Source organism: Beta vulgaris, chromosome 1 (assembly GCF_026745355.1).
Source record: "Beta vulgaris subsp. vulgaris cultivar EL10 chromosome 1, EL10.2, whole genome shotgun sequence".
Lineage (NCBI taxonomy): Eukaryota > Viridiplantae > Streptophyta > Magnoliopsida > Caryophyllales > Amaranthaceae > Beta > Beta vulgaris.
Genome location: NC_079202.1, coordinates 48764739 through 48836827, shown reverse-complemented (window position 1 = coordinate 48836827; position 72089 = coordinate 48764739). Strand labels below are relative to the sequence as shown.

Genomic DNA, 72089 nt, shown 5'->3' with positions numbered 1-72089 from the left:
TTAAGGTATACCAGACCATCATTACATCGAACTTGCACCATTCCCGTCAAAAAAAAAAAAAAAAAACTTGCACCATGGCCGGTAGTAAATTTTTAGAGTTTCAATTAAGTCTAATGTATTATTTTGAAAAATCTAAACAAGTAGCTGCTTGAGTATTTTTTCTGTTGAGGAGTTTCTCACCGTCTTCGGCGAGCGGACTAATCTCCTGCGAGAGTTTGTATGGATATCTTAAAGGGCAACATTTCTTTCAGCTGAGATTTTTTTCTATACTCAAGGCTTGAACTTGAGATCTTGGTTAAGAAGCGAGAGGCCCTTAACCACTCACGCCAACCCCAATTGATAGCTACTTAAGTATCTATACTATTATCTAAAGCAGAAGACAAAAGCTGACGTGGCAAGCTCACATTAACCGAGCAATTCTAGAGCTCCTCACAATTAAACTCTCAATGAGAGTGTCCACGTGGCAAAGAAGAATATTTTGGCCGAAAATTATATGAAAAATGCAAAGGAATTCGGAAAATGATTGATTATTTTTTAAATTAGGCAATTAATATCATGATCTCATAAGAGATTTCCGGAAATCAAGGATATTCCAAACATATAGTATTGTGATTGAGAGTTATATATGGTACAATTTCGTAATTCAAAATTCCGAATTCCCATTAGTGTTGGCCGAATTTTTTTTTTGCCATATTGGGTTATTTCGAATATTTTCTAATCAACTAAATACGGAAGTAATTTAAATTATCAATCAATCTTAATTATTGCCTCGATTAATGGTAATTGTCAATCAATTAGTTAATTTAAATTGATACTTTTCGAAATTATATTACTAATCAATCAATCAATAGTTATTCCGATTGTCAATCAACCATAATTAGCTTGATAACGTATTTTCAAAAAAATAAAAAACGGTAGATTTTTAGTATAAATAGTGTCGTTTTCTCTTCAAACATCCCAACTCAATTTCGGACTTTCAATTTGCATATTGATGTCAACTTCTTCCCCTACTTCTACATCAATATTATGTTCTCCTCCAAATATAATAGAAACCGAAAATCCATCAAAAAAATGGCCCGCCTAAAGTTGAATATTCGAATTTCTTAGATGTTGAATCTATGGTTTTAACACTCTTCCGTGGAGGCCATCTTTATTTCCACAATGTGTCCAGTATGTTTACATATGATTTTAATAAAAAGCAATGAAGTTTGGGGCTTATTGTTGAAGACGTTTGGAAAACAATACATGGTTATCGTCCATATTTTGATTATTCGAATATGATGTTATATGATCTACAATGCATTCCATCAAGAGCTTACAAGATTGATGATGACTATTTTGAAGATTGTGATTTAAACAACATGGAATGTTTGGCGTTAACAACAATGTATTAGTTGATTATCTATCAATTGATTAAAACGTAGTAATTAAAGTTTGATTGTAATTGTCATTACCATTTTAATAATCGATAACATTATTTAATTTCTTTTGGTTCATTTACTTTTTTTAGTACGTTGTTGTACTAAGATGATTTACATATCTTTATGCGCTTTCTTTATGTACTTATTTATTTTGTTGTCATGTCATTATCAAATTATTAAGTACTTTGTCTAATGTATTGATTTTGATGATTCAATATTCAAATACTTTGACCTATATAAAGTCCCCACCATCTTTTCAATCAAAACAATGACCTACAATTTAATGCAAAAGTCACATTGAATGGCAATATATTTTTGTACTCAACTACATATCTATCTCTTATATATTATTTTCCACCATCATACAACTTATATTTATCCAAAGTTTTATATGTCCTATTTAATTATGCCACTAAACAAATTGTGTTATATTTAACCATAACTAATTCGAATTTCATAAAAATAAGGAATTATGTCGATTTTTTGAATCATCAATATTATTAACTAAGGAATGTTTAAAAAAAGGAGTTATGATACATATATTCGAATAAAATCATAACTAATTCGAATTTCATAAAAAATATGTTAAAAAGATATATGTCGATTTTTTGAATCATCAATATTATTAACTAAGGAATGTTTAAAAAATACGGTCACTAGTACAGAAAAGGCAATTTGCGTCGGATGTGAGGCGCCTATTTGCGTCGGACTTTGGTGCGACGCCAAAGCCCTCGACGCAAATGACTCGAAACGACCTACGTCGTATGCAGAAACGACGCAAATGGTTCACCTATTTGCGTCGCACCTGTATACGGTGCGACGCAAGTGAATCTTGCCAGCCTAATTAACCAAGTTCAAAGGGTAATGTGCGTCGCACATCGCCTAGGGTGCGACGCAGATGAATGATTTGCGTCGCACCTTGGGCCACGTGCGACGCAAATTGTAATTTTTAAAAAAAAAAATTTTTTTTTTTTTATTAAAAAAACTAGAAAGGATAGAAAGTGGAGTTGGAAGTGGTACAGAAACAGCAAAAACTAGAAGTTACATGATGTGCCAGAAGATGAGTAGAAAACGCAAATTGCAATTGAAAAGGAAATGAAGAACATCACCATTACCAAAAATTACATGAGTAGAAAAACTAAAAAAAATACTAAAACTACAAAACTCAAACGCTAACCAGATGAGTAGAAGTTACATGAGTAGAAGATACATGATTTTATAATTTTAATTGAAAAATACAAAAAAAAATATCACCATTACCACTAACATCAGATCTAAAACTAAAACGAACAATCAAGAAACTAAATCAAAAATAGAAAAATTAAAAATAAAAATACAAAACTCAAACGCAATCTTCATAGCAATCCAGTCGAAATTTCAGATCTTCGAGAATTTCATGTAATTTCATAGCAATCCAGATCTTCACCTCAAACGCAACTACAAGACTTCGAGAAGAACCAGATCTGAAAACGAGAAAAGGTCAAAATAAACAAAAAAATCAGACATAAAGAAAAATAAAGAAAAAGAAATAATACCTTCACAAAACGAATTCGTCGACGTGTATGCTGAAAAAGAAAAAATACCTTCACAAAACGAAAACACGAAGAAGAAGAATTCGTCGACCATCTGGATCTGAAATGAAATACCTACGCAAAACGAATTCGTCGACTTGTATGCCGAAAACACGAATGGTCTTTCAATCATCTGGATCTGAAATGAAAGGCCTCCCCGTCAAAAAAAAAAAAAATTTCCTAATTTATTATGTATAATTAACCACCGAAACCGTAAAGAGTGCGACCTTGCCTCTTAAGAGCAAAGACAACATCCATGGCGGTGACAGTTTTGCGACGAGCATAAGTAACAGCATCACGAATAACATTTTAAAGAGAGATGCGAAGCCGCCGAATTCGCCAACGAGAGAGATGACAGATGAAGGTGAGAAAATGAGAGATAGCAGAAGGAGAGATGCGAAGGAGAGATGCGAAGGAGAGATAGCATAAGGAGAGATGCGAAGGAGGTTTGAATGAGAGTGAGAGAGATGAAGGAGAGAGGGTTTGGAAAACGGCTGAAATGTATGGGTTGTAAACTAAACCCTAAAAAGCGCCTCTTTTAAATATGGGTAACCCATGATCTGCGTCGTGTGATATGGCCCATACGACGCAAATCATAGCCCAAATTTATTTAATTCTAATATGCGTCGCGCACACACGATAATCCGACGCACATTGTACCCATGTTGTGCGTCGCACAATCCTCTCATGCGACGCAAATTAGCAATGTGCGTCGCATGAGAGTAGGGTGCGACGCACATAACGCGCACCTGCTGGAGATATTGTTGTGATTTGCGTCGCACAGCTTCCCAAATTCGACGCAAATCCGAACTGTGCGTCGTTTCCGTGTCTGTGCGACGCAAATGGGGGGACGCAAATCGTCCTTTTTCTTGTAGTGGGTTTCTTTTTGGTATTTATTCGAATATATGTCGGTTTTTAAAATAAGGAATGTTTTCCTATTAACTTGATACGTTTAGTATGGCAATTTTTGTGTGGTGTTACAAATTAATATATATATAAATAATATATATATATATATATATATATATATATATATATATATATATATATATATATATGTATAATATATATAGGTGTATTATTCGAATAATACATTCAAATATCTCATATATTCTTTAGCAATGAAGAGAAAATCCGAAAACAAGAAGAACTCATCTGCAATGAGAAAAAAGTCTCAATGTAGGCGCAATATTTTTGAAAGTTTACCTATTGAGATAACAATTAATATTCTTGGACGTGTTGCTTCACAAGTCCATTCAGTTTGATGTGTTGCAAATTAAGTATTTCTAAATAATAACATATTTTTTTAATGTGTTAGTTAATGTGAAAACGTACTTAATGGTTATCTATTGTTTATCAGTTGTAAGATTCTGAATACACTATCAAAGGATGAACATGTGATGAAGAAAGTTTACTTGAATTTTTAATTAATGGTGGAGAGTTGGTGAATAGTAATGCCAAGTTATTTTTCTCGAAATGCCTTGAAGTGAAAAATCCTGCTGCACTGGTTCGTTTGGATTAGTAAGTCATTTATTGTATATATATCTTTATTTAGTTAATTTCATATTAATGTTACATTATGATATAACGTTTATAATATTAATAGATAAAAGATCAATATTTAATTTCATATTAATAACATTGTTTGTTAAAATTTTTATTATTATTTTACGAATTAAATTAAAATAAATTAAATTTAAAAATCAAAACGTTTGTGGAACGTTTTTATATTTTGTTTACGAATTAAAATTAAAATAAATTAATTTTAAAAATCAATTCGTTTGTTAAATTTTTATTATCTATTTTACGAATGACAATTAAAATAAATTACATATTTATTATCTATTCGTTTGTTAAAAGCATATAAACTGATGCACATTTAAATAAAATTCGTTTGCTTATTAATTATATGTTTTAATATTGTTAAAATAAACTTTTTATTTCCTTATATGTTTTTATGCAGATCCAAATTTTTGAAGAAAAGAATACGCCACTGGATTTTGACTTTGATCGAGGCCACCAAAGTTGGAGACACTATGGCATGTTACTTGCTAGGCCTAATTTGGCTATCATCAAATTACCCGAATTATATAAAGCTTGGTCATGATAAGCTAAAAAAAACACTTTCGAGACTAAATATGGCGAATATTATTGAATGTAGAGATATCTTAAAAAAAATGTTGTGGACGATAAGGATTAACACAACGAGAATTTTGCAAAGAAAGCCACCATTTGTTTGTCAAAACAACAATAAGGATCATATGAAGGGCAACATGTGGCTATACATGATTACTATAATGTTGCTAATGCTTATAGTAGATTGAAGTGTTATGATTGCAAGTGTGATAGAGAAGTTAGATTTTTCTTCACTATCTTGAAGGGTTGAAAAACATTTATTGCTTTATATAATTTTTATTAATCAATGTTGTCATTTTTAATAATTATGAATAAAATCTTATATCCAATACTGTCTACTTTTATATTATCTATATTTTTTTTTGTCTGATTAATGTTATTAGTATTTTATTGTTATATAATATTTTTTTGATATAGTTGGAAGACACTCAATATTATTTCTGAGTTATCAATATAATAAAATAATTGGCTATGTGGTGATTTTAGAATTCTTAAATTTTTCGGTTTTTTGGCCGAAAATTATGGGTGATTGAGGTACTTAATGTTGATTTGCTTAAATTTGGAATAAAAAAAGGCAATTTGGATTCTAAAATCTCCAATTATGATATTTATTGTCCGAAATTTTTTTTTCGATTTTTTTTCTCTAATGCTAAAAATTCTATAAGGGAAGGGGGATCAATGGTGTATTTTTAGAAATTTTTTCGAATTCTAAAATCTCCAACTATCTTGAAGTTCGAATTTTTTTCTCTAATGCTTATAGTAGATTGAATGTCATGTACATACTTTTTTCCTATATACTTATAATGGTAATAAATCAAATTATCAATCAAGGATGATTTATAGTTAATTGTCAATCAACCTTAATTTCGGCCTATCAACTATTGAATTTTTTAAAAAATGCCGAGATTAGTTACATTATACATAGCTCCCTTTAAGTATAAATAGGACCGAATTTTCATTCATGAATACAATAATTAGTGCTTTCAACAATTAGTATCATGCCAACTTCCTCCTCTGCCTCAAAACCAATACAATGTCCTCCACAAAATATTTTAAAATCTCATATTCGAAAGGAAAAAGACCCACTAAAATTGACTATTCTAATTTTCTTGATGTGAAATCTATGGTTTTAACACTATTTCGTGGAGGCGTTTATATTTCCACGATGTGTCGAGTATGTTCACTTATCATATCAATAGAAGCAACGAAGTTTGGGCTTATGTTGAAGATGTCAATACAACAATAGATGGTTATCGTCCATATTTTGATTTTTGGAATATGATGATTTATGATCTACAATCCATCCTCCTAGGGCTTACAAAGTTGATGATGACTATTTTGAAGACATTGATTTAAACAGTACGGATTGTAGTCGTATCAGTAATAAAGTTTTACTCGATTATATTTGTAATGAAACGACTCATGTAGAGTTGAACAATAGTAATTTTTAGTGTTGTTTTATATTGTTTTGATTTTTATTATGTTTATGTCTTAATTGTGTCGAATTATGAAATTATAATAAAGTAATGGTTATTATTTAATACTTTTTGCACCTTTGACTATGTTATTTGTTGGTCTAAAGGCAATACCTATCAAGGTACCTATCATAGTTAATTGCAATGCCTTACTTGCAATAAATTAAACCTAGAAAGCCGGTTCTACTTGGCCTATATAAAGATATTTGGTATTTCTATGTTCATCCCATCACCTCCCAAAAAACGATTTCTTTCATTCTTCAAAAAACTCCTTATTTCATTTTACATTTCATTAGTTATAAGTATAAGATATAGAAATTATCATCTTATAATGGATCCAAAATGTCTCAAAGATGTAAAAGTTACAATGTTATGTTGAAATTCTTGGACCAGTGTCCATGGTTGATGATAAACAACTACATGTCTTCAAAATTTAAATAAAATTCAAGAAAGAAGAAGAAGATCAAGTGAGAATGCTATGGGTTATATTGCTATGATAATCGGATTTCGTAATGAGATTGAACTTGCTACCAAAGAAGCAAAATGCACCGTTGAGTATTTGGATTCTCTATTAATAAGTGAAAATTAATGAAGAAGTATTGGTAGGTAATACTAAATTATCTAGCAAATAATATTAACCTAGTTTGTATTATTCGTAGTTGTTTAGAATATTAGTTTCGTATTTTCAATGTCTAGTTATTAAGTGCAATTGTTTTTATGATATATTTTATGTTCGGTTATGTTAAAATGTTTTGTATTATTCGTATTGATAGAATGTATGTTTTTTATTTTCAATGTTCTAATCTATTTAGGTGCAATGAGTATTTATGATAATATATTATTATATATTATTTCGAGTATAATATGCATATCATAAATTGTTATAATATAAGTAGTTACTTACTAATCACTCTTTTCTAAATAAAATATATATATATATATATAATATATATATAAATATATATATATATATATATATATATATATATATATAATATAATATATATATATATATATATATATTATATAATATATATAATATATATATATATATATTATATATGTTTTCTTTTGTTGTTCGGATTTTCATTGATTATTAACTATGGTGAAAACCATGAGATTATGTATTGAATAACATAGCTACTATCCTTTCTAATCTCATATTTTTATTTGAAGTTACTAATTTTATTATTGTAGCATATGTATTATTTGTCATTTTCAACTTTGACTCCAATTGGTCAATGATAATAAATGACATACCAACTTATATCAAACATTATTATATGTTCCTCAATATTTCGTTTTTTATAATTACAAATGAGGTTTATTTTTTAAAGAATATAATATTTTATATATATGAAGATCCGAAAATAATTGAGAGACATAACATATTTCCTTAATAAATAATGTTGCTTCAACATATTCAATGCAAAAAAAAAAAAAAGTTGTAGTCAAATCTAGCTAATGTGTACTTCATGCAACAATATCATTTTCAATTTTGACCACACTTTGTCAATCCTTATCAATTCATATCTACTTCCACCAATATGTAATAAATTGCCTTAATCATAATAATTCGGCCAACCTATTATAAATAAGGTAAATTTGCTAATTTTGTTAGCTAAACATCTCCTAAAAATTACCACTTAACCTTTTCGTTTAATATGTAAAATATCATTCTATATTATTTAAATTTTGAATTAATTAAATTATATAATCATGTTCAATTTCATAACATCTATGAAACTTATTCCTAATATGAATAAACGAATATTTTTTGGATTGACTAAATCATACTTTCGATTTCAATGGAAAAAATCAATTATTCTAATTCAAACTTTAATTAATTTAAGTATTTAATCATGTTCAATTTCATAACATATATAAAAATCATTCCTAAATAGATAACGTGATTTTGGGGATTGACTAATTTAAAATTTAATATGGAAAGTATTTTGAAGTATAATGTTTGTTTAATACGGAAAATATCAATTAATATTCTTTAAACTTTGAATTACTTAAATTATATAATCAAGTTCAATTTCATAACATATATCAAAATCATTCCTAATTAGATAACGTGATTTTGGGATTGACTCCATTTATGTTATGAACGAAATTATTGTGTATTCTCATATACGTTCGGTTATGTTAGAATGTTTTGTATTATTCGTAGTTATTTATAATGTTTGTTTTTATTTTTATGTTCTAATCTATTTAGGTGCAATGAGTATTTATGATAATAATATATTATTCGATTATACATTATTTCGTGTATAATATGCATATTATAAATTGTTATAATATAATAGTTACTTACTAATCACTTTTTTCATAATAATATATATATATATATAGTTGCTTTCTTTTTGTTTTCGGATTTTGCATTGATTATTAAATTATGGTGAAAATCATAAAATACGTTTAATATTAAAAATATAAATTAATGTTAATTGATATAAGATTTATTAATTAATCGAGTTCAATCTCACAAACTATAAGAAAAACGTTTTTTAGGATATTTCTCATGGTTAGATTATATTATTAGTCCATGCAATACATTAAATTATGAATTACCAACCAATGCATGCAAAACATTAAATATGAACTACCACCTAATGCATGCAATTCATCAAATGATGTTTTCATGCCTATAAAATGCATAATACTAAACCGGTTTTTTGCACAACCACACTAAACAAAAACAACAAGTTCAAAAAATTGTCTAATATTGGTAGCCATCTACTTTTGAAAAAACGGAATTACTCTATTAGATGGATCCTAAAATTGCTGAACATGTCAATAATTAATGATGCTATGATGGAATATATTTGAAGCATGGTCTGCCATTGATGAGCAGATTGCAAATTCTCTAAAAGCACTAGAGAAATTAGAAGAAGAAGATCTGGAAACCATGGGTTATGTTGGTATGATTATCTCCTTTCGTAATAAGATTGAACTTGCAACAACAGAAGCAAGGAGAACAGTTCAGTATTTGGATGATCTAATAAATCAGTAATGTAATCAAAGGTGTTGGGATAAAAAATTAGATTATGTATTGAATAACATAGCTACTATCCTTTCTAATCTCATATTTTTATTTAAGTTATTAATTTTATTATTCTAGCACTGATGTATTAGTTGTTATTTTCAACTTTGACTCCAATTGGTCAATGATTTTAAATGTCATACCAACTTATATCAAACATTCATTATATGTTCCTCAATATTTCGTTTTTTAGAATTACTAATGAGGTTTTTTTAAAGAATATATATAAGTATCTATATATATGAAGATCCGAAAATTATTGAGGACATAACATATTTCCTTAATAACTAATGTTGCTTCCAACATATTCAATTCAAAAAAAAAAAAACGGTTTTAGTCAAATCTAACTAATGTGTACTTCATGCAACAATGTCATTTTCAATTTTGACCACACTTTGTCAATCCTTATCAATTCATATCTATTCCACCAATATGTAATAATTGCCTTAATCATAATAATTCGGCCAACCTATTATAAATAAGGTAAATTTGCTAATTTTTTTACCTAAACATCTCCTAAAAATTACCACTTAACCTATTCGTTTAATATGGAAAATATCATTCTATATTATTTAAATTTTGAATTACTTAAATTATATAATCATGTTCAATTTCATAACATCTATCAAAATCATTCCTAATATGAATAAACGAATATTTTTTAGATTGACTAAATCATACTTTCGTTTTCAATGGAAAAAATCAATTATTCTAATTCAAACTTTAATTAATTTAAGTATTTAATCATGTTCAATTTCATAACATATATAAAAATCATTCCTAAATAGATAGCTGATTTTGGGGATTGACTAACTTTAAATTTAATATGGAAAGTATTTTGAAGTATAATCTTTGTTTCATACGAAAAATATCAATTAATATTATTTAAACTTTGAATTACTTAAATTATATAATCAAGTTCAATTTCATAACATATATCAAAATCATTCCTAATTAGATAACGTAATTTTGGGATTTACTCCATTTATGTTATGAACGAAATTATTTGTACTCTCATATACGTTTAATATGGAAAACATTAATTAATCGTATTAATTATGTAAGGTTTTCTATAACTAAGCTTATTATTTTTATTCCACCTTACACACTATAAAAATTATATTATTTTAAAAACGTGTACATTCATTTTGTAATAGTATGATGAATGACTATTTTTCTTTAGACTCACCTTTTTCACCAAAAGTTAAGACTTGGCATCCAAAAGTTGAACATTCTAATTTTTTTGATCATCAAGGTATGTTACTAACAATGTTTCGTTCCGGTGATATTAAATCTTATAAAGTTGGCAAGAATGTTACGAATCCTGAAGGGTTGTATTCAGATGATTGGAATATGACGGAGTATGTGTTCTCTACAATAGAGATTCTAGGATTTATATTGATCTAGAATATATGATACTACATTTCCTTCATTGCAATCCTCCACGAGCTCATTACGTATGTCGATATCCAATTGAAGAAATCAACATGAACGATGGTGGTGTAATACCAACTTCAAAAGCATATTGTTGGATTATTATCAAATTAAAGTGTAGTTGAATTTTGTTTTTTACGTTGTATTATCTTAATTACGTAATATTTCTCATCTAAATTTCAATGGAATAAGAAGTTAGGTTTATGTTTCTATTTATGTTTTACTACATTTATATTAGTTGTCATTATAAAATTTGACTCCAATTGGTCAATGCTTATACATGTCATACCAACTTATACAAACATTTTATATGTCACTCAACAAATTCGTTTTTTATGAGGCTTTTTTTTAAAAATATATATATAATTATATATATATATATGAATATCCGAAAAAAATTATGTAATTGTTCTTAGTAATAACTTTTCCTTCCAACTTATTCAATGCAAATATACATAATGTGTAGTTCATGCAATAATGTCATTTTCAATTTTGACCACACTTGGTCAATCCTTATCAATTCATATCTACTTCCACCAACATGTATTAAATTGCCATAAGCCATGAATTTCGGCCAACCCTACTATAAATAAGGTAAGTTTGAAATTTTTGTTACTTATACATTTCCTAAAAATTACCATTTCACCTATTATTATCAAACTTTTCCAATTTAACCACATCATACTAATGGTCCTAAAATAGCTAAGCATATAGTAGAAGTTATGGAGGCTACTTTCCAATTCTTAGAGTATTGGTCGACAATTGATCAAAAACTTTCTAATGCAGTTTATAAATTACGTAAATTAGAAGAGTATGAAGGATGGAAACAATGAGTTATATGAGGCAAATTACCTATTTTCGCAACCAAATTGAACTTGCTTCTCAAGAAGCAAGGAGTATTGTTGAATATTATCATGATGAATGGAGAGGTGATGATTGAAGTTGGTGTTTTACAATCTATTGATTAATTAAGAGTTTATATCTCTAATGTAGTCATTTTCATCATTTGTAGTTGGTTTTTATGTTAGTTGTGTGTTATGTTTTATTTGATTATGTATTTTGTTATGAGTTAAAGGATGCACTAGATTTGTTCTTAGACTACCTTATTGTATCTTTCTTACCATCAATGTAAAATATGTTTCCAAGTTTAAATTTATTGTTCTTATACTACTTGACAATTACGAATTTTTACTATATATGATTAAATATTTATTAACAAATATTGTTATTTATTTAATGACAATTTAAGTCATTTATGATATGAAAATATAAATTTTTACACATTAAACGGATTTATTTATGAAATATGTATATCACGATTTTATGAATAATTAAATAAACACTTCATATTATAAGTTTGTGTTCGTTTATTATTGTTTATATTTATCCATGAAAAAAATTGCACTATTTTGTATGACAATTTGTTATTATCAATCTAAACACTTCATATACGATTTGATTGTCGTTATCCTAATATATCAATCAAATAAGATTGGTTTTAGAGATTCATTCCACGAAATACTTCATTTATATATATATATAATACAATATAAACAAACATCAATCATTAATTTATACTTTGTTCAACTTTAATAATACGTTTTGTTCGAACATCATATAAACAATTATGAGTCTTTTCATTACAAGTAAGAATGATTATTCTTCAAAGATCAATATTACGCTTGGATACAATATACGATAAAACAGTCGAAAAGGTTAATCATATAGTAGGTAATATATAAACTTTTTTATTCTTTTTATAAACTATTATAAAATTTTTGTTATTAAATTGTCTTTTCATTTCGTTTTAGATATATTTGGAATTATCGTTTCATTTCGCGTACGAGAGTTAATAGTTATTGATGAAAGGTATTGTATTTATAGTTGCATTAAGTCTTATATATGTTATATATTAGTTTGAAATGTATTCTATATAATTCCTCTTTGTACATATTGTTCATTATATAGCTATGAAGATCAAACTTACTACTCAAATTGAAGAACATGAAAGTATAGATGAACCTATTTGTATTATAGGATGTGCCTTAGCCGTACGAAATGATGGAGGTATTATATCTATATTAATTTTTATTATTTATCATGTAGATCCTAATGTTGCCTTCTGTGTTAAGGTGTTTACTTGCACAGTACAATATTCGAATATTTATGTTTGACCCTACAAAAAAAGCATCTAAGTTGATAAAATGGTAACATCTTACTTATTAATTCATAATAATTGCAAAAAACGTATTTCAAATAAAGCTAATTGTGTTTCGGAAATTTGAAATTTAATTAATTCCAACGTACATTTATGAAACGTAAATTTGAAATTTTTTCGAATATTCATTATTCCGAAAATCTATACACCAAAATCGTGGCCAATATATTTCGTGTTATATATACATAAGTTCATTTCACAATTTAATAGATTCAAAATTACCAAATCACTTTAGTTAAAACAAAAAACTCATATTATGAAACGTAAGTTAGTAAAAAAATGTATACTAAAATGTCTTCCCCAAGAATTATTATAGATATAATTTCACGTCTTGGAGCTATTTCTATTGCTGATTTATTTAGGTGCAAGATAAGGTACGTTATATGTTTAGCAATTGATTGAGATTTTTGTAAATTACGTATATATAACATCTATATAATTATTATTATTTTTCTAAATGTAGTTGCAAGACACTTAATGATATTGTGACGATGAAAAAGTTCTACAAAAACTATCTATTGAAAGCTTGCTAGACTTATCGTGGGATTACATTATAAGATTGATGATTTGTTTGCACAATGTTTGGAGTGTAACAATTTTGAGGCTATTCTACGAGTTGGAATGGTAACTGTTTTTTGATAAATTAATTATAAACATCATTTAAGTTATTGTATATATTATGTTGATAATTAATATTTTATTAATTCTTCCAGGTACAATATTTTACTCAAATGAAGATTAAAGAGGGTATTGCAAGTTTTAAAAAAGCATCAAATGAAGGCTATTTAGTTGCAACCTATTTATTGGCCTAATAAATCTATGCAGTGAAGATGTGAATTCTAAGGAAGTTGGTTTTTAATGATACCAGATACACTAATTAAGATGGATTGGAAGGGATTGTCGAATGTAGGAAGAAAATTCGCTATCATTTTTCTACAATATGGATAGAAAATAAAATCACTATTCAATCAGATTTTTGTATGCTATAACAATATAAATGTGAGTGAAAGGAACCTTTGGGAAGGTGCTAATTCCTTTTATATAGTTTCATATGAACCTATAATACTATGTAACGCTTGCAAATGTAATCGTGAAATTTTATTCTTCCTATCATTTATGTCATAATAATATGTAGATATAGATTTTTTAATAAAGTTTTTTATTATATTGTTTACGCATTGTATCCATATCCTCTCATCAATAATAACGTAAATTTCAATTAAATTTGTTAGTAAAAAAATTCTAAATATTTAATATTTGATTTGATTAGTATCCGATTTTTTTTTCTTTTTCAAAACAAGTAAGTAAATGTAAAAAAATATCTGTCAATTACAAATTGCCGTTTTCAAATTGATTTCGAATAAGTCATATATTTAGTTAACATAAGTATAATTGCACATTTTTAAAATTTCACATATGTTATGATATATTTTATATACGAAAATATCAAGATTCACAATATCAAATCTTATGACAATTTATTTATTGCATAAAATATTGTGTAGTATACGTTTGATAAGATTTCGTGCATGATGCATATATATAATGTCTTCTCGATTGCTAAATGTGTTGTACTTAAAAATAAATTATTTATACAACTTATATGATTTATAATTTTATTAAGCCAAACAGTATAAACTAATTCTTAGTATGAAGTTTGATAATATATGTATAATGGAACGCTTCCCACAGAAATCGTTGTTGATATTATTTCACGTGTTGGAGCTAATTCTATCAGAGATTTATTTAGGTGCAAATTAAGGTATGAACGATGAACACTAATTATTCATACGTTTCTATAATATCATTTATAAATAATGTGTTAAGATAATCATTTTTTTGATATAGTTGCAAGACACTCAATATTATTTGTGAAGATAAGAAAGTTCTACAAAAGTTATCAATAGAAAGCTTGCTAAGATTATCTTGGGATTACATAATAAGATGGATTTCATATTTACACGATGTTTAGAGTGCAACAACGTTGAGGCTATTGTTCGAGTTGGAATGGTAATTTTTTCTACAAGAGTTATTCATAATATTTATAAATTTATAGTTCTTTACATTCACATTATAAAGTGTATGTTATTTGATTTTTTATTTCAAGTATACTTTATATTGGTTTATTCATATATCTATATGTTTGTTTATAGGCATACTTTTTTACTGATTTGAGGATAGAAGATGGTATTTCATTTTTCGAGAAAGCATCAAATGAAGGATATTTAGTTGCAACTTATTTGTTGGGACTTATATATCTTTGTAGTCAAAAGCGAGTTACAAGGAAGTTGGTTTCAAAATGATACCAAGTACGTTGATGAAAATGGATTTGAAGGAGATTGTAGAATGTAGGAAGAAAATCCTTCTAATTTTTCGGGAGTATGGATAAAAAATAAGATGTCTCTTGAATCAGGATTTTATTTATGTGATAGAGAACAAGCATGTAAGCTGGATAGAAATCTTTTTGAAGATCATGAATGTTACTACGAAGTTTCAGATGATCATAGAATATTATGTGATTCTTGCAAGTGTAATCGAGAACTTATGTTCTTTTTATCATTTATATTAAGTATAATTATATTTTCGTACTTATAATATAATGATTTAATGCATTTAAAATTTGTGTCTCGAAAATTTATTATACCGGAAATATGTTTGTTATTATAAACGTTTTTTCATAGTTTACTCTCACGCCTTATTTCAATATAACTTAGACTAATCAAAATAATTATTAAAATCGACTAATAATATATTGAGGACTAAATTCAATTATTTCAACGTTAATATATAAATACTTAGTAGTATTGTATATTTAATAAAGGTTAAAATTTTAAATGTGTGTATTAACAGGAAGTATGTCTAATTTAAGGTAATTTATCTTATAATATCTGTTATGATTCTAAGGTTGACAAAAAAAAAATTAAAAGGTTGCATAAACCTTCCATATTTATTACATGATAATTTAACCTAATCTTAGCTAGGTAATATTTGATAACTAAAATTAAGGCTAAAATCAGATTGAAATATTTGCCAACTATACGTAGATATGTATTCCTATTACATAATATATATTTTATATGTATATCAATTTTCATAGTTTATAATTTCATTCAAATAATACATTAAGATATACTATGATTATTTATTTTTAGCATTTCAATTCATTCACCAATTCGAAATGAATAATGAAAATGATGATCCAAGTGCATCAAATCAATACGGTCATGTTAAGAAGGGAAGGGGTTCGAAACGACATGCATATCATACAGTATGTATTCATCAAACCGTTTATAGTTAGGTTTTATATATGAATATATGATATTCCATCTTCTTCCCAATAAATACAATATAACTAATTATTAGATTACAATTAAACTATAAACAAATTACAATAACTAATTATTACATTTAACATTTCACGATATTGATGGAATATCAAACATTTCTTATAAAAACTAATTATAAACGGTTTAGTAATCATTTTTTAAAGCAAAGAAAAATAATATATAAATAGTATAATATAAAGTATTAGGATTCTCACCTAAATTCTTCATATATTTGTGGGATGTGTTGTAAGTTGGCTGATTATACGAATGTTATTCGAATGCATATCCACATGAAAACAACAAAACAAATAATATATTATTATTTCAATACAATATTATATTTAAGACTATTAATTACAATTGATGAAGTTTTAAACTTTCAGGAATATCAAACACTGTCTAATGTATATGTATTTTATTCTATGGCAATATGTTCCTTTATTAATTATACAAGTATTGCTTCTACTAAATTCTATTTTGATTAGCAGACTTACTCGAAATCCAATCCATACTTGTCGCCAAGAGTAACAGAGGATTTTACAAGTCAACGCTCTCATTTAAGCGATATTTCAAATGGTAAGATATTTATCATTATTTATAACTTAAATTTCATCATTTTTCTAATGTTTATAGTTGTGACATATTTGATAATTTTAAAATACATAGTTGTGACAAGTTTTGAAACACAAGTGCAATCAAATGACAAATCCATATTCACCAATTATATATGGAATTGGCAATACGCAAAGGGAGAAGTACAAATTAGCAAGGGAAAACAGAAATCTATATTACATAAAAAGCTAACAAGAAATCATAACATGTTACATGGTATGTATTGTTCATTGTATTTGTCTATACATATTTCCTTATAATATATGATTTAATATTTTGGTTATGTGAAATATAACATTTTTTTGATGTTTTGCAGATAATGTTAGTCAAGAACAACAAGTAGATTTGCATTCTCAAAGAAGCACATAAGTTGTATTACTCAAAGAACTCCTTTATGTGACATATCTAATGGTATTTCTATTCCATAATATTCCATTATAATGTTAAAATAGTTAAAAGCTCATGAATGTAGTTATTTTTTTTGTACTACTCTATATGTAATTATATATGACAAAAATATGTTATAGTAATAATAGATGTCATATTTGTTTGTGTATTAGTTTTTTGAAAACTAAAAGAGACAACATTTGATATGATATCACTAAATACAACATTCTACGGTTATAATTTTAATAATATCAGGACTTTATTTATTATTTTCATTATGTTGAAGATAACATTTTAATTTTAAAGAAATATTAACATGCAATCTAAATACTCAATCACATTTGTAATAATAACCAATAATATTAATAATTATAACGAAAAAATTATGTAATCATAATGAAAAAATTATTTGGTACACATAAACGAAAAAAAACATGTTTAAATTAACAAAAATAATTGTTTCTTACCTTAATTTTCAATAAACATTAACATGCAATCTAACTACTCAATCATATTTTTATTAATAAGATAATATGAATTATTATAATTAAAGAAAAATTAAATTATAGATTTATCATTATACTATTATCGGAAGAAAAAAATTATAAACGAAATATTTTGTCACTTATATTAAACTTTTTTAACTTAAATTCACCCATTATTCATCATAATTTACATGCAAATAAATTTCGAATATCTTATTGTATTATTCATATTTTATAAGCAAAACAAAAAAAATATAAAACAACATATCCACATACATATACCATAAAAAAAAAAACGAAAAAAAAAAAGAAAAATAAAACTTACCAAAAATCTTTAATTTCCATATTGAATATGTTGAGATGATGACATGCAACTATATTTGCAAGTAATTCGCCCATAACTAATCAACATTTGAGAAATTCCCGAATTAAAACTTTGAAAAAATGGAAATATGTAGAATTTCCATATTATTCCTACCGATATATTTCGAAGCAAAAATCGTGAGAAATGAAGAAATTTTTTGGTGTTGATTTTGTGTATTTGAGTTTGAGAATAGAAAATTTGTAGACAAAATCGTGAGAAATGAAGTAAATTTTTTGGAAATTTTTTGAGTAGATGAAGATATTTGTAAAGTATAGAGAGAAGTTAGAGAGATAGAGAAATGAAGTAATGGAAATATTGTTGTAATGAAATGAAGTTAATATGCAATGCATGTGAATCATCATAAATATAATAAGAAAGGTTGCTTATAAATGTTGTCTTGACTAAGTATAATCACTACATGTTAGCTTATAATTTGATATTTTGTACATAGTCAAACGGTATGTTACTAATGTTATTCTATGTTTTTAAAATAAAACAAATAATATATAGGTTAATTTAATGAAAGCAGTCTATTTTAATGTAAAAAAACATGGATTTTAAAAAGAATTTATATGTAAACATTTTATCTTTAACCCTCTCAATATTAATTTATTTGTGATACTATGATTACTTATGATATAGTCATAATAAAATATTATTATTCTAAATTTAATCAATTAGTATATTAACAAATTATTTTTGTTTTGGCTTTCATTTGGCAATTATATTGTCATTATATTAATTCACTTTTTGTATTGTATTGTTTTTGTTTGTTTGCAGTATCCTCAAGATCTCTAAATCAATTTGTATCAAAACAAATTGAACAACGATGTGCAAGGCAAAAAAGAAAACATAATATTATCGCAAAGACGTGAAAAAGTTTCAGCCAATTTAGCGACGCAGCAATCCGTATTTAATTCCAATGTTTTTTGTCGTTCATTGAACGGTATAGATGTGTACTATGGAGGCTATTATTATACAAAATATTATCGTATGTTAAATATAAACTTATTTTATCTTTTCGTATTATATTCAGATGGATCCGTTGTTAATTCACCGTCAATAAGCACAATATTTAATGATTCAAGTATTATTTGTACTACTCCATTGGGGCGTATAGGTAAATATATAATAAATTCCCTTTATATGGTAATTAAATTTGAATGTTGATATTAAGATAATTAATATACAAATTTTTATTTTTCTAGATTTGCAATCATCATCTTCTAAGTCGTCTTTTGAGGAACCGCTAAACACAGTTATTTCTAACAATAATCCTACCAGCATTGTTATTAACGGTATACGCTTTACATACATTCCGATATGTAATTATTATTATTTATATTAAACGATTAAATAAAATTAAAATGCAAAATCTAATGAAGATATTTATTTGACATTTACTTTAGCCACACAATCTCCTTCTGATATTGCCAGAAGTAATAGAAAGCAGATTATGTTAGAAAAAAGAGCTCGAGGTATGCATTCTGTACTATTCAATGAATTGATTGTATTCTATAATTACATCGATTTTTTTTTATATTAACTAAAACGCAATAATTAATAGGCAGCTCTATGATTTCTGGAGACATGTTGGAATTGGCACAATCTCATAGTAATGTTAGATCTAAGAGACATGTGGTTCGAAGTTCAAATATCCTTAAATCAGTTACACGGAGAATTATAAATGGTATTAATTTATTACTTACTTATTAAATACAAGTATCTAATATTTGAAGTACTTTTAACATCGTATCTAAAATGATTGTTTTTTATGACTGTTATATAAAGATGAAAATATTGCATCAAGTTCTCATGACCAATCAAATACTACCGTTCAAGATGACTGTGTTACAGAAGACGATAGTGACAACGACGTCAATTATATGGATATCGTTACAGGTTGGCATATAATTTGTAATAACTATTGCATATCATGCGAAATGTCGTACTTATTATTATGATTTATTGTGTTGTCTTCTTAATTATGTTTATATCTCATATTTATTACTGATTTTGTTTTTTTGACAGAGAGCTACTCAGATTTAGGAGACCCAACACATGTATGTGAGTTTTGTGGCGCGGAAATGTGGTTCAATGAGAGAGCTAACAAGAAATCCAAAAACATCAAGCCAAAGTTTTCGTTGTGTTGCATGCAAGGGAAGGTTCAGCTACCTCTGCTAAAACATCCACCTCAAATTATTTATGATCTATTGAAGAAGAAACATAATAGAAGCAACCATTTTCTTGAAAATATAAGAGGATATAATATGATGTATTCGTTTACATCAATGGGTGGAAGGATTATTGCACCTACATCTAAAGGTCGAGGTCCATATAATTATAAAATTGGTGGTCAAAATCATCACTTAATAGGTACTTTATTGCCTGCTGATGGTGCACGACCAAAGTTTTCTCAGCTGTACATATATGATACTGAGGATGAAATAAAGAACAGGAAAACAGCTGCAAGGTACAACATAGTAAATGGATTTAAGTATCATTGTAACTTTAATTGTTTAATTATATATTCCTTTTCAAATCCTAACTTATTATTCATTATGTCTTACCAGTACATCAAACCCAGACAAGTTTGAAGATCGCTTAGTTGCAGAATTACAAGATATGTTAGATCATAATAACCCTTTAGCTCATAATTTTAGAATGGCTAGGGATAGGTTTGCATCTAACACGTGTGAGAATTTGAAATTAAAACTTATTGGCAAAAGAGAGTCTGATGGCAGAACTTATAATTTGCCAACAACATCAGAAGTAGCTGCACTTATCGTAGGAGATATTGATAGTGCCGACAAAAGAGATATAATTATCGAAACGAAGGGTGGAAAGCTACAACAAATTTCCGAACTTCATCCTTCTTACCTCGCTATGCAATATCCACTATTATTTCCATACGGAGAAGATGGATTTAGAACAGATATTATGCACAGGGATAAGACTCCATCAGACGGTTCAACAGGAAAGAGGTTTAAACTCACAATGCGTGAGTTTTTTGCATACAGAATACAAGACCGAGCTCTGGAGGCGGCAACAATACTATTATCTCGAAGGTTGTTACAACAATTCATAGTTGATGCTTACACAATGATTGAAGCTGAAAGGTTGTCTTTTCTTAGACACAACCAACAAAGCTTGAGAGCTGCTAATGTCAAGAATTTAAGAGGTGCTGTCGAGAGAGGTGAAACCGAGGGATCTTCGACTGGAAGTCGTATAGTATTGCCATCTTCCTTCACAGGAGGACATAGTTATATGAGAGAAAACTATCAAGATGCGATGGCTATTTGCAGATGGTATGGTTATCCAGATTTATTCATAACATTTACGTGTAATCCTAAGTGGCCTGAGATTACTAGATTTGTAAAAAAAAGAGGCCTAAGGCCAGAGGATAGGCCAGACATCATATGTCGAGTTTTTAAGATGAAACTAGACCAGTTGGTGAAAGATCTGAAAGATGGCAAAATATTTGGCAGGGTTAGGGCTGGTATGTTAGACATCGTCCTTATTTATTATTATTATTTTTATTATATGTTATTTTTAATTGGATTGCTATCTTATATCTTTTATTTAACTTGAATATCAAAACTAATTTTGTTGTCTGCTTATTTTCAGTGGTCTATACAGTTGAATTCCAAAAGCGTGGTTTGCCGCACGCTCATATTTTGTTGTTCATGCATCAGGGAGACAAATACCCTGTTGCTTCAGATATTGATAAGATTATTTGTGCTGAGTTGCCTGATAAATCTGAAGATCCAGAACTATATCAAGCAGTAAGCGAGTACATGATGCACGGTCCATGTGGCTCAGCAAATACAAATGCTCCGTGTATGATTGACAAGCAATGCAGTAAGCATTTTCCCAAGAGGTTTATTGAGGCAACTAAGGTAGATGATGAAGGATATCCAGTGTACAGACGAAGAGATAATGGATCTACAGTTGAGAAGAGTGGGGTTCACCTTGATAATCGGTATGTTGTCCCATATAATGCTGAATTGCTTCGTAAATATCAAGGACACATAAACGTTGAATGGTGTAATCAATCTAGATCAATTAAATATTTGTTCAAATATATAAACAAGGGATATGATAGGGTTACGGCTGCGGCTTATCAAGATAAACAGAAAGAAGGTGAAGGTAAAGAAATAGATGAAATAAAGATGTACTATGATTGCCGATATATTTCGGCGTGTGAAGCAATTTGGAGGATTTTTGGATTCAACATACATTATCGAACCCCTGCTGTTGAAAGATTAAGTTTTCATCTACCGGGAGAACAAACCGTTTTGTTTAACGACCATGCGGATGTGAATCCGTACTAGACAGACCTCATATTGACAATACGAAATTCCTGCTTGGATGCAATGTAACCAAAAATATGAAGAAGCTAGGGAGCTTACTTATGTGGAGTTCCCTACAAAATTTGTTTGGAAACAGGCACAGAGAGAGTGGACCCCAAGATCTAGAGGTGTCACAATAGGACGAATCTACCATGTCTCACCTGGATCTGGAGAGAAGTTCTACCTTAGAACTTTATTAAATTTTGTAAAAGGCGCGACATGCTACGAAGACATTAGAACGGTTGATGGTGTAGTGTGTCCTACATTCAAGGAAGCTTGCTATGCAAGGGGTTTACTTGATGATGACAAGGAATATGTCGATGCAATAACAGAAGCAAGTTTTAGAGAATCAGGGTATTATCTAAGACATTTGTTCTCTATGTTACTATTATCTGGTAGCATGTCGAAGCCGGAGGAAGTTTGGCATAAGACATGGCAGTTATTATCTGATGACATACTTTACAAACAGCGTTGTCTTCAAAAAAATAAAGGTAAATAACTACGAAAATATTTTTAGTCAAAAACCATACTTTTTAGCAATTTGCATTCTTAATATAGGTTACTGTTTTGTTTATATGTTTCACAGACCTGCATTTAACCGATGATCAAATCGAATCTTTTGCATTGGCTGAGATTGAAACCATGCTCCAAAGTAATGGTAGCAGCTTGCGTAGATTCAGTGAAATGCCGTTTCCTGATGAACTAATCATGTTTGAAGGACAAAACAAGCTTATAGCAGATGAGCTTTCATATGACATTGAGGAAATGACCGTGGAACACGACAAATTGTATAAAGGTTTAACTGATGAGCAGTCGATGATTTATCGAGAAGTATTGGATGCTGTCTCGAGTGAAGAAGGAGGTCTATTTTTCGTTTACGGCTATGGAGGACGGGTAAAACATATGTTTGGAAAACATTATGTGCTGCAATAAGAAAGAAGGGCGAAATTGTATTGCCAGTAGCTTCGAGTGGAATTGCTTCTCTCCTCCTTCCACGTGGAAGAACAGCTCATTCTAGATTTGGTATCCCTTTGAATGTAAATGAAAATTCTACTTGCGCCGGAATTCGCCCTGGGTCGGAGTTAGCTGATCTTCTCATCAAGACAAAACTTATCATTTGGGATGAAGCTCCGATGATGCATAAGTATTGTTTTGAAGCACTTGATAGAAGTTTGAGGGACATAATGAGGTCTGTTGATAGGGATAACTTGCATCGACCATTTGGAGGTAAAGTGGTAGTATTCGGAGGTGATCTCAGGCAGATATTACCAGTTGTACCAAAGGGAAGTAGGCAGGATATCGTGTTCGCCACCGTTAATTCGTCTTACTTATGGGATTCGTGTAAGGTCCTTACACTTACTCGCAATATGAGATTACAATCAAGTTCCTCAAAATCTTCTGTTGATGAATTGCGAGAATTCTCAGAGTGGATACTAAGCGTTGGAGATGGAAATGCTGGCGGTCCTAATGATGGTGAAGCCGTCGTCGAGATTGCAAAAGATATCCTTATAGATCCCGGGCCGATCCGATTTTAGCAATTGTTGAAAGCACGTATCCAGACCTACAGGAACATATTTGGGAAGCTAAATATTTTCAAGAAAGAGCTATTTTGGCCCCAACAAATGAGATAGTGGAGATTGTAAATGATAATGTTCTATCTACTATTCCAGGAGAAGAGAAAGTCTATTTGAGTTCGGATGCTATAAGCAAAGAGGAAGGAAACTTTGGAGTCCACGAAATATACTCCACTGAATTCCTCAATACAATTAAATGCTCTGGTCTCCCAAATCATAGCATACGATTAAAGGTTGGTGCGCCCGTTATGCTTCTACGTAATATTGATCAAACATCTGGATTATGTAATGGCACGAGGTTAGTCGTCAATCATTTAGGTAATCGTGTTATTGAAGCTACTGTTATTTCCGGAAGTAATGTGGGTGCAAAAGTTTTTATCCCAAGAATGACATTGACGCCGTCGGACTCCACCAAGTTTCCTATCAGATTTCAGAGACGTCAATTTCCTTTAATGGTTTGTTTTGCTATGACTATAAATAAAAGTCAAGGACAATCTTTGTCTCATGTAGGCCTGTATCTCCCGAGACCTGTTTTTAGCCATGGTCAATTTTATGTTGCTGTTTCCAGAGTTACGAGCAAAAAAGGTCTGAAGATACTTCCTTTTGACAAAGAACACGGAGTGCGTACAAGTACAACAAACGTAGTTTACAAGGAAGTGTTTTCAAACATATAGATTGCGTTACAAAAATCATTTCTGTAAATAACAATTTGATGCCTTCATATATGATTATTTAAATATGTTACGTTATTTTGATTATTTTTATTGATCATTAGTTATGCTATCAAGCAATTAATACTCCCGTGCATCATGCACGGGTCCTAAAACTAGTTTAGGTATAAAACTTCTTTATTGAAAACTACTCTGTCCATTTCTTCTTGTTGTTTTTGTCTTGACTGTGCCGGTTTTTCATACTTCTTTAATCCTAACTATTTTTATTCTTTAATTGTAAATGATTTTAGTATTGATAAAATACTCATTGAGGCAAATTAGATAAGTGCTCACATGACTATACTTTCTTTTTTATATTTATTGAGAATAATTTAAAAGATCCTCTCTAATTTTGAATACTGTCAATATTCTAAATTGAAAGAACAAAAAGAAACGGAAAGTACATTTTAATAGCGAATTATGAACGGCTAATATCTAAGAAGTGCATTCACTCTACGCCTTACACCCAGGTGTACCATGTACATCGTACACCCACATCTATTGTTTGCTCATTTGGAACTTTTTATCATTTTGTAATTATTGCTCATTTAGCAATAATACAACCTTAGGTGTATCATGCTCACAATACATTCAGGTGTATGATAAAAGTTGTAATATCTAAGTTAACACTTAACACTAGTCTATCACTTAGTTACTTTTGCCCAATATGATCTTACTTAATTGAACATATGCCATATCCTAGACTCAATTTAAGAAACATGACAAATATCTCTTCTGATTAATCAGATCTAGAAATTTCCGAGTATAAAAACAGCTGCAAAAATCATACATTAATGTTATAAACCAAATCTAATAAAATAATACTAAGCAATCTAAGCGATTAAGACTCGGGAAATACTCAAATTAGTGTTAAAGCAATTATTTAAATTATTATCTCTGCTAAGAATATGTTAATCACATGAATTCAAATACTACTTGAATTCTTCATAAATGACAACACTATACTTTAATAGTGAAGAAGTTAAAAACCCAACCACTATTTTTAAAAAAAACAAGTCCTCAAGAATACTCGTATAAATTGTCATATAAAGCCGTATTTGGTGACATGGCATCACGAATATAAATCTAGATTGTGATCGAATTGGATTAAATGATGGTATATGGCATGTCTCTAAGGTAAAATCCAATGTGTATAATTAAACAAAAATGTAGACCCGTCCTAAAACTAAAAGAAAACCGTAGATATATTAATATATAGTATACTATGTACCTATTTTTTCGGACTTACTTTTTAATTATTCGCTTGAGTTTTATGTAGCTTCATACAATTTAGTCCAATTTAATCAAATATAATTTATTGAGGCTTAATTCAACAAGATATATTTGTAATTTTTATGAATTTTGTAATAAGAGGGTTTCTTTTGCTTTTCACATCAGGTGGACAAGAGTCTTTAATTACATAATATAATGTGATATATAATTTTTCTAAATACAAATTTTAGGTTAAATTATATCACAAGTTTTTTTTATTTTAAAAAAATATAAATAGCGTTTAGGTCATCCTCCTTTCAAGAAAATAACTTTATGAATCAAGAAGAATAACATGTTGTAATATGAGCTTAACTCCAACAATAAAGTCAACCATATTAGCAGAATTAGTATGACATTTTTAGAGAGAAAATCAACTACTATGCCAACTTCTCGAAAAACATGGGCTATGAAGTAAAACGAAAATCGAGCCTGTTGCAACGGAAGCGGTTATCAAAGCAATAAACTCAAGAAAACAAATAAAGAACACACAAGATTTAACGAGGTTCACTATCAATGTGATAGCTACGTCCTCAAGGCAGGGGAAAAGATTGTTTCACTATGAACGAGACGATTACAAATACAATAGGCAAGATTCAATTGAATGGATTTCCAATTGAATCCCAAAGACTCTCTCTAATCTTCTCTATTGTGTTTTCTCTAATCTCTCTCTCTAATTTTTTTGTGGTAAAAAGCCCTAAATATGACAAAACATATTTATATGAAGTCTAAGATACAAGTTGTAAGTCGAATAAAAAAACCGGACGAAAAGAATCGCCCTAGCGCACCGCGATAAAACGCCCAGGTCGCGATGAGGTCGCGATGAACGTCGCGACTCGCGACGCACATTCTGCCAAGCCGCTCAAAAAATCACCCTGCAGCACCTCGCGAAGCAGGTCGCGACTCGCGACCAAGCTGTTCTTCTTCTTCGCAAGTCACATTTCACAAATCTCCACCTTGACTTGCATCTACCACACAACTCCACCTCGAAACAATCAACCAAGCACGTATCTCTCCAACAGTACTCGAGATACTCTTTCCCTCCTGCGTTGCATCTTTGACCCGATGCCGGGCTTGCCCACTTTATCCCGGGGCCGGGATTGCCTCCACCTTGAGGCACAACCTCTCCAAGTTCATATGTGACTATCAACGTTCAACAAGTCCAAGCAATGTTTGAACTTACGAACTGCAACTGGCTTGGTGAACATATCAGCTGGGTTGTCTGCAGTCCCAACTTTCTTCACCACTATCCTCTTCTCACTCCTCAGAAAATGGTACCTTACATCAATGTGTTTAGTTCTATCATGGTGCACCTGATCCTTGGCAAGACAAATTGCACTCAAGCTATCACAATACACAGTCGCACGATCATGGTGTAGACCAAAATCACTAACCAAACCACGTAACCATATACCCTCCTTTGCTGCAGCAGTCAAAGCCATGTACTCAGCCTCCGTAGTAGACAAAGTCACTGAAGACTGCAAGGTAGCCTTCCAACTAACCACAGACCCTCCTAGAGTGTATACATACCCAGTCATCGATCTTCTAGTGTCTATATCACCTGCATAGTCCGAATCAGAATATCCGGTCACCAAACACTCAGTATCATTCCCATAAATGAGACCCACATCAGCCGTTCCTTTCAAGTAGCGGAAAATCCGCTTCACTGCCTGCCAGTGTTCCTTCCCTGGTTGAGTCATAAACCTGCTCACAACACTAACAACATGTGCTAAATCTGGCCTAGTGCAAACCATAGCATACATCAGACTACCAACAGCACCAGCATACGGAACCTTAGACATATACTCCTTTTCCTCATCAGATTGAGGAGAAAGCACAACAGAAAGACAAGCATTTGCATCAGCAGGAGTATCAATAGATTTTGCAGTACTCATACCAAACCTGTCAAGTACTTCAAGATATAACTTTTCTGAGAAAGGAAAAGTTTCTTCCGTCCATGATCCCTATAGATCTCCATGCCTAGAATCTTCCTTGCTGCTCCCAAATCTTTCATGTCAAACTCAGAACTCAAAAGCTTCTTCAACTTCAACACGTCTGACTTCTTCTTTGCTGCAATAAGCATGTCATCAACATATAGTAATAAATAAATATATGAACCGTCCTCCACCTTGCTGTGATAAACACAACAATCATATGGACTCCTGTCAAAACCATGCTCAACCATGAAGCTGTCAAACCTCTTGTACCACTGTCTGGGTGACTGCTTAAGTCCATACAAGGACTTCTTCAGACTGCAAGCAAACTTCTCTTTTCCTGGAACAACGAACCCCTCTGGCTGACTCATCAGAATATCCTCCTCCAACTCCCCATGTAGGAAAGCTGTTTTCACATCTAACTGCTCAAGTTCCAGATCAAAATGTGCTACCATTGCTAATAACACTCTAATAGAGGTATGACGAACCACTGGCGAGAAAATCTCATTGTAGTCGACCCCTTCCCTCTGACGGAACGCTTTTGCAACTAGCCTGGCTTTATATCTGACACTTTCACCCTATGAAGTTCCCTCTTTCCTCTTGAAAACCCACTTGCAACCAACCACCTTTCGACCCTGTGGTATCCTCACGAGTTCCCATGTCTGGTTCTTGTGAAGAGACTCCATCTCCTCACTCATAGCAACTATCCACTTAGCTGATTCGTTGCTAGAAACTGCTTCCCTGTAGGACATTGGCTCAGGTGACTCAATATCTTCAGCTACATGTAGTGCATAACCAACCATCTCTTCTACACAACAGTTTCGGCCAGGAACATTCTGGCCCTCTATCTGTTCAATCAGTCTCTGCGTCTTCTTCCTAGGTCGTTTCTGACCTTCAACAACAGTTTCCTCATGATCAGACTCAACATCAGCTGTTTCATCAACAACAACTACATCCCTCTGACTAGTCCCCACAATGGGAGAACTCACTGGAGCATCATCATCCTTCCCCTGAGTTCGAACCTGTGGCTGTGGAGTAGGTTCTGAAGCAACTACTTGCTCAGAATCCTTCATCTGCGCTCTCATCAGTTTCACCTGCAGGTTTGTTAATAGATACAAACATAGTGTTTTCATCAAAAGTAACATCTCTACTAAGTATAACACGACCTTCTGATGGGGACCAAATCCTGTAACCCTTCACACCATCTCCATACCCCAAAAAACAACCCTTCTTAGCCCTTGGTTCAAGTTTACCCTCATTCACATGTTAATAGACCATACAACCAAAGACACGCAAACCAGAGTACTCAGCACTTCTCCCAGACCATACCTCATAAGGTACCTTGCAGTCAATACCTGTATGAGGACCACGGTTTATCAAGTAACATGCCGTTTTCACGGCTTCACTCCAGTACTTCCTAGTCAACCCTGCATTAGAGAGCATGCATCGAACTTTCTCCAGCAAAGTCTGATTCAAGCGTTCTGCAACACCATTCTGCCGTGGTGTTTTTCTGACAGTGCGATGTCTCACTATCCCTGCGTCCTTGCAGAACTCATTGAATTCATCATTAACAAATTCTAGACCATTATCTGTACGTAGTCTTTTAACCTTCTTGTCTGTCTGATTTTCCACTAAGACTTTCCATTGCACAAAAGTCTTAAAAGCCTCTCCCTTATGCTTTAAACAATAAAGCCAACAGTACCTGGAGATATCATCAATAAAAGTCACAAAATAAGTGAATCCTCCTATACCTTCTACCCGAGCAGGCCCCCAACAATATGAGTGAATATAATCCAGCTTCGCCTTAGTTATGTGCAGCCCCTTCCCAAACTTAGTCCTGTGTTGCTTACCCAACACACAGTGCTCACAAAACTCAAGGTTCTTCACCTTGTGGCCATCAAGAAGGTTCATCTTGGATAATATTTGCATCCCGCGTTCACCAATATGCCCAAGTCGTCTATGCCACAACTTAGTCATCTCCTCAGAACTCGTAGATGCAACATTAGCAGAACTAGTCAGAGTAGTACCTTGTAACACATACAGAGTACCCAACTTAGTGCTCTTAAGCACCACTTCGAACCTTTCCACACACTAGTTCCCCATTCGAGCCAGAAAAAGTAAACACCTCCTTCATCTAAGACACCTAGAGAAATCAGATTTTCTTTAACTATGGAACATGTCTAACATTCATCAATGTACGAATCTCACCCCGAAGTCCTTATCCTGATGGAACCCCCCACAAACCTTACAAGCAGCATCATTACCCATAGTAACATTACCACCATTACAAGACTCATAAGAAGTAAACCAATCACGATGTGGACACATATGGTAAGAACACCCGAATCTAAAATCCAACGATTAGGCGGACTAGGCACATCAACAGCAGCTAGTGCTAAGTCCTCTTCAGAGTCATATTTCGTATCCTGTTGTGCAATGTTAGCATTGGAAGCTTTAGGATTCTTGGGACATTTATTCTTCCAATGGCCAGGTTCTTTGCAATAGTGACAGACATTCCTAGGATTGGTCTCTTTACCCTTAGAATTTTTCTTCTTCTTAGGACCCTTCCCCTTAGCCGAGTTCACCACCAACCCAGCCCCTGAATCTCCACCACTCTCAGTCGTTGCCGCCTTATGGCGCAACTCCCTAGTAAAAAGTGCTGACTTCACCTCCTCTAGGGTCACAGTCTCTCTCCCAACAACAAATGACTCAACAAAGTTCTCATATGAATGTGGAAGTGAAACAAGCAAAATCAAAGCAGCATCTTCATCCTCAATCTTAACATCTATATTACGCAAATCAAGTAAAATAGTATTAAGTTGATCTAAATGATCTCTTAGAGACGTACCTCCTTGCATACGCAAGGCAAACAGCCGTTGCTTCAAAAGCAACTTGTTGGTGAGTGACTTCGTCATGTAGAGACTCTCCAACTTCGCCCACAGACCTCCGCAGTGATTTCATCTGCAACCTCTGTGATCACATCGTCTGCCAGCACAGCAAAATCGTGGAATGAGTCTTCTCCTCCATCGCCTCCAATTCGGCCTCACTAGGGCCGCCTGTCGCTCCACTCTTGTCACTCTTGACAAGAGGTTTCCAGATGCCTTGGTTCTTCAACAAAGCATGCATCTTTATCTGCCATAGCCCGAAACTGTTCCTCCCCGTAAACTTATCAATCTTTGAGTTCATCGTATTCATCTTCCCAAAACCCTAACGCTGATTTTAATCTCAAGCTCTAGATACCAAGTTTGTTGCAACGGAAGCGATTATCAAAGCAATAAACTCAAGAAAACAAATAAAGAACACACAAGATTTAACGAGGTTCACTATCAATGTGATAGCTACGTCCTCAAGGCAGGGGAAAAGATTGTTTCACTATGAACGAGACGATTACAAATACAATAGGCAAGATTCAATTGAATGGATTTCCAATTGAATCTCAAAGACTCTCTCTAATTTTCTCTATTGTGTTTTCTCTAATCTCTCTCTCTAATTTTTTTGTGGTAAAAAGCCCTAAATATGACAAAACATATTTATATGAAGTCTAAGATACAAGTCGTAAGTCGAATAAAAAAACCGGACGAAAAGAATCGCCCTAGCGCACCGCGATAAAACACCCAGCTCGCGACTCGCGAGCTAGGTCGCGACTCGCGCCTGGGTCGCGATGAACGTCGCGACTCGCGACGCACATTCTGCCAAGCCGCTCAAAAAATCACCCTGCAGCACCTCGCGAAGCAGGTCGCGACTCGCGACCAAGCTGTTCTTCTTCTTCGCAAGTCACATTTCACAGAGCCAATAGAGCTCTGATATCATCTATAAGGCCGGGTTTGAATAATCTACGGATAAATGATAAATGTCTTAAAGGATTTAAATCACCACTTGATTATTGTCGTTCCGATTTGTTGAGATTGAGCCAACAGGAGACCGTTTATGAGGCCCATAAAGTTCATGCAACAAGAGCAGATGCAAAACAAACTAATATGCTTGGGATTATAGCAAGTTAAAGTTTCCAAAACAATTTAGAAGGATAACTCTAGCAGACAAAAAAAAAAAACAAATGACCAAGCTTTCAAAATTTAACTTGGTATAGCAGGGACGTAGGGGATGCCATTGAACAGAGATCATGGACAAAGAGAGTCAGAGACCTACTAAGGAAAAAATATTGAAGAAAAAATTCACCAAGAGTATACGAGCAATTCATTCCTGATACAAGTGCTATGCTCTGGCTATTCTAAAAAATTATAAATAAAATTACGTTATTTTCCGATGTTCTAAAGACTATAATAACTAACAAAATAAATAGCCTTTGGATGAGAGCCAAAATAATTCAAACATTGTTTAAAATCAGGAGGAACAATATGAGTTTGTTTCGAAATTGTATTAGAAGAGGTTCAAAAAGGGCAGATCATAGGACAAGAGAAAAATGAATATTAACTACACTTTTAATATTGTTTTGCAAAAATATAACTTTCTTTGTTCGCCAAATAACATCTCGTCTGCTTTTTTTTTTTCATCATAACTACACACAAATTTCGTATTGATAAAATTAGAAAATATAAATATTTTTAAAAACGATAATGAATCTAACAAGATATGATTCTTTTTGATATAAAAAATTAAAGGTGATAATATAATCAAATTAAATATATTTTAATTTTAAACATATAACATATACTTCTTTGATAACAGAAACAATAATATGAGTAAACGATATATTGAACAATAAATGAGAAATAGATAATAGAAGTTTGCGCTTAGCAAAACAATGTACTTTTTATAAGATGTAACCTCCTCCTAAACACACCTAAAACTAACAACGCTGCCCATGTTGCTTACATTTGGGCAGCACGTCAACATTTCCACATCTCAAACATTACAATAAGATAACATCAAATACTATATCACTCTACTATCATCTTCTTCAATTCTTCAATTATTCCCTCATTCCAAACACACCCTACCCTGAAGGCCTAAACCATCAATACAATCCCAAAAATGCAACACCACAAAAAACACATCCTTTTCTCAATCCTCCTATTCCTCCTCCTTACACCTTCATACGTAGGAGCTCAACAAGAAAGTTTCAAAGGAAACGCAGGGGAGCCCTTCACTCCATCCACCATAATAATCATAATTCTAGGAATCATCTTCATGTTCACCGGCTGCCTTGCCGTTTTCCTCCGCCAATTCTCCGCCGGCTGCTTCGGCCTTAACGTAATCCCCATCAACCCTGGCGTCACCTCCGATGGCCAACTCGCCACCCATGGCCTCGACGCCGAGGTGATCAAGTCCATCCCTACGTACTTCTACGCAGATGTTAAACAACACCGCAAAGGTCAAGTTGAGCTAGAATGTGCCGTATGTTTATATGAATTCCAAGACGCTGAAGCCCTAAGACTCTTACCAGGTTGCAAACATGTTTTTCATCCACGTTGTATTGACCAATGGCTTGCAACTCACGTTACATGTCCTATTTGTAGACAGTCACTAGAGCCTGAATCAGGTACAATAACTAAGCCTCATAGTATCATCAATATTATTAATCCTGATACAACGCAAATTGATCAATCTGACGGCTCTAATCATGATCAAGATAATCATGTGGAGGAGGAGGAGTATCATGATTGTAATGACGTGAAGAAGATTATTGTAGGGAAGTTTCCTAGGTCACACTCGACCGGACATTCTATGGCCGGTTCAGAACGGTTTACCCTCGTGTTACCGGAGGAGGTACAAAATAATTTACCGGACCGGTCTAAATTGTTGAGTTCTATACTTAGCCCCAGAAGTGCAATCCGGTGTGGGTGGTTTTCTATGACTCCACCGGTTACGAACCCCCGGTCTGGCTCGGTTCGGTCCTTGGTTTCTTCCGGTTTAGTCATCAACAGCTCTAAGAAATTGGCTCTTCCTCCTGTTAAAACGTCTGCTGATCGTTTATGGCCCATATAATAATAATAATATAAAATATATTGAAAATTAAATTTGGTGAGTGCATTATTAAGATATAATTTTTCCAAATTTATATATATATATATATAATATATATATATATATATATATATATATATATATATATATATGGTGCCCTTTAATTCTTGGTATAGTGTATTGATGTCATAAAATAAATTAAAACTCTGTCCTATACATGTTCATGCATTATCATATATATATGTGCATATTCTTTTGAGTTTATATTAATAATACATGCATATATACATTAACTATCCGCTTGCTAGAAAATAAGGATTATGGTTATGGTAAACAAGTAATGGGTAAATTTGTAAAGCAAGTTACATCTTAATTTCCATGGTAATTAATATATATACACTTCAATTATTAATTTTTTCTCAAAAAATGTTTCGTTACAATTCAGTACTGCTCTAGAGGCGGTATTGAGTGATAGCGAAAAATTGTTCATAAAGTCATAAATCTCGAAATGCAACTCGAAATCAAGTTGCATTACCATGTAATAATATGAATTTTTTTTACAAAATTTACATATAAATTTATTATCATGACTATATATATCACCAACTACTAAAACCAACAATAAAAAAAATAATGCAAATAATGTAATATAGTACATAGTAGTGACACATAAATGCGGGACAGAGAATTAATGAGCTTTGCATTATTGTTTTCAAGCTTCATATATATATAATAAATTTGTCATCTAAAACACTAATTGTCAAGAATCGGGGGCACCATGTAAGTTTGGAGAAGTCTCGTGAAATCATATTTGTTAATGTTTACAAACTCGTTTGTATTGAATTAAGTTATTTAGGTAAAGAAGGTTGTAAATGCATATGTAGCCAAGTCTTACACTCCAAAGAAGAGAGTCTCATGTAGGAATCTCAATGACTAAGAGGAGTGGGTTTTCTTTATATTTTTATTTTCCTCAGGGGCGGAGGAGTTGGTGGATGAGACATTGGAGTTTTTTTTTTAAGAAAAAATTTGATGTAACTTATGGGCATAATTGGCATGGAAAATTTTCTATTCAAGCAAGTTGAGAAATCTGTATTTTAAGAAAGGCTGCTATGAGTTAGCAAATTAGAGTCAGTTGTTCTCAATTATTGTAATAATTTGGATTATGTTATTGGCCAGAAAAAAAAGGAACAAGTTGAGAAGTCAATTTTATTGATAATGATGGCGTTTTAGACAGCAAAGTACAGACAAATTATATGTTTTATACTGTTTGCTTGTTTATACAAGTAAGGAAAGGATAACGTCGACATAGCTTAGAAATATAAATGTGTTCATAGGTTAAGTCAAAGAGGCAACTTCAGTCCCATACTTGGCTTGATTTCTGTAATCATCCCCCTTCCTTTATTTATCATATCTTTGTGTTTTGAATTAAGACTTGTAATATACTTCTATAATGCATTGGTTTGAATTTTGTGATTGATGTGTGTTGATATGGTACTAACACTATGATGTAGGATATTCAAGTATCTTGTTTACTGGTGGTAGTAGATGTAGTGTAACATCAATTAAGTGCAAACATACCAAGTTACAAATTTATAATATAATATATATATATAAAGGTAAGTACATTTATCCTACGTGTCAAGTTAATATTAATTCTGCCAAATCTCGTCTACAAATTGATCCTCAGAAGTTATATGCCACCTGTAGTGTTAAGCTCCAAAATCGCTGATGTGGTGGCGCATTGTGTAATCTCCGGTCATCATGGACAATATAATGCTTAGATGGTAACTTGCTACTAATTATGCCTAAATTATAGGAGAATATCTCCATAATTGATTTGGGTTGAGATATATCCCCACGATTTTCATGATTATTGCTTCCCAGTAATTTATTTCTTCTAAATACTATAAATAACCGCTCAATATTATGTCCAACAATTTGCATTTTCATTCACCCAACTATTCTTTTAAACTCATACTCGCACCCACATTCAATCTTCAAAGATATACATCAGGCCATAAGAACCCTGTTGTGTGTTTGCATACTTTTTTCATCTATCTCTCCCTGAAAACCAGACATAACTTAGAACAATTTCTGCACTAGGAGAAAATCTACGTTTATCTTCTTTGCAGCATCACCATATTCTGGAGATGCCACATGAACTCTCCCTGCATATTCTCCAGAAAATTACAATGTGCATTCATCCTAATTTCAATCTCAGTTCTAAATTGCTAATTGACGGTTATACTACTAATATATTAAATTAATTTTTCACTAAATGTTAAAACTTAGAATCTTGATTTTTTCAATAGATTTCTCACGAACTGTAATAAATTAGAATATTTTCAATAGATTGGCATACTCACTTTTTCACTCCAACCTCATGTTATTGTTTGAAATAATTTCAATCTTAATTCTTCTCACTCACTGCTATCAATTTTAAGAATTATACGACTCATTTCAGTGTTATAACTAGTAATTTGGCCCGGGTGATGTCCAGAATCATTTCAATTATCAAATATATTATTATTCATAAATGTCATAATTGAATTAATTAGCTTTCTGTAATATACCGTGTAGTGGAAAATTGGAAAATGAATGTCATAACACGATAATTTTTTTTTTAAAGAAATTCTAAGGAATTAGGAACGAAAATAATGATTTCATGGAATTGAGGTAAGCAAATGTTATTACTTAATAAAAGTGTTAGAGATCAAAAAGTTTGTATATGTCTTTATGGTTACATATAATTATAAGACTTTAATGTTTTACTTTGAAACATTAAGCATTGGAATTTTAGTGGATTAGTGATTAAACTCTCACATTTCATTTCAAATGTTATGTGTTCAAATCCTAGTAACTACACATTGTCAATATTTTTTAATGAGATTATAAACGTGTATTATAAGGTTTAGAAGAGTGACATGTGACACAGTTCCTTCGATTGGAACGCCTTTTAATATATTTGTATAGACTATATGATATTTAATGGCTAAAAACTACATGCAAACATAAAATCATGGAAATTTCATCATAATTAAACGAAAATCAATTTTTTTTTTAAAAAAACTTACTAAATAATTCCAACTTATATTACCCATTTAGATAATTTCTTCGAACTCCATTTGAAGACAACTCCTTCATAGATTTGCGGTTTTTGCATGCGGTCTTTAATTCTCCTTCACTTTATAGATCGAATGATTTACACCTTGGTTGTATCGAGGGACTACAGTAACCATGCTTCAAATGCAAAGAACATTAAGATCAAAGGCTTAATTTCTTCATAAAACCCACATGCATGAGTTTTATAATTTTCGTTGTTGCTAAAACGATGATTTGAGAAGATAACAATTCAAGATGTTGGAGTATAGTTTTGATAGATAATATATGGCTTTAAAGTATAAATTAAAAACGTATCTACTTATGAATTAGGGAAAGGTAATTTGATTTGTTTGAAATCTCTAAATTTTAGAAGATGAGTACACGTATTTTTTGGACTTAAATTAATTTTTGGAGGTTTTTGCTGGGGAATCGAAGAGGAAGAAGAATGGTGGTTGGGAATGGATAATTGTTCATAAAGAAGTTTAGTATATGGCACATCAATATAAGGAAGAAGAGGAAGAAATAATCTATCTCATTTAAGTCCCTGAATAATCTGAATATAAACAATTGTATAAGTTTGCTATAAAGTGTAACAATTTATAAAGTACCGTATATAAATCTTTATATAAAGAATTGATAATAAAGTATGATATCTTATTGTTGCTTACATTGAGGTTATATAAAAACAAATACAAAATTTTAAACACATTACTATGGTTTTTATTTTTGATGTATATACATAACTAATTATCAAGTTAAAAAATTGATTTATTTTTTTAGTTTTTTGATGCATAATGTACGTACTTGATATATGATGTATGCTTTTTGATATAGCCGAAGAAAGATTTTGTGGACTGTGCTACATTACGATAAGAAAACAACATTATTGTTAACTCATAAGAGCCCTTTACTGGATATATCTAACAATACGAAATCTTAATAAATTTGTCTCTGTTTTTTTAGACTGAATTAGTCCGAACCGAACTGAACTAAAATGAATATGTCTAAACTAACTGAACTGAAATGAATGAAAACTATGACTGGAGACTAACTGAACTGATCTAAACTGAACTGAACTGACTTGAATTGAACTGAACTGAAATGAATTTGTCTGAATTGAACTGAATTTATATTAATTCAGTCCAAAAGAGTTATTGACTTGGTGCAGGAAATCTAGATCTCAATTCCTTCGGAGCATCTTAATGAAAGATATATAAATGAAATATATTATCTATTTAATAAATTAACTCACATGTTTTTTAAAAAAAAAAAATGATGGAAAACGTAATAACTCTTTACTGTGATGAAATTATATTTAGTACATAGGATTAATTATAATATTTTCTTAAATATTTATGAACTCTACAACATATTTTTGGGAGAACTATCATAAAATCTTAAATTTATTAATCCCATGCAATTTGCACGGGTCAAAAACCTATGCTAAAAAATTTTCAATCAAATTTATTATCAGCATATATTTTGTCCACTCACACATGAGAACCATGGCATTAGTGGGACTATACTTTTTTTTGTATGTAAATAAATTAATATAAACATTTAAATTGACTATAAGAATAATGGCATAGAATTTACGTATCTATGAGACAAGTTTTACCGCTAATACGTTAGTTAAAGTTAAATAAATGACCCTAAGCAAGTCCATTTTTTTAGGGTCCATCCTAAGAAAATAAGAACAATCATACTACTAATTATACATAATTTATTAGTCATAATCTTGCAGCACAAGGGTGATCATAAGCCAGTTTTTTAAACTATTCTCATTACAAGATTCTAAAATTTTAAATCATAAGGCCATAATAAATATTTCAACCTAAAATTCTGAGATACACCTCATTCACGAATATGTTTCAATATAAATATAGAAGTTTGAGATTGTTCTACAATACAATTCTAAAAATCAAAAAGAATATGGAAAAGTATAGGTCATATGGTGATTAAGAGATAAAAGATAAATCAAGACAAAAACTTGTCATATATATATATGATTTTCTTGAGTGATTGTCTATTTAAATCTTTTACTTAGAAATTGAGAGATAACCTCATTTATCGTGATGAAAATCATGCTATATAAAACTTTGAGATTGCTCTTTAATACAATTCGAATAATCATATCATACAAAAAATAAAAATATGTAATGAGATAGTTTAATAAGAGAGAGGGGTGAAAATTGTTGCATGATTGAATGTCAGTAGTGGTTTTATATCGTGTATTAGTAATATATTTTTGAACTTAGTTTAAATGAGAACGCACATTTTTGAATATTAAAAATGTACTAATTAAATATTATTATTAATAATATAGAAGTACATTATTCCGATGAGAACACACATTTTTGAATATTAATAATGTACTAATTGAATATTATTATTAATAATTTTATATTATTATTAATAATATAGTACTACATTATTCCAACGCACATTTTTGAACTTAAATATCTTTCATTATACATTATTAACAAATAAAATGATTGAATATTAATAATATACTAATTGAGATGAATCAAACAAGATCCCACATGACTATATTTTTTTCTTATAAATTAAAAAAATTAAAAAGATTCTCTCTAAGTATGAACAGTGTCAAGATTCTAATGAGGATGATGAAAAACAGAGGGAGTACTATTCAAACCATGATTTTAGGAGAAACATCCTAAAATCTTAAATTTATAAACAAAGTATTCCCCCACATTTTAATGTGTTTTTTTGTTTCATTTACTTATTTATAAATGTATATATCACGAGTACAAGATTTTTAAAGTTTAAAATGTTGTAACAAAGGATATTTATATATATTAAATATAATTTTACATTTTATATTCTTTTAGCCTTAACTAATTAAATGAATTCTAATAATTACGGATGTACTATATATCGAATAAAACAACTACTTAATATACGAAGCAATTTCCGTACATTATACACGACTCTAAATCATTTCTACATAAAACCTCCCGTGTATTTTGCACGTGTGAAAAACTAGTAAAACTTGTAAACAAGGAGCTAATTCATGTAGCACAAGTAAGAGCAAAGTATTAGGTAAGGATGTCAAATGAAAGAAAATTGTCTTCATTTCCTCACTAATTGTAACAGCCCGATTTCCGAGCTGCTAGCAAAACACACTTAAGATTCACTAATCACAATCAACGCTTAATAAACTTCGAATTTAATATTTACTCTCAGCGGAAACATAACCTATAAAACAATCTTGGACCTATGGGTTATGGGCCCACAAAACAAAATCCTTTATATAAGACTTCAATTACATAGTCCTTTAATCTCAAATTCCATGGCAAAAGAATACTCTACATTGTAAGTAATTCTAAATAAACTCTTCTATATACAAACTTAAATATCGGACTTTATCCCATAATACACAATTCGAATCATAACTTTGCTCTCAACTCGATTCTGGCTTCCAACGCAATTCTGCAACAAAGTTTGACTCTGCCACCCACCAAGTGACAAGCCACAGTAATGACAAAACTATCAGCAAAGATGAGTACACACTGTCTAATAGAAAATACAAGTTTATAAGAAAAAAATATAGTTTCACAAAATCATAGTTATATTAACAAATAATAATCACCTTCAACTCCGTTACTATAGTTTCACAAAATCAAATCGTTTTGCATGAACGCGAATGGAGAGGGGTACCACGCTGTACCAGCTGTCACCAAACTATTGAGTTTCGTCACCCCACCTTTTATTTTTCTGCTTGCAAGACTTAACCGGACATGTCCTATAACGCCAAGAATAATTCGCCCTTCCTGGAAGGCAACAGTTAGGGGCTATACCCGCCCTAACTCGGGTGCATGTTCACGCCTCACTTTCATATATATAATTTAAGATTTTTAATGATCCATACTTTAATCTAGCCTCAATACTCAAAGTTCTTATCAATTCATCCTTAATACTCGGAACTCTTATCAACTCCTTTCAATTACCCTTACTTTGATAGTTGAGAAGATTTAGGATTTTATACTTGAAACTGGTTTTTAACGTAATAACTTTAATTGAACTTAACCAATTATGTCTTAGAGACTTAAATAATACTTAGACATAAATTTTATCGAGAGATTACTAATTATCCATTACTACACAAGTACATGTACTAAACACATTCGATTTAGAAGCATAATCGTAATGACTTAGTGTACAAGTGTTGTTTAGGTCAAATAAAACATATCCAATGAACCTTAGCATGCTATATCCATGTTATATACTCAATATACACATAATAAAATACACATCATAAGTGAATTCATTTCATAAACATGTTTTACACTAGAAAGAAACAATCACCTAACTATAGGTAGGAAAATCTCTAGGTTGAAACTAAACCAAGTGTGTACCTTCACTAAAGGTGCTTAACTCAATGAAACTTATTAATCCAATTGATTACTACTCCTATAGCTTCCCCTAAATATGTAAAAATGCTAAAGATCAGTTTAAACAAGCTATTAAAACATAAATAACTAAGCTAAGTACAAGAGAGATGCAAAGATGTACTTACATCAATCTACTTGAAGTTTTCTACAATTTCCCAAAGCTTGAAAACTCGACTAAAAGCTTGAAACACTAAGGAATTATGTCTATAAGAGTTGTATGGAAAGAGAAATAGGTGTTGAAGAAGAATATTTAGGAGAAAAGGACGAAAAACCATGACACCCTTTTATAGGGCCTGTTCTGGCGGTACCTATGGGGGATGGAAACCTCTTCTGGGTGAGGTCGGTTTCTTGGATTTTCTGGGTGATTCTTATTGCATATGTTAGCTTGAGATGTTGGCTTTCATGCATGAAAAGATCTTTAAGAGATCGACACTCAAGCAGCTGCTAAGAGGCTTTCTTTGAGGATAGGTCTGAACTGATATTTCAGGTGGGCCAGATCTTACTATGTAAGGAATTTACCTTATTGAGCCACGTAATTCATGGGCATAAATGACCATTATAACCTTAAGACATCCCAAGCATGTCATATATCAATTTTAGTTAGAATCTGAGCACGGATTCAACCCCGAAAGGCTCTTTAACTGGAAGTTCATCGCTATGTGATGAAACGGTCTCTATGGGATTTTCATAATCTTAAAGAATAAGCTCTCAAGGATTTCTAACTTGTCTATTGGTTCTCAAAGCTTTCTTAACCACTAATAATGATAGTGCTTATCCTCTTTGACCTTTCTTAACCATTAAGAATGATAGTGCTTATCCACAAGCTTTCTTAACCACTAAGAATGTGAGTTCTTATCTACTTACTTTCTTAACCATTAAGAATGTTAGTTCTTATCCACTTACTTTCTTAACCACTAAGAATGATAGTACTTATCCTTTTTTGTCCTAGTATGATGTTGGAGAGAATTCTAACTACTTAAAGGATCAAAGCCTGATGAAGACTTAATATATCTAACAAAATATTTGAACCTGCTTAAAAATTCAGGCTATTATACTCTACCACCCTTAAATTAAGTTTCGTCCCCGAAACTTCAAAACATAAACTCATAGATCAACCTTAAGTATCTATATATCAAGCACTACATCCTCCGATAGTCCTTACTAAACTTCTATGAAAAGTTCACAATATTCCCAACAAATAAATTTCAAATATCCTCAAATTACAACTTCGAATTCCATACTCTTATTCCCCAAAGTTTTACACAAATCTAGACTCTTAGTCTTATTCTATAGCTCAAAACTTGAACTCTAATTACCCAAGTAACATATACACATTCCCAACAATCTTTTACCCCGCTATGTGGCTAACTCAGCGCACGGTCGCAGGGTTGCTCTGATACCATTTGTAATAGCCCGATTCCCGAGCTGTTAGCTAAACACAATTAAGATTTACTAATCACAACCAACGCTTAATAAACCTCGAATTAAATATTTACTCGTAGCGGAATCATAACCTATAAAACGATCCTGGACCTATGGGTTATGGACCCACAAAACAAAATCCTTTAAATAAGACTTCAATTACATAGTCCTTCAATCTCAAATTCCATGGCAAAAGAATAATCTATATTGTAAGTAATTCTAAATGAAATCTTCTATATACAAACTTAAATCTCGGACTTTATCCCATAATACACAATTCGAATCATAACTTTACTCTTAACTCGATTCTGGCTTCCAACACAATCTTGCAACAAAGTTTGACTCAATATAATTAGTAATCTCTCGATAAAATGTATGCCTAAGTATTATTTAAGCCTCTAAGACATAATTGGTTAAGTTCAATTAAAGTTATTACATTAAAACTAGTTTGAATTATGAAAATTCTATATCTTCTCAACTATCAAAGTAAGGGTAATTGAAAGGAGTTGATAAGAGTTTCGAGTATTAAGAATGAGTTGATAAGAATTTTGAGTATTGAGGATTAAAGTATGAATCATTAATAATCTTAAATTATAAATATGAAAGTGAGGCGTTAACATACACCCGAGTTAGGGCGGGTAGAGTCCCTAACTGTTGCCTTCTAGGAAGGGCGAATTCCTGGCGTTATAGGACATGTTCTGTTAAATCTTGGAACCAGAACAGTAAAAGGTGGGGTGACGACGCTCAATAGTTTGGAGACAGCTGGTACTGCGTGGTATCCCTCTCCATTTGCGTTCATGCCAAACGATTTGATTTTCTGAAACTATGGTAACTGAGTTGAATTTGATTGTTTGTTATTATAACTATGTGTTAGTTTTCAAAATACACCTAAACTTGTATTTTGTATTATACAGTGTGTATTCAGCTTTGCTGATAGTGTTGTCATTTCTATGGCCTGTCACTTGGTGGGTGGCAGAGTCAAACTATGTTACACGATTGTATTGGAAGCTAGAATCGAGTTAAGAGCAAAGTTATGATTCGAATTGTGTATAATGGGATAAAGTCCGAGATTTAAGTTTGTATATAGAAGAGTTTATTTAGAATTACTTACAATATAGATTATTCTTTTGCCATGGAATTTGAGATTGAATGACTATGTAATTGAAGTCTTATATAAAGGAATTTGTTTTGTGGGCCCATAACCCACATTCCCAGGATCGTTTTATAGGTTATGTTTCCGCTGTGAGTAAATATTTAATTCGAGGATTATTAAGCATTGATTGTGATTAGTGAATCTTAAGTGTGTTTAGCTAGAAGCTCGGGAATCGGGTTGTTACACTAATTGACAATTTTATAGATAGACACTTGAATCTCAACAATGAAGGATACACACTACTATTCAAAGAGAAACCAAATATTTTGGGTTCGAATAATCGGTCGGACGAGCATTTATATAATTGCTTATACGGGTGAACCCAAACTAGAATTCTGAGCACCATTATTCATGATCTTAAACAAAGATCATCCCACTCTCTTTCTAACTTTCTCTCTCTAAAAAATAACATCTCACAATCTTTTCCCACATATCCTCTTAACCATGAACAAAAAAAAAACATCCCAACTAATTTTTTCTCTTTCTCTCTTACTTTTTGACCCATCCAACTACTTTTCTCTCTTATTCTTTACTTTTTATTTTTTTGAAATGTAAAAATGAAAGATATTTCATATAAAATAAGCAAAATTAGAGAAAATTAATAAATAGCTGAAATTTTTTTCTATCCAAAATATAGCAAAATGGGTCTCTATTTATAGAGCTCGTTAAAATAGAGCTATTGGTATTTTTTTATTTTTTTTCACTTTGTATTTTCTAAAATGAAATCGTTGCAAATTTTATAACAATTACTATATTTTAAAATCCAATCAAAATGTGACACTTGGCATCTCTCATCCTACAATATTATTCATCATTTCACTCACACCATGCATTTTTTTTCTCCCAATCACTCCCATTCACCTCACAATCTTTTTTTCAATTGTGATTAAGAGCACTTTTTTCATGATCATCAACTTGATCTTTATTCTCTATCATGAATAAGGATGCTCTAAGAATGACTGTTTTGTCAATTTTGGTATGTTTGGCAGTTTCAAAATTCAAATCAAGGACTTGAGCACTATTTTATCATTAGTGCTTGTGTAGTTCTCCCTGATTTGAAAGCTTCTCATTAGTTGATATTCATAGATGTTCAAACCTAATGATATGAGAATTGTATTTTACATAAATAACACAAAGAATATTTATACAGTGTCAATATACAATCAAGTAGTAAATCAAAAAGAAAAATATAATCAATTAACAAAGTGAAAAGATATAATTAAAACAAAATACTTTGTTGATAAAAATATAACAAATCCTTAATAAATCTGTGTAACATTCTTTTGTCGCTCATTAGTTTTAATTTTAAAAATCTTAAAGAAAGCATAAATAAAATAAATAATAAAAGACGAGTTTGGTTAAGTGGGGTTTGGTTAAGTGATATAGGCTTAATCAACAAAATTAGCTAGCCCAAAAAATATGTCTAATGTTCAAATTTTACCTTTGTTTATGCTCAAAAAAGTTATAAATTATGTTCTAAAAACGTGAGGCAATTTGCTAGTTTCTATGTATATAAAGGGGTCCGCATATAAATCTCTTTAAGTCCTTAAAGAAAAACAAAAAGAATTCCGTTCATAATGTTAACCCTAATCTATTGGCCACTGGTGCTAAAATCTAAACTAGCTAGTTGGCCTAATTTGAAACTGGAATGATAACTCTAATAGTAATAGGACCAAGCCCACAAGATTTAAGTTCATCTTAACCCAACACATTTTCAAGAAACATCTATTCCAATGAAAATTATGAAGAAAATCTTCGATGATACCTAATTAAAGCGAATAACAAATGAAAATAAAGTGGGACTAAGGGCTAAAAACTGATCCAAAGGTTTTCTCACACCAATGTACCATTCAGAAATTTCTTCATCAATTGTTATTTGAGTATTATCCCTCAATCTTTACACCAATAAACACACAGATTCAATTGTGAGTATGGACTTCTGAATTAACTCTAGTAAAAGCCTTACGCAAGTTCACATTATATGGTCTCTCAGTAACAATTATTGAGAGATAAAAAAGTACATGAAAAAAGGTGTGACTAGGGGCGAAAAATGATGAACAAAACCCCTTGATCTACTGTACAATTTGAAAAATTTCTCCAATAATTTTAAGTGTCCTAAAATGACTCCATCTTTACACCTATATATAAACACTCAAATACAATTGTAAGCGCATACGGCATAGAGTTCGAAGTGTGAGTTACTCTATGGAAAAAACAATATCTATTTAGTAGGTAATATGCTCACTAGAAATAGACGTTATGTATAGTGAATCGCAAAAAATATTTCATTAATTATCCATCTCTAGTGGGTAAATTACTCACATCATAGACGTAGCCTTTTCCACACTACCAAGCCCCACCCTAGGACTCCGAAGTTGATGTCTCATGGCAATTTGATATGGCTGATTTGGGAGACTTGCAACTCCAATGCTCTGCCTTAATAACGACTGTCCGATAGTCACTCTTTGGACTATCTTGTTTGGGAAAAAATGAGCTCAAAGAAGTGCTCCTTGTGATACTAATAATATTCTCTGCCATGTGAACAACCAAGTCACCCGTTGAGTAAGACCTAGGTAATATTTTAATGCCGTTGGAATCTGGCGGATCTTCTAGATTCACTTCTAAATGTGAAGATGAGGACCCTTGATCATCAATATCTACTGTTACATGATGATCGTCATCATGATTATCATGTTGATCACCACTATGATCAAATCTTTGGGAAAATGGACCTGAAGTACTATCAAATATGGAGGACATGCTCACACTAGATCCCTGCCTGTGCTCCAAGCTGGATCTGCATATAAGAAGAAGGATTCAATATTATGATTTGGGAGTACTATAATTTATATTGTCTAATAGATGTAAAATTTTTTCGTTTTCTGTACTCTCTCCCATGTGCTGCCTATATTATCGCTTACCATAGTATAAGTAGTAGTCAAATATAGTAGGAACTAGGAAGTTGTTAATTAAAATGCCTATATGGAAAACAAATGCCTATACATTTTTAAATTTATAAATTTTTCTTATTGTTCTAATATTTTTGAAATTCGGGAAATTAACTAGTCACAGAAAACACAACCTCTATAATATAGGGTATAGAAAGAAATTCCAACTACTTTGATTTTCATTAAATCTACTTTCTTTTTGGATGCGTACACGAAACACATAACTTGTATGCCCTCTCTAAGAATCTATTAATTGATGGTATTAAATTTCTGAAGAAAATTGTCAAAGATTGTGACGCAGAGAATATTTATTGATAATTTGAAGAGTATTATTACTTTATAGTGTTATGATGTGTCTAATCATATGAAATTTCAAAACTTCGAGACACGGTATAAATTGTCCATGTTCTTAACAATTGTCTAGAATTTTAGTCATGAAAAATACATAATTTTCATGGCTAAGATTTTCAAAATACTAGACATTTGATTGATAGATGACATTTGATGAATTTTAATGTAATTCTTCAAGAAAATTCAATTGATAATGTCTCCTCTAAGGTATACATCTTTGTTTCTCTACATGTACTTTTATATTTAAATTTCTATTCACAAAATATTACATTTGAAAGTAGTAAGAGAATATGATGGAATTTTATGAAACAAAATAGATGTTTGAAATTGGATAAAAATCATCAGACTTTGACATGTTCAAAACTTACCTTATAAATCACATCAAAAAATTCAATATTATTACCATCATTTGTTGTCATTACGTTAGGGTAAAACTTAAAAGTAATCCAACCTGCATATTGGGCAAGTGATATGAGTAGCAAGCCAAGGCGCAATGCATGAAGGATGGAATACATGCAAGCAATCAGGCAAGACGCGCACCACCTCCTGATCCTTAAATTCACTAAGGCACACAGCACACTCAAGTTGCTGATCTCCCTCTTCAAGCTTGTGCATCTTCATCTCCGAATACCTTAGCGACGGAAGAGACTCTATCTCCTCCGCCGCTAGCCCGCGTTCGGCCGCCATACGTAGGCCGTTGCGGTAGTCTATGTTGATGCGACGACGCTCACGATAATGACGTATGACAAAGGCCACACCCGCGGCAATTAGGAAGAACCCTATGTAAACAACTATGATAAGAGGGGTTGACCACCATCTATTGGATTTTTTTCCTTCTTCAGCAGATGCCAAAGCAGGAAAAATAATTAGAAGCACAATGAATAGATTTCTTCTCATTTCTTGTGGAAATAACATTGTGGGGTGACTATAACAAATAAATGTGAGTTTATTAGTTCTGAGTTTGGGTTTAGATCACTTGTTATAAATGAGTTTTGTTGTTATCCGATATAATATCTTTCTTAATTATTGCTAGTTTATGTACCAAAATCTGTCAAGTTGATTGATTTGATGTAGTTGATTAATTTATTTTCTTCAAATGTCAAGGTGTATGATTGGTGGTTATATAATTTATATTACTGGTTAGTGGTCAGTTGTCGGCTTACTATTAGTACTCTTAAACAACTGCGCTCACAAAGTCACAACTTTCTATATTCCAACTTCCAAGAGGTTGTATCATGAACAAGTATGCTACGGTTTGACTTAATTAGTGAATGATGCCCCCTCTTACATTTTTTTTTTTTTTTTTGAATAGATGCCCCCTCTTACATAGGGGCCAATTATACTACATTTTTATCAGTGCAAATTACGGACACCCGTTGAAATTACATACTCCGTCCCTTCCTAATTTATTGTTATATACTTCCTCCGTTTCATTTCACTTGCAATGGTTTGATTTTTATACTATTCACCAACTCTACTTAGTTTATGTTTGGTGATCTATAGTTAAGGAAAAACATATTCATGTGAGATATTGTTAGATTCGTCTAAATGTATATTTTTCGAATATATATTTTTTATAATTTTGATTTATTGGTAATTAAACTTACTGATGGTTGAAATTATGCATTAGCAAGCGTGAAAGTCAAACTGTTGCAAGTAAAAAGAAACAGAGGAAGTATGTGAGATTTTTAAGAAGTGTACCCATTTATCTGAAACTTTCCTTTTTGCTAAGGGTTTGCTCTGCCTTTTTTTTTCTATTGATGTTTGAACTTACACTAATTAAATCCATCTTCTCATTTTTGTCTATATTTTTTTAAAAATGTGCAAAAAGAAGGTTTCCTAAACGTTGTATTTTCAAATAAGAGTATTTGGAATCCCTAACTTCAATGAAATAGTTAGTCTCCTATCATATTATATGTATCAATTAGACCAGTAAGTTATAATATACTAACATTTCGATTAATTAAGTACTATATATCGAATGGCCTTTTAGCTTTTAGGTGCTCTTTTCTTATCATTTGTATCACAAAAAAAATTATCAACAAATGCATGGGGTTGCTGGACTGTTTGGGCATTAGATTGGCATCTCCCATCTGCGTCGCATGTTGAGCAATGTGCGACATAGATGATAAACCATTTGCGTCGCACATTGCTCAGCATGCGACGCAGATGGGAGACGCAAATGCATATTGTATGCAGGGGCGAGGCGTCATGTGCATCGTACGTTGAGTGATGTGTGATGCAAATAGCTCAGCAACTGCGTCGTTTCTTAATCCGACGCAGATCGTGTCTTCTTAATTTGCGTCGAGACCCGTGTCGTCGGATCAATGTCCGACGCAAATGATGGTCTTAGGTCCGACGCAAATCGTTAATTCTGTACTAGCGTATAGCGTATCGAATGGCCTTTTAGCTTTATGCTTTTTTTCTTATCATTTTTATCACAAAAAATTATCATCTACATTTTTCTCTCCTTCCCCTTCCTCCCCTAATCTCTTATCTAAGTAAGGGAACTTGTTCCCTTTTCTTTCCCTTTCTTTCCTTTCTCACATTTTCTCCTATCCAAACAAAATGTTAGGATAGAAGATAATGTGTTGAGGGTGGTGGAAGCTTGCCAAAGCCAAATGTTCTTCTAAATCATTTTATTGATCGATAGTAGTTATTGTCAAAGGACCAACTCAACCAAAAGTTTAAGCTGATGGTTGAGGCCCCAGGAATATATCTATACTCTATCACGCCCCCTCACGCAAGAGCCCTTTGGGCTTGAAGTGTGGATGCAGCACAAGCCTCCCTCATACCTGGCGCGAAATATTCCACTGAGAAAGGAGGGGTAGATGAGATTCGAACCCGTGACCTTTTTGTCATGCTGGCTCTTGATACCATGTCAAATAGAGTATAGATATATTCCTGGGGCCTCAACCATCAGCTTAAGCTTTTGGTTGAGGCCTCAGAAATATATCTATACTCTATCAGTTATGGCATACTATGTGAAAGGAACGGAGGAAAAATGTCAATGTTTTTTTTTCTAAATAATACATGGTTAGAAAAGGTTTATCTCCCGACTAACATTAATTTTGTAATTTGAAGTGGACTTCTACATAAAAGAATATGGATAATTTACTTCTAACTACCTTTTTCTTATTATTCGAACATATATGTGTTGGTAGGTTATTTATATGATGTTTATTAAACTTGGTATTGTGGAGTATAAGAGCAACTCCAATGGTGCTTGAAGAGGGACTTGCTAGCAAATTTCAGAAATATTAAGCCACTTGCCCAACCGTTGGAGTAAGTTGCTGGAAACAATTTAGCTAATGAACTTTGCTCTACAAAGCCAAATTTGCCAAGCCAATTATGTGGGCCCAATGTTGTTGGAGGATGAAGAAAGATATAGTGCGTGGCCTTCACTGTCAATTGTTGTAGCAAATGGGTTTCACGCACAAGCTATTGAAAGGAAACATAAAAGTGTGGTTGGACCCACATGCTACATCTTTGATTTTTCCACCAATGGTTATATTTCAAGCAACTCAATGAATTTGGCTTAACCATTGTTGGGGTTTTGATTTAAAGTGAAGTTAGCTAGAGAAATCTAGGTGGCAACTTAGCTAAATTTCCATTTTGCTTAACCATTGGAGTTGCTCTAAGTGTTGTGAAATAAGAATGAGGATCAATTGGAGTTTTTCAAACTTTACTGGATGCCTCCACACCTAATTGTCTGTAGAAATTCAAAGATTGACTAGAAAATTTTGTGCTCCGCACTCAAGAATTGGTGCCCACTGCCCAGCACATCTTTTGGTGATCCCGCAGCTCTGCCAATTAAGATATCATGTTTCATGTTCTTTTGATGTTCTTTGGTGCGAAACAATACATTTTTTTTTCGAACATTCCTTCTATACTTTCTCATACACTATTAAGAGGGATATGTCATATGTATTTACATGTGTAGAATGTGTGTGAAGAATCATTCTTGTTACCTGCTTGAAAAATGGATTTTTCTTGTGTTTTCTTAAGCAAAACTCAACTTACAAACTTTTGTTCGATTATTCATTTATCCGGTCACTCACTATTATATCTTTGTACATTATAACAGTAATTTGTTATATAGTTTGTACAATATAAAATTCAAATTGACCCTTAAGTTTCATTATCAAAATCTTAACCACTAAATTATATACAACATATCATTTTTTTTTTATCATCTCATAGTAAAATATAATAAATCTCAACATAGTTATGAAAAAGTAATCAAAAACAATTCATTATAAATTTCATTATATGTCTCTTTTTATAATTACCCGGGCATCAAAGTCTAATAATACTTAAAAAAGTTGTAATCAACAAGAAAAAAATGGCTTGAAACTCAAAGAAAACCTGACTTTTGAGGGAGAGAAAGAATTAGGGAGGGGCGGCTATGATGTTCTTTCCTAATGCATATAAACTAGTGATGGCCACTGGTGCGGTCTGGGAGGGCCAGGCCATGGGCTCCAACAAGTCGTGATGAGATTTAACGAGCCAAGACCGGACCATGAAATTCACGAGTTGGACCGGCTGGTTCGCGAGCTAAAAAATGTATTTGTCCACCGGTATGTTACTGGTTTTCACGATTCGAGAAGCGCTTCTGATGGTTCTTAGGCCTAGTGAGCCAGATTGGGTTGGCGGGCCGACATGATAATTTTTTTTGAAATTATTTAATCATTGGAATGATTCATTATTTTCATATATATCTTTAATATAATTAAAATATATACAATTATGAATATTAATGAATAATTTTATTATTTTTGAATTTTATTGAATTATAATATATGCAATTTGATTAAAATCCACGATTTGGTTGAATAAATACTTGGGAGGGTCTAACCCGGTTCATGGGCCAGGCTGGACCAGTTTCGCGGTACAGGTTGGGTGGCTTTAGTAGCGGGCTTTCTTAAATTGGGCTAAAAAATACAACCCATAACCCACGCACCTATTTTATGGTTCGAGCTAGACTGGATCAGGCCTTTTGTGTGCTTGGCCGACACAGTCACGAGATGAGTTAGGCTAGATTACCTTACACTGTTGACCATATCTATCATAAACTCATTCTTCATTTTATAGAGTATCTCTTTGTTTTATTGCCACTTTTTGTTACTGAATACGTAAGTTGTAACACAGGTTGGAACCAACCTCACACCGTGGCCTAATTACCTGTGGGTAAGCCCAAAGTAGACCTAAGCCTTTTAACATCATCGCATGAAGCCCGAAACTTTGGCCAATAAAAAGATATTGAGCACATACACCACTAATGAAGTAGCAAAATGTCAAATACCAACCTAACAATTCAAAATCTGTTTTCTATATAATGTGTCACTTTACTTATGCTGGATAGATAATATAAGAAGTGTTCAAATTATAAAACAAACAAAAAGTTACTCAATTAAATAAGACCTTTGGCTTCTCTTTTGCTTGCTTTTCTTCTTCTTTTTCTCTTTTCATAAATGTGCGCATATATAGGCCTATATCCCCTGTTTTCCAAACTTAATCTCAGTCATGACTACTCTTACTATAATAATTCTAATTGTAGATTAATCTATGAAACTCCTAATTGTTGGGTACATTTTGTAAATGATTTGAGTGACCACAAAAATCAATTTAAAAGGTCAAATTATAATATATCGAACTCTGTACTCTAAACAAAGTACTATACTTTTTTTAGTTATTAAATATATATAAGTTTGAAAAATCAAAACAAAAATTATAATAATCATCCATGAGATAATTTTGAAAGGCACTTCCAATATTAACTGAGATCATAAGCTTATAGTTGAGTTTATTATGAAAAGACGGTTCATAGTTAGACTTATTCTCATGAATTCTTCGTGAACTATGGGTCGCTGAGCACACACATACAATATATATGAGAAAATATATATATAAATAAAGTGGGATATGCAAAAAAAAAAAAAAAAAAAAAAAAAAAAAAAATTGAAAAATCTAACCTGCATACAGGACACGTGAAATGAGTAGCAAGCCATGGCGCAATGCAATCAGGATGAAAGACGTGAAAGCAATCAGGCAATATGCGGAGAACCTCTTGATCCTTAAACTCGCTCAAACACACGGCACACTCTACCTGCTTATCCTCCTTTCCCAGCTCATGCACCAGTTTCATCTCCGAGAATCTCAGCGAGGGAAGTGACTCTATCTCCTCCGGGTATAATCCGGGTGCACGCGGAATGTCGTGGTGGTGGAGGTGGCGTTCGCGGTAACGCCGTACGCAAATTGCGACACCCGCCGCGAATACAAAGAATCCTATGTAGAGGACTATAATGAGAGGGGTCGACCACCATGCGGATTTCCCCTTATCAGCAGCTACTAAAGAAGGTGAGATGACTAGAAGAAGAAGAAAAAGTGATTTTTTTCCCATTGTTAGTTGTGAACAACATATGGTAGGAAAAGTTTGGTAAACAAATGAAGCTTTGTAGTAGTGTTAAATTGTGTTTGGATTAGTTGTTGGCATGTAGTGATATATGCCTTGAGATATGTTGTTTTCTAGGTGTATGTATCTTTGCAAATCTTAGTTGATTAGGTGCCAAATCTGCTAATTTGGATATTTGATAACTGATTAATAGATTATCTACGAATGTTGAGGGCCACGCTTGGTCGTAAGTCCTAATGGTTCACGTTGCTATTGAAATTAATATAAGCTAAAAGCTATTGTATTGATAGAATCTTTAGAAAAGTAGCCAAGGGTGGAACAGTAACGTATCTATCTACAAGGGACGTAGGGGTATTGCAGTACCCTCAATGTTAAATTTTTTTATGAAATTACTTCTATTAAGAAAAAAAATCAAACATACTGTGAATAAGAAAGGCGAAGCACAATGCACTAAACACTTGAACAACAAAAGCAGATAACTAAAAGCATCATAACATTGACACATGACTCATGAGTTGTCATGTCAATTTTTTAGTTTGACCTTTTCATTTAATTAAGTAAAATAAAATCTAGAACTATCACTAAAAGATTACAAAGCAAACTACAATAACAACGTGAAACTCCGAAAAACAAGAGAATCGTGACAGCCGACTTTCAATCTACAATTATTCCTTTTTCTCCAAGAAGAACAAACTATTGTGTCTTTAATTTTTACCAGATAATTGTTGATTGATGAACTTGAATACTTAAATTAGTATATAATTCTTAGATTTTGATAGTTCTTTGTTTACGGTTTAGTTGCCACATTGATAATAATTATTAATGAAAAAATGAATTAATTGACTTGTATAATAAATTGATTATTGTTTATCGGTTTGATTTCATATAGAGTATTTAGTATGCACTAATTAGTTTATTTGTGTGTTAGATATATGAAATAATACCTAGATCACAAAATCAAAGGGAAATTTTTTGACAATTTATAATTTTTATTTGATTAATTACAGTACCCCCGATTTGAAAATTCTGGATCCGCCACTGGGGTGGGGGGAAGTATAACTATAGAACTATGGAACAACTGGCTGCTAAGATTAGAAAGTAATATCGTTATTTCTAATTTTGTAGTCTATATGCGGCGCATTTTCTTAAGCCTTCGTCAATTTATTAGTTAGATTGAAATTATATTAAGATATATATTGGTTATTATGTAGATACTATCTTTTAGGAAGTTTGTTGATTTGTATTGATAGTTTCGTAGTTAGTTAAATATTTTGTTTATCACCAATTACGTTCAAGAAAATCATAACACATCTCATTCTATTTTTTCTGCTTCTCTACATGGTATCAGTATAGGAAATTCTATCTTTTTTCTTGTCTATCATGGTCGATGATGATGTCGTCGTGTCTCCTCCACCACCTAAACTCGACCTGTATTCTCCATACTATCATGGACCCAAGATCGCTCTAGAGATTTTCTCACTCTCAATCGTTTACACGCTAATAATTACGATGATTGGGCGGCTGATATTCAAACAGCCCGTCGCAAGTTCTGTTTTCTTGATGGTACCATCATAGTTCCATCCTCTCTGTGTACCGCAGCCGATTGGGTAGCCCTCCAAGCTATGCTCATCTCGTGGTTGATGAATACCATCACACCGGAAGTTAAAACTTTCATTCCCAAATTTAAAGATTTGCGTCATCTTTGAGAAACTCTTGAAGCCAGGTATGTCGTAGCCAACAGTCCCTGGATTCATCAACCTCATACCCCTCTGTTACCAAGTGTGAACAATCAAAGATGATGTTTGTAACCACTTATTATTCTCATATATATGTTCTATGGCAGGAGTTGCATCGTCATGAACCCTTACATACTTGTTCGTGTTGCTTCGCCTATGATTCCGGTGACCATGAACCTAAATGCCGCGAAGAATGCAAGGTACATCAATTTCTCTTGGGTATTTACTCTCCTTTTTATGCTCAAACTAGGGCTACTATTCTTGCCCTAGAAATTCTTCCTTCACTTGATTGTGTATACCAGATGGTAATAAAACATGAGCGCGTTAGACTCGCGATTCAACCAACTAGTTCTCAGCCGTCTTAGCTGCGTAAGGCTCTCGACTTTTGCATTTGGGCTCACCCTGGTTGGGGTTGTGGACGTTGGGAGCGTCTTGACTACACCACCATGGTGTGTACCCACTACAAAAAGTCATGCCATGATGTGGCCACATGCTTCGAAATTATAGGCTATCATGCGCAATGGACTAACACAGGTGGTTGTGGTCGTAGTCGTGGCCGTGGCCGCACTATCGGCAGAGGTCGCGGAGGACCTGCACGTGTTAAGGTTGCTGTTGTTAGCAACACATCTGAACCGTCTTCAAGTGGTCTAGGTTCATCTTTTACCTTATTTTTGACTTATCAATGGAAGGCTTTAGCAGGCAAGTTTGGTAACATTAAAAATCCTGAAAATCTTTTGACGGGTACGTTTAACACTCATTCCTGGATTCTTGATACTGGAGATACTCACCATGATACTGGTGATATTACTTAGCTCTTTGATATTCATGATATTGTTGACCGCCTGTTGGGCTTCCTAATGGAAGCACAATGGAAGCACTGTTGTTGCTAATAAAGAAGGCTTTGTTCTAGCATCATCGTTCTTACTCAAGTGCTTTATGTGCCTTTACTTTATTGTAATTTGTTATCTATCTCTCCATTGTGTGATAATTTGCATTGTATTATCCAATTTGATTCTCATATGTGTATGATACAGGACCCGTCGATTGAGCTTATTGGAACGGTGTTAAGTGGTATGGACTTTACTTCTTTGGTGGCATGGATTATGTTCAGCATGGGGCATCATTTTTGCGGACGCTAAATGCTGACATTCTTGTTGTGTCTTCTGACTAGTGAAGCTTCCGTTTTGGATTTATGGCATCGTCATATGGGGCATCATTTCACAAAAGTTATTGTAAAGTTGCTTTCCCCTGTTAGTCATCTTAAGGGTAGTTTTTTAACAATGTTTTCGATGTTTTTTTTTATGCTAAACATCTTAGGGATCAGTTTATTGTTAGGGATACTAAAACTACTCGTATTTTTTTGAAAGTTCATTGTGATATGTCGGAACCTTATAGACATCCTCCTTCTTGTGGTGCTCCATATTCTTTGACTATTATGGATGATTTTTCTTGTGTTGTGTGGATCTATTTGTTGGTTGATCACTGAAGGCTTTAGCATGTTTATGTCCTTTATTGATATGGCTGATAGACAATATTCTTAAACCATCAAAATTTTGTAGAAAGTGATAATGGCACTGAATTTAACTATCTTCGTGATTATTTTGTTGCCACGGGTGTGTTATTTTCCAAAGTTCTTATTTTCATACCCCTCAGAGTGAGTTTATCCCTCAGACCCAAACCCAACCTTCAGACTGTACCACATCAGCTTTTCACTAATTTTGACCTACTTTTTATTCTTCAGACTCACTCCAGACTCATTCCAGTTTTACACTTTATCCCTCAGACTCACTCCAGACTCTCTACCAAAAGTTGAATATATTATTTTATATAACATTTATTTTATGTTTTTTTTCTACAATGTTAATTACTTAATATGATGATAATATATAGTTCGAATATTTATCCACTATATTATAATTAAAATTATAATTTATGTAATTATGAATTTAAGATTTTAGGATTACTTTAATGTTATATAAATTACGGGACACAAACTGAGTACACTTGAAGTAGTTGCATACATAATTGCTAAACTACAAAAGAAGTACAACCACACGAAATTGAAAATTACACACAAAATTGAAAATTACGCACAAAATTGAAAATTACACACGAAATTGAAAATTACACACGAAATTGAAAAATTACACACGAAATTGCAAAATTACACACGAAATTTAATTAGTGTATCCTCCAAAACGCGACCATATGTGTTCCACCAAATCGTGCTGCATTTGGTGACATTGGGCTCGGTTGCGAATTGCGTATGATTTTCAAAGTACCTCTCCGGTTTACATAATAATTTCTAAGTAGACCGGTATGAAGTTGTGGACTTTCACTTTGGTTCCTTGCTACGTATAGTTAACGCTAGTGGTCAATTCAGTATCATCTCTTTCATCCTCAATAATCATATTATGTAATATGATGCATGCTTTCATGATATCACCAACTTCACTTTTTTCCATAAACGTACGGGGTTGCAGACAATCGCAAATCTCTTTTGGAGCACCCCAAAAGCTCGTTCTATATCCTTCCTTGCACCTTCTTGATGTTGAGCAAACAGTTTTCTTTTTTCAGATAACATGTTTGCTCGAGGAATGGTTTTGACGAAAACAGGCCATTCAGGATAGATACCATCTGCAAGATAGTATCCTATATTGTACGTGCTTCCATTTATCGTGTAATGGATTTCAGGACCTTGACCTTTAAGCAACTCATCAAATATCGGGGATCGATCCAGGACATTGATATCATTGTTAGATCCTGCGACACCAAAATATGCATGCCAAATCCATAAATCATAAGAAGCAACATCCTCTAATATCATTGTTGGTACACCTTGATGACCTCCAGTATATTGACCTTGCCATGCCGTGGGACATTTATCCCACTGCCAATGCATACAATCGATACTACTTAGCATGAAGAAGACGTCGAGTGTCATCGACCGTTGGCCTTCTCAAGTAATGAGGTTCAAAAACCTCAATCACACACTTACAAAAGTTCTTCAAGCATTGTAGTGCTGTACATCCACCAATTCGCACGTATTCATCTACGACATCACCTGCCACTCCATAAGCCAATAACCGAATGGCAGCAATGCATTTTTGAAGTGGGGAGAGAGATTTCCTACCAACGGCATCAACTTTTTCTTCAAAATATGTAGGACGATTTTCAAGAGCATTGACGATGCGAAGGAATAACTCCTTTCTCATTCGAAACCTTCGGCGAAATTGTTGTGCACTATACACCGGGTTGCTTGAGAAATAATCATTCCATATGCGCTCATGCCCTTCCTCACGGTTTCTATCTGTGTTTTTTCTTTTCTTTCTTGTTTTTGTAGGGTTTGAAGGTGATGTATCTTCAATCACATGATTTGGATATCATCTACTAAACGTGTGGAAATGTCGTCACTCCCCATATATGAATCATATGTTTGATTATACAATTCATCAAAGGTGTTGGGAGGGTTAAAGTATGACATTATTACTATGCCTTGAGGTTTATAATTGTTCAAGGATTTGTGGAAAGGTTGTTATGAGAATTTGAGCTCAGAAATAGGTAAATATATACAAGGTTAGATGTTAATAATTCAATGCACAATATTCAAATAACTCAATGAGTACTAACAACAGTAATGCACTGATCTTTGATACAATAATTCAAAAAAAAGTGCAATAATATCATATAAAGTTACTGAAAAGATGGATGTGAGGTAACAAGTCATGCATTGATATAGACTTGGAGGTGACAACTCACTTAAGTTGGAATCAGTTCACCATTATTGTTGTGATTACTATTATCAATAATATTACTAATAATTATTATACTTAAAGTTAATCAAGAAAATAATTAATTATTATTAATATTAAGAAGTAACATAAGTTCATAAATTAAAAACATGCTTAACTGAAACATAGCTACAACATATTAAAACAACATAAATAAACATTAATAAACATAATAAAATTTAGCAAGTTGAAAGCAACCTAATCATCAAAAGTCTATCCATATTTTTCCGTAAGTGCTTAACTTGCAACTTCTTCTCGTGAATCTTTCTTTGCAAAGGAGCCATTTTGGTGACATCGGCACAAAGTAGTTGATTTTCAAGCTCCTGCTCTTTCAAATCTGCCATACGACTCATTGATTGTGCACGTGACTCTTCAATATTCTTTGCAGCTGATATGGCTTCATTATGATCACTCTCGATGCTTTTGCTTTTTCCCTTCCTTGGGCAGCTAGTTGTTTCTTTGCAGCTTGTTGACCTGTTGGTCGGGGATCATCAACTTCATGGAAAGCCTCAACATCATCCCCACTTGCTGTGTAGTCTCCTGATTCAGAAATCTTATTCCTTTTTGATGAATCAGTTTCGCTGCCTTTCTTACGCTTGCTCTTAAGTTCAGCTCTGAACTAGTCTGTTTCACACACAATACTCCATACATGATCGTACTGGAACTTTGTATTGTAGAGACTTTGGTAAAGTGCACGAGCTTCTGAGAGTTTCAAGGCTTCATTAAACCCATCCTCTTTGCATACTTGGCATAACACCCGCAAACTTTCCAAGTGCATTATTAATTGCCCACCAATGTTGTTTGCAAGGATTTACCTCTCGTTCAGTTTGATTTGTTTGCCTATTTTCATTGAAGAATTCACAAATTTTCCCCTAGTAGGCATCTGCTCTTTGTGAATTGCCATTTACTTCATCTTTGGTAGTATTACTCCACGCCATACCAAGAAGTGTTTCATCTTCTACGTCCAATTAACCCCTTTTTTCTCTCTGGGTTGACTTTGCGACGTGTAACAGTACGAGCAGCAGTACGCGTAGTTGTAGTAACATCAATATCTTCCCCCTTTTCAATGCCTACAATATCTACAAATGGGTTACCGAAATTGGATCCAATACTGATTGGTCTAATAGGAGGTTGGTCCATATTATCATTAGTATGGAGAAATTGGGTAAAAGTTTCCACTTGTGCATTTCCCATATTATTAGGAATGGGGGTAGAGAAATTTGAAAATTGAGAATTTCCGGGTTGGTTTTGTTGAGCAACAAAAGTTTGAAATTGGGCATTGTTTTGCAGTAAGCTCATTAGAGAATTCAAATCAAAATTTTGATTTGGATCCATTATAAAATACAATAGGTTGAATTTGGAAGAATTTGTGGAGAGAAAGAGAAAATTGATATAGGAGAATTTGGAAGAATGATAAAAATTATACAAACAAAAGCCTATTTATAAGCATTTTCACAAAATATTACCGTTGGCCAAATTTTTTTAAAAAAAATAAAACAAAATCCAGCTCATTTTTAGTGGGCAAAATATTACCGTTGCTTTTTTTTAGGAAGGAAAATGAGTTTTGTTGCATTGAAGGAAGACAAAAAAAAAAAAGAATCAGATGTGGGGCCCAAAGCAAGTCTGAAAGTGAGTTTGGAAAACCAAAACTCACTCCCAGACTCACATTCCCATTTGAAGTGATTACCGGCAGTCTGGAGCGTTACTCCACAAAGTCTGGCCTCAGACTTCTTGCTCCAGACTTGCGGTATTCATGCCCTCAACAAAATGGCAAGGTTGAGCGCAAACACCAACATATCTTGAATGTAGGTCGTGCCTTAAGATTTGAATCTCATCTTCCCATTTATTTTTGGAGTTAATGTTTCCTTGTTGTTACTCATTTGATTAATCACACCTCTACTCTCGTGTTGAACAATAAAACTCCTTTTGAATGTTTGATAAAAAATGCATTTTGTGGGATATTTTGGTAAGAAGTGATGGCGTCTTTTTGATTTTAAGAGCAAAAGGTTTTTTTGTATCTAGAAATGTGAAATTTTATGAGGATGTGTATCCCTTTGGTACCCCAGAGGACATTCTTGGTATTGCTTTGCATAATGATGAGGATTTTGCGTTTCGTGATTCATCTGCTGTTGATGCTCCCTCATCTCCTATTGCTACTGCCTCATTTGATCCAGCCATAATCCTTCATTAAATTCCCCCAATCCACAAAATTCCCCTCCATCCCCAGCCCACTTTCCTCACCCTTAGCTTTACCTCCCTCTACTGAACTGGGCCAGCATTCCCAGCCCATTTCCGCTTCCACTCCTCTATCTACTACCTCTGTTGGGGTCGTTTCCCTCAAAGCTTCCCTTAACCCTTCTGCAGCCCCTAATGGGCATGTTCTTTTGGACCTCGCATCCTCATCAGATCCCCCTCATGGCATTTCTGCCCCACACGGGCCTCCTGGGCCTCATTCTCCTAAGTCAGTTTCTACGGATGAATCTCAAGCTCTTGGGCGTGATACGCACAAAGTGTCGTCGGTTTTATTGCGCGATTATGTCAGTGATAATATTGCAGTTAGAAGTTGATATGTCGCTTCATCCAGGGCTCATATATCGCTCCAAAGGACTCCTTATCCTATTGCACATTATATCAATTGTGATAGTTTTTCTGCAAATTATCGTGCTTCTCTTGCAGCTCTTACTTCTACTCAAGAGTCGCGATCTTTTGAGGATGCGATGAGAGATGAGAATTGGCGCATATCTATGCAGGAAGATTATAGTACTTGGACCATGCAATATCTTCTTTATGGCAAACGAGCCATAGGTAGCAGGTGGGTGTACCATAATAAATATAATTCTAATGGTCTTCTTGATACATGCTAATCCCGTTTAGTGGTCATGAGCAATCAAAAACAAGAAAGTATTGACAATATTGAGACTTTTGCTCCTGTTGGTAAAATGGTTATTGTTCACGCTTTTCTTGCTATTGTTGCATCTAAGCATTGGAAACTTCACCAAATGGATGTTCAAAATTATTTTTTGCATGGTGATCTGGATGAGGAAGTTTATATGAAACTTCCCCCTGGTTTTAGTGCCCTGATCCAAATCTTGTGTGCTCTCTATGCAAGTCTTTGTATGGTTTGAAATAAGCTCCGCGTTGTTGGTTTGCTAAGCTTGTCACTACTCTTTGTACGTCATTATGGTTTCCTTCAGTCTTACTTTAATTATACACTTTTCACCTACAATAAGGGCTCTATTCAAATTAATGTTCTAGTGTATGTATGTTAATAATCTCATTATTGCTGGGAATGATTCTGCTGCGTTACACAACCTATTTGAGTGACTGTTTTCGTTTGAAGGATCTTGGTCCTTTGAGGTATATAATGGGCATTGAAGTAGATCGCAACACTACATGTCTCTTCCTTTGTCAGCGTAAGTACACCTTGGATATTGTTGTTGAGCTGGCATGTTGGGTGCCAAGCCTTCTGATACCCCTATTGAGCCGAATCATAAGTTTGGTCTTGCTACAGACGCACTTCTTGACGACCTTAAGTTCTATCGATGACTTGTTGGTCGTCTAATCTATCTTGCTATTACCCGTCCCGATATTGCTTATTGAGTTCATATTCTTTCTCATTTTATGCAGTCTCCTCGTCAAGAACATGCTGAGGGTGCCTTACGAGTTGTACTTTATCTCAAAGGTACTCTTGGTCAGGGTATTCTTCTTTGTTCTGACAGTATTTTGACCTTACATGCAGTGGTGAATCCAGGCACTTATGAATGGTGGGTCACTGCCGAATACTGACCATGTAATCCAATCCATGAATTTTTGAAAAATAACTACTTCAAAGAATATCACTTCGTGACTAACAATAGTTCATATTACAATAAAATATTGCTTAAAAATTATTCATTGGATTGAGAAGGGGGGGATTTTGTTCAATGGATTGAGAAGGGAAATAATTTTGTATATAAGGACAGAGTAGGTATTGGCAGGGTTTTAGTAAAAAAAAAAAACTTGAGATATTCGATTGCGTTTTCTTTCTTTTCATTTTGAAATTTAAATTATAATTTTTTAATTAGATACGACCATTTAATTTGTCAAACATATCAATCAAATTCACTTAAACTATTCAAATTTAATCTCATATGAATGCATTATGCATAAATACAAATAATTTCACATTAGAGAAAAATCATATCCATCTCCAACTAATTCCACCAGCATATAGAACACATAAATCCAAAGGCTCATTCATGGCCTATCCGAAAACTTCACATGATAGGTCTAATTTGAAAATCATAAAATAAGGATTTTAGTGCTTTACCCGAAAAACCAATCAAACCTTCAAAGCTAATCCTATGCTCATATAATCATAGTCATCAATCACCAATTAGCCACTATAACAAATTATAATAAATTAACAACAATAAGTCAATAATATAACAACAATAAAGTAACAACAACAATATAAGTTATACCAACAATGAATTTAGGCATTTAGCTACCGTAAATCTATAAGGTAATGAAGTTTGGAACTCTAAGTGTTTAAGATACATTGATCATATTGAATTCTAGGTGCTAATTGATATTTAATTTTTCACAATCTTTGTACAAATTAATCAACAAGTAATCAAGTCATTTGTTGAATGTTGTTAAGATTATAATACCATTTCCAGCATTACAAGGCAGCAACTAAGTAGCAATTAACAGCAATTAACACACAAATTAAGCAATTAACTAAGCAAGCAGCAATCAGGCGTTTAGCGAGAAACCTCCAAGCTTAAATTAAGCATAAAAACAACAATTAACACAATAATTCAACGACAAACTTAGCTAAATTTCTAAAAACTAAAAATAAAACCAATGAAACTTAATTCAAACAATTAAAAGAAACAAAAAAAACTCACGTAACTTTTAGCGCCGAGGCGGCAATTGGCGAAGCTCCAAACGATTCCGTTGGAAATAATTGACAGAACTCCAAACACCGAGGCACCCTAACCAACTTCAATTAGAGACGTTAGAGATGAGAGAAGAAGAAGATGAGAGTAAGAAGAAGAGTGAAGACAAGAGTAAGGAACGACGCGTTTAAACCCTAAAATTTTTTGAATCTTTTTTTCCTGGGGAATAGTGGATCATGTGGCCCATCATGACTATTGTTTACAGGGTTGGTGTGATTCTGACTGGGCCGTCTGTCCCATCACTCGGCATTCTCTTACAGGTTCCTATTTCCTAGAAGAATATGAAGCAACATAATGTTTCTCGTTCTTCTGCAGAGGCCGAGTATTGTTCCATGGCTGCTGCTACTACTTGTGAGTTAAAGTGGCTCAAAGGTCTTCTTCTCAGTTTTCGAGTTTATCATCCCAAAGTTAGACCTCTTTTTTGTGACAATCAGTTAACTTTTCATCTTGCCAATAACCCTGTCTTTCATGAACGTACAAAACACATTGAGGTTGATTGCCATTTTGTGCATGATGCTATTATTGATGGTCTCATTGCTTCTTCTTATATTCCTACTGCTGCGCCGTTGATAGATAATTTCACTAAAGCACTTGGGAAGATTCAGTTTCGTACTCTTCTTCGCAAGTTGGACATTTTCGATCTCCATGCACTTTTTTTCTGTTAGATTTTAGAGGTATTGGGTGGCTTTCTGGTGGGAATTTTCGTTGTTCAAGGTACAATTTGGGGTCGGATTTTTGGAGGTTTTGGGTCTGTTTACAAGTGGGGTGGGTTGCGGGTTTTTGAGAGCTTCGGGTTTTGGTGTTGCGGGGTGGTTTGTGGGTCAAGTGGGTTTTCGGGGGGGGGGGGATTAGTGGGTCAGGTGGGTTTTGGATGGGTGGGTTCTGGCAGGGGTGGGTGCGCGGGTGCGTTTCGGTAGAGGTTGGTGAGGTTTTCGGGTGTGTTTCAGATGGATGGGTTTCGGCAGGGGTGGGTGGGTTTCGTTTCAGGTGGGTGACGTTTTCGGGTGTGTTTCGGATGGGTGCGTGGGTTTCGGCATGGGTCGGTGGGTGGGTGGGTTTCGTTTCAGTTGGTTGGGTTTTCGGGTGGGTTGGTGGGTGTTGGCGGCAGGGGTGGGGGATTTCGACAATGATGGGTGAGGTTTTCAGGTGGGTGAGGTTTTCGGGTTCTATTAAAAATAATAATATTATTTTTTAGTTTTGTTTTTTTAGGGGTTAATAACGTGTTATTTAATTATAATTTTGGTTTAATTTTATTTCTAATTTTGTTTTTGTTTGTCTGATTTTGCAGGTGATTAATTAATCTAAGTTGTTCTTAGCAGTTAAATGAGTTAATTTTATGGAATTTTTATGTAATTTTGTGTAGTTTTAGTGTAATTTTGTGTAGTTTTACTGTAATTTTATGTAGTTTTAATGCAATTTTTGTGTTCTTTTGGAAAAATGTACTGTAATTTTTATTTTTGGCAAGTTAAAATATGTAAAACTTTTTTTAATATATAAAAATTATTTCTTTTGCTCCGTAATTTCGTGCTTTCATTTCCTTTCCTTCGTACTTTTGTACTGCTAGTATCTTCCAAGTAAGAAAACACATTTCTCAACTACCTGACCTCCAAAATAATAAAAAAATTAAATAAAGAGATCAGCGTCCAATTTTACAGGTTCGGCGTCCGATATAAGCGGACGCCAGTTAGCGTCTGACTAATCGGACGCTGATTAGCGTCGGGCGCTAAATCTCAAATTGCATACGCTAAATTCTTAGTGTCCCCTTAGGGGACGCTAAATGAAGAATTAGCGACCAGAAGTTTTGCATCAGCCTTTTAGCGTCCGTTGACGAACGCTAATCTCTTTAGCGTCCGATCCTGCGTTTTTAGCGTCCGATTTTGGCGGATGGAAAAGGGTGATATTCTTGTTGTGACAATCAGTGAACTTTTCATCTTGCCAATAACCCTGTCTTTCATGAACGTACAAAATACAGTGAGGTTGATTGCCATTTTGTACATGATGCTATTACTGATGGTCTCATTGCTTCTTCTTATGTTCCTACTATTGCGCTGTTGATAGATAGTTTCACTAAAGCACTTGGGAAGATTCAGTTTCATACTCTTCTTCGCAAGTTGGACATTTTCGATCTCTATGCTCCAACTTGAGGGAGGGTATTGAGATAATTGTTATTATGTAAATACTATCTTTTAGGAAGTTTATTGATTTGTATTGATATTTTCTTAATTAGTTTAGGAAATCATAACACATCTCATTTTATTCTTTCTGCTTCTCTAAAATTCAAAACATTTGTGATAGATACTTTGTTTGATAAGACTCAAAATATTTTCGGCAAGAAGTGATTTTCCTTGAAAATATGTTTTTCAAGACTAATCACTGTTTTAGTTGAGTTTTTCTTTGTTTGGTTCCAACATGAAAAGTTAGAAACAAAAGGGGAAATGTAAATAAATTAGGGAGGATGTATGGATGAGAGGAGAAGGTGAAAAGTAGGAAGTAAAATTTGGTCTTTTTTGCCTTTAACAAGGGGAAAAAATTCCAATGAGAAAACTATTGTCTCTTATTGAAATCTTTTTTCATCCTTTACAAACCAAACATATGAAAGAAAAAGAGAAGATCATTTTTAAAGAAAATGCTTTTCGCGCAACCAAACATTCTCCTGATGGAAAATGAATTTTTTAATGTGGAAATATTCTACAAAGAAAAATACAATTGTAGATTAAATTTCCTTTATTTAATTCTTTTAAAAAGAAAAAGTTAAGAGACAAAAGGGAAAATATGTAAAATATGGATGAGGGAGGTGGATAAGAGAAGAGAACGAAAAAGTAAGAAATTTAAGAGGAAAATGTGGCTCTTTTAAAAAGAAAAATATTGCTTTCATCTTTAAAAGAAAAAAAAAAACATGTTTTCCATTCTTGCATGAACAATATTCCACCCTGCTAAAACTAATGAATGGATAATGAAAAACTGATTTAATTTCCAGCTTTTACATATCAAACTATATAATAGGAGAACAACTTTTACATAAGACATAACTATATATTTTTGTTGAAGCTACACTTTCTTACTTTTTCATCATAGTTTTGGGTAATCAGGGCATCATATGCAAATTAAAATCATACTATATCAGTGCATCCATATTTGTCTCTACCTATTTAGGCTCTATGTTGTTAGATTGAAAGAACTTTGACTAGATTTTTTATTACTTCACCACGATGTCCAATTGGATAGAAAGGATAATGCACTTTAGAGTTTAAAGAAGGCAAAGGACATTGCAAATTGATTAAACACGACTCCAAATATTTTATTGCTTATATGTACAATTGCCTAATGACCAATTTGCCCCATACATTCTTTTTTTTTTTTTTCTCCGGGTATATTATCCTCTTCATATATTCATCACAATAATAAACTCCAAAAGAAATCAACCATCAAAAACAACATATCAGCCGCCCAATCAATCACAATCCAAATGAACAAATCAATTACAATATACTCAAACTTCGGTTGACCAAATTGCTACTGACTCTCTAATTCTAACTCTCGAGACGTGGGATTATTAGGCCATAATCTATCCGACGACCGTTCTCCTATGTCATCACACCGCACAATCCGGTTCATTGGCGATTTATTATTGGGCGATTTCAGTGATTTGAAAAAACTTCTTGGACTTTTCATAATCCCTACTAAATTATTATTGTTATTGTTATTATTATTATCGCTACTTTCTGCTATTTCAGTAGAACCGGACCTAGAAATAAAAGGCGGACTCATAATAAATTTCCATGGTTCGGGTTTTACCGAAATAGTAGCAATGCTCAAACTTCGAACACGGTACCCAGTCCTTGGACTAACTCTAGTTGATGTTGCAATAACATTTAAATTATTGTCATTCACCAACTTGTTGCGTACCTCGTCTGGTAACCTTAATGTAAACCTCTCACAATCTTCAACCAATGAATGACCAGTAGAATGTGACCTAGGAAACTTTCCCGTACGCTTACCCATACCATTGTTCTTGTGTACCACCGGAGTCTTGATCCTAGTCTCTGGTGATCCTCCTACATGAACAACTACATCATCATGTCGAGGCGGCGTGTTTTGATCAGACGGTCCTGATGCATCCTCTGACGGTTGCCGGAAAATCTCTGCTAGCAATTCCGGGAGTTTTTCAGTGTCCACTTGAATTTCCAAATTTGCCCTGCACACGGGGCAGGTGACGTGGGATGTAAGCCAAGGACTAATGCAATGAGGATGAAACACATGGTTGCATATGGGTAATGGACGCAGTTGCTCATGGTCAACGAACTCGCTTAAGCATATTGCGCATTCTAACGGTGTCGTTTTATTGATTAGGTGGACTTTGATGTCCGAATATAAGAACGTAGGAAAAGCAGCGAGTATGGCAGGGTCAAGTCCACCACCATGCTGTCTCCTACGCACTTCAGCGTCATCTTGGCCGCCACCATCGGCCTCGCCGAATACATATGCGCGGAAACAAGCGTAGAGTTGGCGGAGGTAGCAGGCGATGATAGCAACACCTATGAGGACAGCGACGACGATGACGGCGGAGGTTGGAACTGGTGAGCCGTAATTATCACTCGTAGGTGGTGGTGTTTGGGCTGTAACGGAGGGGTTGAGGAAAAGTAAGGAGACTAATAAGGAAAGTACATGAACAATAGTACGATGATTATGGGATTGGTAAGGCATGCCACTCCTTTTGAAGAATTAAGGAGTGGAGAAAGTAGGGAATGAGGAAAAAATAAGGAGGGGGAGAATTGGAATGGACGTGGTGAGACTACATAAGATAAAGGAATTAGGGAGAGAAATCATGTAGGAGGAGTTGACATTTATTTAATTATAAACATGAAGCACTCGAAGCAACATGTTCTACTACTAATGAGCATGTTGAATTTTAGGGACAATATGGATGTGAGATAGGAAAAGTGAACCACTGGATCTGTTTGGATTACATGAACATATTTTAAAAATACAATTCTTTTTTTTCTTAGTAAGTTTAACATTTCTAAAAAAAAAAAAAATTGATTTTTCTAAATTTTTTTATATAGGAAAACATGGGTTTGATTAATGTTTTAAAAATAAATTCAAATCAAGCTAGTAATTTGGATGTTTAATTAAATTGGGTGTTTCATTCTGATCTCATGTGATATTATTGTGTATTGTCATATGATCTAAACTTACTTTTCCCATCCGATTAAAACTTATCGAATCTACTTTCTAATTAGAAGGATAAAAAAAACTCGTATGAATCCTAATTAGTGTGCACCCAATAAATGTTATATAAGTTGTAATGATTAGAATTTCTACTATTTTGTCTTTCTCTCTTCTCAGATTTTCTTGCTTTCTCAATATAGCTCTCGTAACTGCTTTATTTTCTCTCTCTTCAAGTTCTTACTCTATTTTTCAGTTTTTGTGGCATAGTTAATTGTACAATTGAACTCGTTATAGAAGATTAGGATTATAGGGTCGGTTTCAATTAGAACTTCAGTTTTTATATTTGTGTGTAGTATAGTGTGTTTTTTTGTGCTGTAGTGTCTTTATTTGTGATAGTGTTTCTCTGTACTATAGTGTATTTCTATATAGTATATATGTTTATGATATAGTGTGTTTCTGTGTATTATAATTGATTGTATAATTGAACATGTTATACAAGATTAGGATAATATTGTCAGTTTTGATATAATGTGTTTCTCTATGCTATAGTGTGTTTTTTTTTTTGCAAGACTTATAGTGTTTCTTTGTGTTATAATGTATTTGTTTGTTTTTTTATTCGTTAATTTATTGGCCCAAGCAGGCTCAGCATACATGAGTTAGGGGGTAAGAAGGGGATCCCAACCCATTAAGAAACTTATAGAGACAGGAAACTGGAGATTTATATCCAGAAGCAAATATCCACACAAACGCCCCAAATATGGGGTTGATGAGAGTTGAACTCCCAACCATGAGGTTGGCAGGTGGGAGCTCCAATCATTGGACTCTCACATGTGTCCTGTATTTGTTTGTGATATAGTGCATTTCTAAATTATATAGTGTATCTATTTGTGATATAGTGGGTTTTCGTGTATTATAGTAGTGTGTATCCTGATTCACGTGTGTGAACTTGGTGCACACTAATTTTACTGTGAACCAGGTCCACATAAGTCGAATTGTTAGAAGAATTAGAGATTAGTCCCCTTTATACTATGGGTTTCTTGTATGCTAACTTTCAGTGTAGAAATTTTTTTATGTGAAAACCACTCTAGCATGCAATTTATTTTATTCTTGTTATCTATTTTTTTTTCCTTTTACTAAGTAAGATATTTGCTTATGTCAATTGCTATTATTAATATCTTTAGTTACATATTGTAGAAAAAATACTATACTGATAATCTCCCTCAATATCTTATTGTTTTCCTATTTTAATAGTGCAGGTTTGTCAATGTACTTATTTGACCTAATTTAAAGAATATAACAATTGAATATCAATAAAGTACTCATTAAGACTAATCAAGCAGGATTCCAAATGATTATATTTTTTCTTATATATTACGGAAAATTTAAAAGATTAACTCTAGTTATCAATTGTGCCAATCAAGTGAAAAAGGTAAAAAGATATAAAGGGAGTACATTAATAAGAATATAACAAAACAAGGTCACCTGACTAAATTTTTCCCTCTTATGTTTCTATATATACTCTCTGTCCTCAGTCAATATTTAATACACAATTTTGGGTTTAGGCTGTTCTAATTTATTTAGCACAAAATTTCTATTGGTAACTTCTTTTAAGGTAATAACTAATTATTATGAATAATTTTTGCACAAATTGGTGGGAAATTGGGGATCTCAATTCCCAAAAGGCTTGAATAGAACTCTTGCCACAAAGGTGTAAGGAATAAGGCCTCCAACCAATTATTAGGGCGATCTCAATTCTTACTATTTGAAAATTCATCTCTTTGCTTTTTCTTTAAAAGCTACATATGTGCTTGAGAGAATTTTTTCTCTCAAGGGTTTCTCCTTGGGAGGGTTTTTTCCTAGTCTCCGTCGCTAGGTTTTCTTTTTTTTTAAGGTTTTTCCTTCATTCTTTCTTCTTTCTCTTTGTTTTTTCATCACTTTTCTTCTTGGTAACAATTGTGAATCTTTGTTGGGGCTTTCACTGGTGTTCGTACCGGTGGTAAGCCCCAAAAACCTTTTTAATTGCTTCCAATAAGTATATCCCATCTTTAAGATGGTATTTATTTTAGGATGTTCTATTTATTTTTTTGTTCGTCTAATGAAGAAGGAAAATCTAACAATCATTATTCTCTGTAAGGATCTAGAAGACCACGGAAGTATTTTCACCCAAACGACTATGCATCAGCGGAAGTTAAGCCGAATCAGGGCGAACTCACAGATTGTATTGTTTCATATGAAGTTTTTTATTAAGGCTATTTTTTATCAAATCTGCGATGTATCTAGTTCTAAGGTGTTATATACCTATGTTGGAATTTTCTATTTTTCAGGAATTGATTGTAAATGCCGTTTGGCTATCCCTTATGAATGAAATTATTTTTTTCCTGTCAAAAAAATAAAAGCTACAT

General features: G+C 32.7%; 4 protein-coding genes and 2 pseudogenes across 5 annotated transcripts; 2 read left to right on the top strand and 4 right to left on the bottom strand.

The window, feature by feature from the left end:
- The first annotated feature begins 21378 nt into the window (after positions 1-21378).
- LOC104899017 (uncharacterized) lies at positions 21379-25080 on the top strand (annotated as a pseudogene).
- Positions 25081-27516: 2436 nt separating this feature from the next.
- Positions 27517-28278, bottom strand: LOC125492272 (secreted RxLR effector protein 161-like). The gene has a single exon (XM_048634472.1). It carries the CDS (start codon positions 28276-28278, stop codon positions 27517-27519), a length of 762 nt encoding a protein of 253 aa, XP_048490429.1.
- Positions 28279-33132: 4854 nt separating this feature from the next.
- On the top strand, positions 33133-34342 carry LOC125492276 (E3 ubiquitin-protein ligase ATL6-like). Its single transcript, XM_048634487.2, has one exon. It carries the CDS (start codon positions 33310-33312, stop codon positions 34261-34263), a length of 954 nt encoding a protein of 317 aa, XP_048490444.1. The 5' UTR covers positions 33133-33309; the 3' UTR covers positions 34264-34342.
- Positions 34343-46407: 12065 nt separating this feature from the next.
- Positions 46408-54204, bottom strand: LOC104891575 (RING-H2 finger protein ATL34). 2 transcript variants are annotated; one of them, XM_010677288.4, is made up of 2 exons: positions 53609-54204; positions 46408-47131 (listed from the first exon to the last, which is right to left on the bottom strand). In XM_010677288.4, the coding sequence occupies exons 1-2, from the start codon at positions 54034-54036 to the stop codon at positions 46696-46698; spliced, it is 864 nt and encodes a 287-aa protein (XP_010675590.2). In that variant the 5' UTR covers positions 54037-54204; the 3' UTR covers positions 46408-46695. The 2 variants fall into 2 exon arrangements, with proteins under 2 accessions (XP_010675590.2, XP_010675582.2); XM_010677280.4 differs by lacking the exon at positions 53609-54204 and adding an exon at positions 48085-48670.
- A 3931-nt stretch (positions 54205-58135) lies between these two features.
- Positions 58136-61718, bottom strand: LOC104893511 (uncharacterized; annotated as a pseudogene).
- Positions 61719-67695: 5977 nt separating this feature from the next.
- LOC104893522 (E3 ubiquitin-protein ligase ATL31) lies at positions 67696-69383 on the bottom strand. Its single transcript, XM_010679641.3, has one exon. It carries the CDS (start codon positions 69220-69222, stop codon positions 68032-68034), a length of 1191 nt encoding a protein of 396 aa, XP_010677943.2. The 5' UTR covers positions 69223-69383; the 3' UTR covers positions 67696-68031.
- Positions 69384-72089: the final 2706 nt, after the last annotated feature.

Bases quoted from the DNA above. Each gene is read 5' to 3' on its own strand.
- LOC104891575 (XM_010677280.4), bottom strand. From the start codon at position 48,548: ATGTTATTTCCACAAGAAATGAGAAGAAATCTATTCATTGTGCTTCTA. The intron at 47,132-48,084 runs GTTGGATTACTT...TCTTATATGCAG, and splicing joins ATCACTTGCCCAATATGCAG to ATCCAGCTTGGAGCACAGGC.
- LOC125492276 (XM_048634487.2), top strand. From the start codon at position 33,310: ATGCAACACCACAAAAAACACATCCTTTTCTCAATCCTCCTATTCCTC.
- LOC104893522 (XM_010679641.3), bottom strand. From the start codon at position 69,222: ATGCCTTACCAATCCCATAATCATCGTACTATTGTTCATGTACTTTCC.
- LOC125492272 (XM_048634472.1), bottom strand. From the start codon at position 28,278: ATGAGTACTGCAAAATCTATTGATACTCCTGCTGATGCAAATGCTTGT.